This window comes from Impatiens glandulifera, chromosome 8, assembly GCF_907164915.1.
Source record: "Impatiens glandulifera chromosome 8, dImpGla2.1, whole genome shotgun sequence".
NCBI classification, from domain to species: Eukaryota; Viridiplantae; Streptophyta; class Magnoliopsida; order Ericales; family Balsaminaceae; genus Impatiens; species Impatiens glandulifera.
Window position 1 is genome coordinate 17231372 of NC_061869.1, and position 72089 is coordinate 17303460.

Here is a 72089-nt window from a genome sequence, read left to right on the forward strand (position 1 = left end):
CGAATTCTATCTTCACTCTATATTCGCTGCGTTTAAGTATTGAATTCCATCCTTGGTCCCAACAATCAAGAACTCATTTCTTGAATCAAAGAACTCGAAAGGCTCGGTTATAGTTTAAAACGTAACACAATGATTAACTTTTGACACAAGATAAAGGTAAATGAGTGGTTTATCTTATAACCTAACAAATGTTATCTCTTCACGTGATCCCAAGTTATAGACGTCCTCCCATTGAGCTGACTTGAGTTAGCTCGTCACATAAGCTGAATTCTTTATTTTTATTAGATTAGTTTTTTTCCCAGGGTTAACTTTTAACTCAAGATAAAGGTTATTTAGATCAAAATTTAGTTTTAGTCTCAACTAGGACTAGCTTTCAACACAAACTAAAAATATGTAACTTAGAATTTAGGTTTTGTCCCGACTAAGGTTAGCCTTTGACACAAGCTACAAGTACATAACAAAATCCAGCTTTTGTTGTGGCTAGGGTGAGCTTATAACACAAGATAAAAGTAATGAAATTGAATCCATCTTTTGTCCCAGCTAGGGTTAACTCTTAACACAAGTGAAAGGTGCACAATAAAATTTAGCTTTTGTCCCAACTAGGGTTAGCTTTTAACACAAGCGAAATGTAACATGACAGAATTCAACTTTTTTCCTGACTAGTTTAACTTTTAACACAAGTTAAATGTATGTGATCAGAATCCAACTTTTCTTCTAACGAGTTTAGATTTTAATACAAGCTAAAGGTAACATGGAATAGTTAAAAAAAAATTGTCCCTGCTAAGATTAGCTTTTAATATAATTTAAAGGTATGTGACTAGAGTCTAGGTTTTATCCCAACTAGAATTAACTTTTGACATAAGCTAATGGTATATCGACTTTTGAGAAGTACTCCATTCATGTAGTATAATCAAGAGAAGATTGTATTAAGTCTCTCACAAAACATTTTGTTATATTTTTTTTATAAATACAAATCTAGTATTGATTTAGGGTTTTATTTGCAGGTTTGTTTTCAATTTTCATGTTAATGAAAATGCCCTTAGTATTAACTTAGGGTTTTATTCATTTGTTCATTTTTTCATCTGTTTTAATTTTTATGTGAATGAAAATGCCTCTAGCATTGCCTTAGGGTTTTACTCGCATGTGTCTTTTAGATATTTTTTTTAGAAAAACGACTTAGCGTTATTTCATTAAAAATTTCCAAAAACGAGAAAAAAAAACCACGAGTTTAAGAGATCATTCTAGACAGGCTTAAAATGATTTTAAAGTCGTAACATTCCAAATAAAAGCTAAAAAAAACTAAAAACGTAAATGAATTATTTGATTATAATAATTTCAATTCTAGTGAGTTCAAAAAACGGTAAATTTCAGTTCCTACAGATATTTTAATTATGCTCCGTGCTTGAAAAATTTTCCACGTTCCCGCGAGAGCGCTGCAATCCAATACAATATCTTTCCATAACTCTTCAACGCTCATGCGAGTTCCACTAGTAAAAAATGTGTTATTAGTGGCGAAATTTAATGGCGGTATATAAAACCGTAGTTAATACCTTACATGTAACTACGCTATATAAAACCGCAATTAATATTTTACTTTTAACTGCGGTATATAAAACTGCAGTTAATAGTCTTAACTTTAATTACGGTATATAAAAACCGTAATTAAAAGTCTTAACTTTAACTGTGGTATATAAAATCTTACATTTAACTACGGTATATAAAATCGCAGTTAAAATACTTACATTTAACTACGGTATATAAAATCGCATTTAAAAGTCTTACATTTAACTACGGTATATAAAATCGCAGTTAAAAGTCTTACATTTAACTGTGTTATTATATACCGCAATTAAAAGTTTTGCATGGTATATAAAATCACAATTAAACGTCTTAATAAGATTATCAAACATAAAAAAATCTTATTAATAAATCTTAATTTGTATTATTTTAGAAATTAATTTGGATATAAGATAAAATTCTTTATTTCTTTTATTTTAAAAATTAATTATGGTATAAGTAGGTAAAGATTTGTGTAGATAAAATTATAAAAGTTAAATAATAAAGTATTTATCATCCATCAAAGTATAATAAATATTATTATTAATATTATATATATATATATAAATATTTGTATTAAGTTATTAGAAATATATTACTAATATTATTTATAAATATGTTATATTATTAAAAATGCATATAAATTATTTATTAATGTGATTAAATTATTTTAATGATTATATAAATATAAAACTAATATAATTGAGTTAAATTTTTAATAAAGAATTTGTTACAAAGTTGTTAAATTTTTTTTTTTTTATAATTGTAATGATAAATTTTAATTTTTTAGAATATGTATTATATATGAATTAAGTAAATATACTAAAATCTTAAAATTTGGAGATACTTTATGTATGAATAATCTTATGTGTATATATAATTTATTTTCTAATAATTATTTTAAAATCATGCTATAAAATAACCTTCCAAATAAAATATATTTATAATATATATATAAACATATTATTTGTGCTTAATAATATATATAAATAATTTATTGTTCAATATATATATAAAACACACATTATTTTAACTATTATATAAAATGACAATTAAAAGTATAATGTGATAGGTGATAGGTGATACAAATTATATAGAGTATAATGTGTATATAAGTATAGATTATAATTAAGTATAAATAATATAGGGTAGTATAAGTTATATAGATTAGTGATGTTGGTAGGATCAGACAATTAACCCCACACTCTTGGGGGCCTCAAATTTTTAATTTTTAGTATATATAATATTATTAATTATATATTATATATTATTATTATCTATTTTATCAAATAATATAATATTCCTTTATGTTAATTTTCTTATAATAAGTTAACTTTTTCAATCTGTATTATAGATAATAATGTATATTTTTACCCTCTATATAATAATATTTAATTTCTTTTTCTCTTTATATTATATATAATATAATATTATATTAATTAGTTTGTAAATGATATTATTATTTTTTTATATAATTTTTTTATCCTTAATATTAGTAGGCCCATTTTCTATTTATCGATATCTTTAATGTATTTATTGTATCTCTTTTATATTACTAACCCTAACTATATTATTTATATTGTAGTCGTTTTTCCATCTCTAATATTTTAATTTTTTTTATCATAAATCCAACCATAACCTAAAATTTTGTGGTTACATTTTAATACTCTTAAATTTTTTTATTTTTTTATTCTTAGTTTTATATTTATCTTTATAATCTCTACTCATTTTAAAATATTTATCAAAACTTTTCATTATAGAAACATCATACATAATATATCTTCAAAATCACCAAAAGCACATCAAAATTTAATAATTAATTTAATTTTAATTAAAATCTAAAAATTTAATTATAATATAAATTGTAAATTATATTTATTTAATTAAAATATTATTAATAAATGTAATAAAATAAATTTAAAATAAAATTTTTATATAAAATAAAAAAATATATATTCTTTATAATATAAGTAAATATAAAAAATAATAATTAATAAAATTATCGTTATAAAATAAATAAACATTTTTTAATTAAAATATTAAATATATTTAAAATATATATATTAAAATTGATTATATATAATAATAATAGTAAAACTAAATAAAATATATTTTATATATTATATAATAATAAGTTAGATATAAAAGTAATTTGATAATAAATTTTAACTTAAAATATATATGATTTTAGAATGTTAAGAGGTTTTAAATTATTAATTTTAACTATTTTATAATTTAATTGGAATATAAGTTGAAAATGTAAGAGTGTATACAAAATTATGTATTAGAAATGTTTACATAAAAATGATAAAAGAGTTTATTTTCAATCAAAATAAATGAATATTATTATTAATATTATATATATATATATATATATATATTAAGTGAATAAATTATTAACTATTATAATAATGTAATTTTTAATAATAAAAAATAAAATATGTGTATAGTGTTATTAATGTAACAAATCACCTCTAGTTTTGAGGATATTTGTTATATATAAATATTAACTTATAAATAAGACTTTTATTATTAACTAAATTTTTATTTTATAAATTAATTAGTGATGAATTAGTCTTTTAATTATTATGAGTTAAAAAACTATTTTTGTATTTAATTATGAGAGAAAATTATGATAAAAAATAATTATTGATAATTATATTCTAATAAATGAATATAAAATAGTAATATAATAAAACTTATATATTAAGGTGGTAATTTACTTTTTTATTCTTTTTAAAAATAAATTCACTTTTGAAATATAAAATATAAATAATTTTATAAAAGTAAGTTAAAAATAATTTTTATCCTCTATCAACAAACTAATTAAATATAGATTTTTGTATGAACTTATTTTCTAAATTAAGTAGCTATTTATTAAACTATTATTTTATTATTAACATATTTATTTCTTTTCATAAATCAAAATCTCGTGAATAAATTAGAATTTATAATTAAATTTCATAATTAATATTTTCGTCAAACTCCAGCCGAGATTGAGAAGAAAATGTAGATTTAAGTTAAGTCGTTTTTAGTTTTTTCGATTAAAATAATATTTTTGACTATAGAGTTACAATCTAATTTTTCTCACAAAACAAAAATTCTAGTGTTAGAATACTATTTAAATATTCATTATGTTCAGTGCTTATTTACGTGTGAAAAAGAGCATCGACGTTATGTTTCGTACGCCCGTCTAAATAGACGTACTAATTAATCTTGGTCATTTTTAGAAACGATTTCACATTTTATATTTTAGACATTTTTCAAAATTTTATTCTACATGCCAAAACATTGACGTTTAATTGGATTTTTATGTCAATGATCACTAATTTATCAAAAATATTGCCTGATAATGTAATTACGTGATAAAAAGATTCTATTGAAAACATGACACTCGTTTGCGAGCATCTTTTGAATCTTTAAATAAAAATAAAAAATATGAAAAACATAGTTAGCAGATGTACCTGTGTTCTATAAGACCCGAGACAAAAAAAAAATAGCCTTTTATTGTTATAAAATCCAGTATGCAAAAAAAAAAATAAAAAAAAAATATATATATATATATATATATATATATATATATATATATATATATATATATATATATATATATATATATATATATATATATATAAACCCAAAAACAACAAATTTGAATAAAATTCTTTCTATTAAACTTTAATATTAAAATAAGAGAATTGAAGATTCTTATTTTTAAAGATAATTTTAAGAAGTTTGGACAATTCAAGAGATTTTTGAATAATAAAAAAATATATTATTTTTTATTATTATTATTATTATTATTATTATTATTATTATTATTATTATTATTATTATTATTATTATTATCACTCTAGTTGTGTGGTAGTGCGTGAATCTAGTAAGTTATATATTTAGTCTAACATGGTTATGTAATTTTTAAATAAATTTTTATTTATTTAAAATGTAATAATTACATTTGATTTTAATTTTAATAGTTGATTTTCTTTGAATAAAAAAGCTTAAAAAATTAATATATAATGAAAAAATATTTTTTTATTAAAAAGAAATAAAAAAAATTATTTTGATTTATAAATTGATTGATATAAGTATGAAATAATATTTGATTATGTTTTACTCTCTTTTATTTATTTATTATTTTTAATCTAGTAGAACAAATAGTACTTTAGAATGAAAAAAAAAGTGGTAAGTAAAAAAAGAGAGTAAAATAATAAATAAATAAATAAAAAATAAACACATGTTTTAGCTGGATGGATTACTTATGCACCTATTTTAATCCCAAAGTGATAACTTCTTAAATTACTAATTAATAAATATTTCTTTTTAATTTTCTATTTGTGCTCATTCACGATTATCTCTTAATAGTTACTCAATTTGTATAAAATGGACCTCGAATTAATTATTTGATATACTCTAACAATTAAATAAAATCTTTGTATTGTGTTTTAAATATTATTTTATAATTAATAATAAAATATTTTATGTTAAATATACATATTTTATAAATGATTCAGCAAATGGAACCTACATATACATAATTCTTCAATAAGGAGTGAAATGGAGAGGGAATGATGTGTCACTGCAGTGAATCACTGGTTGAAAAAAGGATAAAAGGTGATGAGAGAAAGAAGAGAGATAAATTTTATTATTTTTGTGACTAATCAAATTGTGCTACATCATTCCCTTTTCATTCCTCCCTAAAATCTCTCTCCCAATCATTTCTTTTGTCCAATTGTAGGGATATTTTAGGATTTGATTTGAAACTAATATCTGATCCATTCAAATTCACCTCATTTAAATAAACTGAATTTAAATTTTATTTTTAGTTTTTAAATCAATTTAAAACTAATTTGTATTTGACTATGGTTTTTTATTTATCTTTAAGTTGAGATTTCATTCGAAAACTAAAATGAAAATCAATTTTTTCATTATTATATATTTTAATTATTTATTTTATTAGATATTAAATTAGTTCTAACGCAATCTCTCAACAGTCAAGCTCACTCTTTACTCCAAATCTTTATCCCCTCTCCTTTCAGCCGCCACCCTCCCTCTTTACTAAAAACTTTTTTCTAACATTCTATAATATTTGTCAATATTCCTCCAGACGTTGTTTGCTCTTAATTTATCTCTACTTCAAATTTCTAATCTACATCCCTCCATCTTCTTTTCCTAAAATTACTCGCCATCATCACCAACACCTTTTTGTCACCATCTCTTATCACTACCAGCACCACGAATGTTTGAATCTTGTAGGTTAGTCTAAGTATAGTTTTGGGTAATTTCTACTCTTTTTTTTTTTTTTTTTTAATTTTAATAAATAAAATCTCTAACATCTTGTTCATTATTTTAACTTTACTAAAAAAAAATTTCCATCACATGAGTGTTTATGATTTAATTATGTTATTAAACTATATCCTACCTTTGTTCTAAATAACAAATTGTTCCATATGGAAGAATAATTAGAAATAATTTTAAAACAAAATCGAATTAACAAGATGTTATAGATGATATTCTAATTTATTTTAATTTGAACCAAATTCAAATTCAAATTCGGATTGTTTTTGAATTTATTCTGATAAGATCGACTTTATCGAGAGAGACGGGGGGTCTGGCTAAGGATGAAGGCTTATGAAAAACAGTTTGAAAGAAATCCTGTTAGGGATTTAATTCGCTTTCTATTCTACGCAAACTTGTGTAAACACTTGAAACGGATTCAAGGCGGAATTGTTTACTTGGGTTTGAAGCACAAGGCGAAATATGAAAAGATGACAGAAAAAAAGAACACAGCAGTTTGTTTATGGATGTTCGGAGAAACTCTCCTACATCATCCCTTCTTCCAACCACCGGAAGGATTAACTATAAGATGATTAGAATCAAATACAGTTTACACACATACTTAGCTCACTATTAAACAGAACACTTTCTGTTCAATTACAAGATGAAGAATATCACTCAGCTAAATATGCTTTGATTTTAGCTCTCTGTCTCGATTCACACACAGTACAATAAAAAATAAGCTTCACAGTTTGAATTCAGTAAGCAAGATGATTGAGTAGTCTCTCTCTGCAAAATCAGATTGCTTGTTCGTTGTGTAAGGCTAGGTGCTTCGTCCGTTGTCCTTAAGATTGGTTAAATACTGAGCAGGAGCTAACGGTCGAAACTTCAAGAATGATACGTGGCACTCTTCCATTCGAAAGTTTCCATTGTACACAGCAGGTTCTGAGCACAAGGATCGTGGCCGTACAGAACTGGTAGTGCGCCGAATATTCCATCAGAGATGCACCTGCAAAACAAGTAATTTGAGGAAAATTCTCATACGTGGCATTCCTTGATTGGATGCGTATAACTGCTGTACTAATCTTCACTAGAAAGTGGATCAGAAGTAGGGTACAGCTATAGCACGTGGGTAGGAGATATGCTAGATTCAAGCGTACTGCTTGATCTGAACATTAAACGTATTTCAGTTAGATGGATTGTGAAAATCAGTCTAATGAAATAGATCATTTCCTTCTAATAGAAAAACGTCTATTAGACTGCCTAATATAAAAGAATTAGACTCGCGTCTAATTACAATAACCATTAGACGGTACGTCTAACTACACTGAGTTAGACTACACATCTAATTCCGGTTCTACCTCAGACTTGTCTGAAGGAGTTAGACGCACGTCTAACTTTCATTAATTAGACAACACGTCTAATTATTCAATAACCATTGGACTGGCACGTCTAACTCCACTGAGTTAGACTGCACGTCTAATTCTAGTTCTACCTCAGACTTGTCTGAAGGAGTTAGACGCACATCTAACTTTCATTAATTAGACCACACGTCTAATTATTCAATAACCATTAGACTGGCACATCTAACTCCACTGAGTTAGACTGCACGTCTAATTCCGGTTCTACCTCAGACTTGTCTGAAGGAGTTAGACGCACGTCTAACTTTCATTAATTAGACCACACGTCTAATTATTCAATAACCATTAGACTGGTACGTCTAACTCCATTGAGTTAGACTGCACGTCTAATTCCGGTTCTACCTCAGACTTATCTGAAGTAGTTAGATGCACGTCTAACTTTCATTAATTAGACCACACGTCTAATTCTTTACACGTCTATTAGACTACACATCTAACTCCGATGAGTTAGACTGTACGTATAATTCTATTAGACTTACGTCTAATTCCGTGTATTCATTAGACTTGCGTCTAATTCTTTACATCTATTAGACTACACGTCTAACTCCGATGAGTTAGACTGTACGTCTAATTCTATTAGACTTACGTCTAATTCCGTGTATTCATTAGACCATCCGTCTAATTCTTTACACGTCTATTAGACTACACGTCTAACTCCGAAGAGTTAGACTGTACGTCTAATTTTATTAGACTTACGTATAATTCTGTGTATTCATTAGACCATCCGTCTAATTCTTTACACGTCTATTAGACTACACGTCTAACTCCGATGAGTTAGACTGTACGTCTAATTCTATGCAATGAAAGTCAAAATCGGTCTAATGACCCTCATTAGATCTAAGTCTCATAACATATTGTCTCAATACACCTGTATCAAAACTCATAAGTTATTTCATCATCAAAATATTAGTGGTTAAATTATTTCAACACTTAGTCAAAATAATTTAACCCAAAAATTTCCCCCTTTTTGATGAAGAAATTTCAAACCTGCATATATAAATCAGAGCATGCATTCACCATATAAATAAACAACAGGCATACAAGTAAATCATTCAAAAACATCGAAGTTAATCACATATAAGTGTTTTCAGAAGAAACACTCAAAACATTGTTCAACGTAACCAAAATAAGTTTACCAAAAACATCATGAAAACATTCAAAAAAACTTCAAGAAGACATTTAATCACTAGTCTTCTTCTTCTTCTTCTTCCTGGTCATGACTTCTGGAAAGGATAAACTTCAACCTAAGAGATTTCTAAGACTGCAGTTAGAGGGGAGTTGGAGTCTTCTCTTTTCCTTTTCTTAGACTTGAGCGTTTCCACCCTTTGAATGTAGTCTACCACTTTCTGGTAGTTCAAGATCTTAGAAGGAAGGGGAAAACTCTTACCGGTTTCGTTCAGGAGAAAACAAAGAAGAGAGCTGAGAGGACCATCAAATCCAAAAATATTCTTCCGAGCAACAACCATTCTGACAAGATTCCCAAAGAGAAAGCTTGTCCAGTTCACAGGAACACCCCTGGTGATAGCCACCATTATCTGAAAGACTTTCGTACAATACTTGTAAGAAGTTTCTTTAGACATAAGGGATTTAGATATGATATCGCTTAAGAGAGCATATTCAACCTTCAGGAGGTTCTTCTTTCCATGAATATCTACTTTAGGGGAATTGGAAAAGAGTTTCATCATCGAAATCATTAGGTTAGGAGGAATGGACGAGAAATTATCAATACCTTCTTTTGGGAGATGGAAAAACGCACCAAAAGATTCTTCTGAAATACAGACCATTTTCCCCATTACTACTCCGGCAATTACACTGTCTTGATAAAAGCTAGCGGTTTCGAAGAATTCGTTAACTAGCTGTTCGTGATAGGTTTCATGAGGGATGAGGAATCTTCTCAGCCCAGAAGCTTTTAGCGATTTGAACATCCTATGCATACTCGGAGATTGTAGAGTGGATACGGATTGAAAATCCACTTGAATCGATTTTGGTCGAAAAGGCAGCATTATGATTTGATGAACAAGGGTTTGAACGGTTCGACTTCTAAAGAGAGGGAGAGAGAGATTCATTTCAAGGATTTTCTATCTTTTAAAGTGAATGATCCTATCAATATCAGGGTTTTAATCATGTAGAGGAAAACTAATGATTGTTCCTACCGTCAAGAACTTCAAAAGACAGTTCCCAATAAACCCAGCATTTAATGTTAGCATGAAACACAACGTTTAATACTAAGTGTACAAGAAAAAGTTTTCAGAAATATTAGTCATTCCTTGCATATTGAGAGACATGTGTCTTCAATTCTTTTGAGGAATGTCTGATTTATTTTTCGGCGGGAAAGAAGGCTTAAACAGAAATCATTAAAAGATAGATGTCTGAACAGATAGAAGATGAAAAGTCTAATTACACCAGTAGTTAGACGTTTTATTTTCCTATTCATATTTTCAACTTCTTTTTGAAAATCAGTCTATTAGACGTGTACGTCTAATTATGCTATAACATCACGTGAGACACGCGTGTCTTATTAGACGTGACCATCCTCTTGCTCAAGACGTAAGAACGTCTAACGTCTATTAGATGTGTCCGTCTAATAGAAGCATCCGTCTAACCAAGCAGGTTAAAATAACCAAGACAATGATTTCATATAAAGGTGAAACTGCTAAGGTAAATGAGAGTCTAAGTAGCTGTGTTTCTTAAAACTCTGAATCCTTAGGACAAATTCAGACCTCCGTCTTTTATATCTGTTCAGTTACGTTTTGAACAATAAGTTCCCCCTAAATTTATGCACGTAATTACGTCAATCAAGATCAACAAGACCTAGCATGTTTCTAAAATGATAAAACTTAGCTTCCGGTAGAGGTTTCGTGAAAATGTTCGCAGTTTGTTGATCTGTAGGAACATGTTCAAGACGAATTTGCTTCTGATTGACGTGTTCTCGGATGAAGTTATGCGCGATTTCAATGTGCTTTGTCCGAGAATGCAGAACTGGGTTGTAGGAGATTGCAATAGCACTTGTGTTGTCGCAGAAAATTGGAGATTCATCAGCCTCAATTCCATAGTCTCTGAGTTGTTGTTGAATCCACAAAACTTGAGTGCAACAACTACCAGCTGCAAGATACTCTGCTTCTGCTGTAGACGTGGCGACCGAAGTCTGCTTCTTGCTGAACCATGTGATTAGACGATCTCCAAGGAACTGGCAAGTTCCACTTGTCCTTTTTCTATCAATTTTACATCCTGCATAATCTGCATCTGAGAAACTAATTAAATTGAAACTGGAATCCTTCGGATACCATAGTCCCACATTTTGAGTTCTCTTTAAGTATTTAAGAATACGTTTAGCAGTAGTAAAATGAGAGAGTTTATGATCAGCCTGAAATCTGCCACAAACACCAACAGAAAATTGAATGTCTGGCCTGCTAGCAGTTACATATAGCAAAGAACCGATGAGTCCTATATATGTTGTTACATCGATACTTTGGCCACCTTCATCTTTATCCAATTTAACTAAAGAACTCATTGGAGTAGCTGCTGCAGAATAGTTCTCCAAACAAAAATTCTTTAACAATTCTTTTGTGTATTTGACCTGGTTGATGAGAGTTCCGTTTTCCAGCTGACGGATCTGAAGCCCAAGGAAGAATGTAAGTTCTCCCATCATGCTCATTTCAAACATATCCTACATCATCTTGGCAAATTTCTCACACAGTTTGGGGTTAGTTGACCCAAAAATAATGTCATTAACATATATCTAAACAAGTAATATGTGAGAATCTTTAGAAAATCTAAACAAGGTTTTATCCACTATTCCAACAACAAAATCATGATCAAACAAGAAATTGGTTAAGGTGTCATACCAAGCTCTATGAGCTTGTTTTAGACCATACAAAGCTTTGTTAAGCCTATAAACATGATTTGGCAAAACATGATCTACGAAACTAGGGGGTTGTTCAACATATACTTCTTCACTTAATTTTCCATTTAGGAATGCGCTTTTTACATCCATTTGAAAGACTTCAAAATTCATAAATGATGCATATGCTAGGAAGATTCTGATTGCCTCTAGTCTTGCAACCGGTGCAAAAGACTCATCAAAATCAATACCTTCCTCTTGTCTGTATCCTTGAGCAACTAAACGAGCTTTGTTTCTAATGACTAAGCCATCTTCACTAAGCTTGTTTCTAAATACCCATCTTGTTCCTATGACTGACTTGTCAGTTGTTCTAGGAGTAAGATAGCACACTTTATTTTTATCAAATTGGTTTAACTCCTCTTGCATAGCATTGATCCAATCTGGATCAACTATAGTTTCACCAACTTTCTTTGGTTTAATTTGAGAAATAAATGCAGAATTGGCCATTTCATCCATCAGTTGATGTCTTGTCCTTCGAGAAGAAAAAGGATTTCCGATTATCAGTTCTGGTGGATGATTTATGTTCCATCTGAAGTTGGAACCAAGGGGATTGGTCATCTGAACCGGTGACACCACGACATCCAAACTCTCAACTTCTTGTTGAACAGGAGTTTGCACATCTAGTTGAGCTTCAACCGGATCAGCCACATGATCAGATAGAGCCATCCGCTTGTCCAAGGTTTCTTCATCTTCACTTACAGACTCAAGACTAGCCGCTTGTAGTCTGTCAGCAAGATAAATGGGTTCATTAGATTTGCTCTCAACAGGCTCATCAAACACTACATGAAGGGATTCTTCAATAGTCTGTGTTCTTTTGTTGTATACTCCGTAAGCCTTTCTAACTGATGAGTATCCCAACATGAATCCCTCATCTGCTTTAGCATCAAAAGCAGTCAAATAAACCTTTCCATTGTTATGGATAAAACATTTGCACCCAAATATCTTAAAGTAAGAAACTGTGGGAATTCTACCATAATACAGTTCATAGGGAGTTTTATCAAAACGTTTGTTAATTATTGACCGATTTTGTGTATAGCAAGCAGTACTAATGGCTTCCGCCCAGAACTTCTGAGGAACATCTAATTCAGCAAGCATAGACCTCGCTGCTTCCTTTAGAGTTCTCACTCTTCTCTCAGCAATGCCGTTTTGCTGTGGAGTTTTGGCACTAGACAATTCGTGCCTAATTCCCGTCTCCTCAAGATAAGATGATAGGTATCTGTTAGTAAATTCAGTTCCCTGATCACTTCTGATGCAAGTGATATTTAAAAATTTCTAATTCTGAATCCTTTTAAATATCCTAATCAAGTTTTCAGCAGTTTTATCTTTTGATGGTAAAAATGCAACCCATGTAAAACGTGAAAAGTCATCGATAACAATTAAAGCAAATCTCATTCCTCCTATACTTTTTACAGAAATTGGACCAAAAAGATCCATATGTAAAAGTTCTAGGATATGGCTGGATTGTGATTTCCCTTTGCTTTTGAACGGTGATCTGCCCTGTTTGCCTAACTGGAAAGTAGTACATATCTTGTCCTTTGAAAACTGAAGTTTGGGTAAACCATTAACTAAATTGTTTGAACAAATGTTGTTGATGGTTTTAAAATTAAAATGGGTCAAACGTTTATGCCATAACCAATTCTGGTCATTCTTGGCAATCATGCACATAGGGTCAGATGTCTCTTTTTGTCAATTCATTTTATATAAGTTTCCTACTCTACTTCCAGTTAATAAAATGTTTCCATCTTGGTCTTTAACTAAACATGCATGAGTTTGAAAGTCTACTGATAAACCGTTATCACACAATTGACTAATGCTGATTAACTTATAACACAGATTGTCAACAAGCAACACGTCATTAATAGTTAGGTTACCATGGATAATCTTACCCTTACCCATGGTCTAACCCTTCTTGTTGTAACCAAATGTGATCTTAGGTCCAGAGCAGTCTGATATATCAGTGAGAAACCGTCTGTTTACTGTCATATGCCTGGAACATCCGCTATCAAGATACCATACAGATTCCTCCAGTCCTTCGTTTATTTGTACCTACATAAATAGATATTTACAATCTTTTAGTACCCACCTTCAATTGGGTCCTCGGTCAATCAGTCCCTTAGAAATCCATATTTGAGAGTTTCTAATGGATTTCTCATTTTGTGTTGTGATTAATGCATAAGATTTTGACTTAGCAGATGACTTCCTGCTAGCCATTGATCCTTTAACTTTTGAAGAAGGTTTTCTTTTAAAACTTCTTGACTTAAAGTCAGATTTTGAATTACCAGACTTATTAACCTTTTCTAGCTTATTCTTAAGCCAGCTAATAGTCGGTGGAACATAAACTATTTCTTTTTTGAAAGCAATTTCTTCATGAAGATGATCAGATTCATTGTTAGTCATATCTCCTTTGACAAATTCTATAGGCTTCAACTTGTCAGTTGGAGGGTTTGACTTTTTGCAGGACAGATTAGGGTCATTGCTGTTATATCCCAAACTGGATCTAGATCTAGCAGGTTTCAACATGCTGATCTGATATTTGACAGCATCTCGTGATCTTGTCCATGCACTAACAATATAGTTTAGTCTCTTGTTTTCGGATGAAAGAGTTTGAATTTGTTCTTTGAGTATCTCATTCTTAGATGAGATCTCTGTTAAGTTTTCATCAAAAATGTTTGGTTCAGATTCTTGGTTTGGAGAAAGAACAGTTGATTCTTCCATCATACATGTTACAGCTTCATTCTCTTTTTTGGCAGGAGGCTCCTCCGAGTCACTGTCAGTCCATCTGGACTTGTTCAGACTACAAATGAATACTTTCTGGTTCTTCTTTGCTTGAGAATTCACACCGTGGATCTGGTTGAGCTTATCCCATATCTCTTTTGCAGTGGAACATGACATGATCTCACAGAACATATTCATGTTGAGTGACTAGAACAGAATGTTCTTAGCAACATTAACCAGGTTGTTGGTCATCTTATCTTCAGTGGTCCACTCACTTCTTGACTTTGAAATCTTTATGGGGCCATCGGTGATGACACTCCACATATCATAGTCAATAGCGGCCAAGTGAGCTTGCATTCTTATCATCCAACAATAATAGTTGTCCTTTGACAGAAGAGGGATTTCATTGATGCAAGACAGGCTTTGGGTTCTTGATGCTTGAGAATAGAAACAAGGCTCTGATACCAATTGATAGGATCGGCTTTATCGATAGAGACGGGGGTTTGGCTAAGGATGAAGGCTTATGAAAAACAGTTTGAAAGAAATCCTGTTAGGGATTTAATTCGCTTTCTATTCTACGCAAACTTGTGTAAACACTTGAAACAGATTCAAGGCGGAATTGTTTACTTGGGTTTGAAGCACAAGGTGAAATATGAAAAGATGACAGAAAAGAAGAACACAGCAGTTTGTTTATGGATGTTCGGAGAAACTCTCCTACGTCACCCCTTCTTCCAACCACCGGAAGGATTCACTATAAGATGATTAGAATCAAATACAATTTACACACACACTTAACTCACTATTGAACAGAACACTTTCTGTTCAATTACAAGATGAAGAATATTACTCAGCTAAAGGTGCTTTGATTCTAGCTCTCTCTCTCGATTCACACACAGTACAATCAGAAAGAAGCTTCACAGTTTAAATTCAGTAAGCAAGATGATTGAGTAGTCTCTCTCTACAAAATCAGATTGCTTGTTCGTTGTGTAAGGCTAGGTGCTTCGTTCGTTGTCCTTAGGATTGGTTAAATACTGAGCAGGAGCTAACGGTCGAAACTTCAAGAATGATACGTGGCAATCTTCCATTGGAAAGCCTCCATTGTACACAGCAGGTTCTGAGCACAAGGATCGTGGCCGTACAGAACTGGTAGTGCGCCGAATATTCCATCAGAGATGTACCTGCAAAACAAGTAATTTGAGGAAAATTCTCTTACGTGGCATTCCTTAATTGGATGCGTTTAGCTGCTGTACTAATCTTCACTAGAAAGTGGAGCAGAAGTAGGGTACAGCTATAACACGTGGGTAGGAGATATGCTAGATTCAAGCGTACTGCTTGATCTGAACATTAGACGTATTTTAGTTAGACGGATTGTGAAAATCAGTCTAATGAAATAGGTCATTTCCTTCTAATAGAAAATCATCTATTAGACCGCCTGGTCTTATAGAATTAGACTCGCGTCTAATTACAATAACTATTAGACGGTACGTCTAACTCCACTGAGTTAGACTACACGTCTAATTCCGGTTCTACCTCATACTTGTCTGAAGGAGTTACACGCACGTTTAACTTTCATTAATTAGACCACACATATAATTATTCAATAACCATTAGATTGGCACGTCTAACTCCACTGAGTTAGACTGCACGTCTAATTCCGGTTCTATCTCAGACTTGTCTGAAGGAGTTAGACGCACGTCTAACTTTCATTAATTAGACCACACGTCTAATTATTCAATAATCATTAGACTGGCACGTCTAACTCCATTGAGTTAGATTGCACGTCTAATTCTAGTTCTACCTCAGACTTGTCTGAAGGAGTTAGACGCACGTCTAACTTTCATTAATTAGATCACACGTCTAATTATTCAATAACCATTAGACTGGCACGTCTAACTCCACTAAGTTAGACTGCACGTCTAATTCCGGTTCTACCTCAGACTTGTCTGAAGGAGTTAGATGCACGTCTAACTTTCATTAGTTAGACCACACGTCTAATTCTTTACACGTCTATTAGACTACACGTCTAACTCCGATGAGTAAGATTGTACGTCTAATTCTGTGTATTCATTAGACTTGCGTCTAATTCTTTACATCTATTAGAATACACGTCTAACTCCAATGAGTTAGACTGTACGTCTAATTCTATTAGACTTACGTCTAATTTTGTGTATTCATTAGACCATCCGTCTAATTCTTTACACGTCTATTAGACTACACGTCTAACTCCGATGAGTTAGACTGTACGTCTAATTCTATTAGACTTACGTCTAATTCCGTGTATTCATTAGACTTGCGTCTAATTCTTTACATCTATTAGACTACACGTCTAACTCCGATGAGTTAGACTGTTCGTCTAATTCTATTAGACTTACGTCTAATTCCGTGTATTCATTAGACCATCCGTCTAATTCTTTATACGTCTATTAGATTACACGTCTAACTCTGATAAGTTAGACTGTACGTCTAATTCTATTAGACATACGTCTAATTCCGTGTATTCATTAGACCATCCGTCTAATTCTTTACACGTCTATTAGACTACACGTCTAACTCCGATGAGTTAGACTGTACGTCTAATTCTATGCAATGAAAGTCAAAATCGGTCTAATGACCCTCATTAGATCCAAGTCTCATAACATATTGTCTCAATACACCTGTATCAAAACTCATAAGTTATTTCATCATCAAAATATCAATGGTTAAATTATTTCAACACTTAGTCAAAGTAATTTGACCCAACATATTCGAATTCGGTTCAATTTTCGAATCGATTAAAAAAATAAAACGATAAACCCGAACTAAGGAACTAGAATAGCCCAAAAACACCCCATAAATAGCCCTATCAAATATGCCATCAACCGATTCCTACCATAATTCGCCGCAAACTAAGAAGATTATCATAAAAATCGACCAAATGCCTAGAAAGATAAAGACCAAAAGACCATAAGAAGATATAATTACAACAAATAAGCAAAGGTTACCAAAGACAAAGATGATCACAAAAAGTTCTTTCTCAATGAAAAAGAAAAAAAGTAGCTATCAACCCTCTAAACATTTCAAATAAAATTGTCATAAAAGATTTATCTCAATTAATGTTTCCTTCCATAGAAGATGAATAACCTCTTTTTTTTAAATGTTCCATGAAAAATAAAATAATGATAATAGAGGAAAACAAAAGAATTGTGAAACTTAACTAGAAAATAACCAAACAACAATGCAAAATCACCGAACATAAATATCTTCAAAGAGTAATGAAATTGCCCGCTAGAGTAAAGAGAAAACTTAAATTTTGAAAGGATAGATTGAATTCAAAATGTTAAAGATGGAATATTAGGTCTGAACTTGTTAATGGTTGTGTATCAATTATTTTCTTACCCATTCCTTAAAATAATTTTTCTCAACTAAGAAACTAACATATTTTTGTGTGGTGCCTTATTTTATTTCTCTTCTTTCTTTGCTTTTTACTAATTTTGGTAAATTGAAATAGAAAGGTGAGATCAATTACATTGAGATATCACTTCTGATCATTTGCTCCTCCGCATGTGTTTGTTGCTGGTCATTTTCATTTATGTTTCTCTAGAAGACAAATTATATAAAGTCTTTTAATTATTATAAAGTTTCTACAATGTCCCCTACCATGGTTCAAAATGTTGAACTTCACGATGGTGAATGGGGAAATGTGGGCTCTGTCATATTTGTTAACTACACTCATGGTACTAATTACAACATTATCTATTCTGTAACTTGTTTCTTCAATCCTAATTTCTTTCTTGTTAATTACTAATTTTGATTTACAGATGGAAAAGATAAAGTTGTAAAACATGAATTAATATCAATAGATGAGGAGAAGAGATCGGTGGCCTACAAGGCCATAGAAGGTGATCTGAGGGAGCTATACAAGACTTTCATCATTACTGTCCACGTGGACACTCATTGAGAGAACAACTTGGTGACATGGACATTTGAATATGAGAAGCTGAAAGAAGATGTGGAGGATCCAAACACACTCATGGATTTCTTCATTGCCATGTCCAAGGATATTGAGACCCACCATCTCAAAGTGGAATCTTAAATATTTAATTAAAATCATGATTGGATTGTCCCATCCTACACTACTCTATCTATGATGGTTTCCTTCCAGCAATAAAGAGTGTCTGTTAAGATCACCCGTTTCCTTTTCTTATTTGTAACTGTGGTTTGAATAATGTTTTGTTTTCTCAAAATTTCTATGAATAAATGATAATATTTTGTTTTCTAAAAAATCATGTTGTTGTTTTACATTTCAAACTGACTTTTGTTTCTTGTTGCTGATTTTGAACATTAATGGAGTGGAGTGTCCCTCCAATCTTGGTTCTATCCACAGAGTCCTGATCTTCACGAATGAAACTAAATACTAACTTATTTTATAATACTAACATATAAATGTTATTTATCTACACTAGTTTTAACCATTGTCTTAAACAATCAAATAATTTGATTTTCTTTTTATTGGAATTAAACTAATTAAGTAAAATAAGAACGTGGATAAATAAAATCAAATTAAATTCACACTCAATTTAAACGTTAATTATCGGTGAATTTATTATAAATTATAATTAAATATTAATTATTAAATGTTAATTAACATTTAATGCGTAAATAAAAAAATAAATAATATTATTCAATTAGGTAGTATTTAATGTCTAAACATTTCATTAATTTCAGCAAATCTAAGTATATACAAAGAAATTATTAATGTTAATTAGTTAGGATCTAATTAATAAATTATTGCTAATGTTGTATCACAAAAATTACTCTAAACCATTTTAGAATTGCGTCACAAAAGAATTTATTATTTCTTTTGATAAATTGATATCTCCTAAATAAATTAGACTTTACAATTAAATTTCATAATTAATATTTCTCTCAAACTCCAGCCGAGATTGAGAATAAAATGTAGATTTAATTTAAGTCGTTTTTAATTTTTTCGATTAAAATAATAATTTTGACTATAGTAATTTTTAGTTTTAGAACATTATTTAAATATTTATTATGTTCGGTGTTTAGTGTTTAGTTATGTGTGAAAATTTTCATCAAAAGTTATGTTATGCACGCCCGTCTAAGTAGACGGACTCTACTAGTTAATCTTGGTCATTTTTAGAAACGATTTCACACTTTATATTTTTATATATTAGACATTTTTTGAATTTTTATCCTACCATGTTAAAACTTTAACGCTAAGTTAGATTTTCATGTCAACTATCACCAGTTTATAAAAATATTTACTGTTTATGTAGTTTTGTAATAAAAATATTCCACTGAAAACGTGACACTCGTTGTGAGCATCTTGTGAATCTTTAAATAAAAACATAAACACTATGAAAAACATAGTTAGCGAAAGTCGTACATGTGTTCGATAAGGCTTATGACAAAAATAAAAAATGGACCACTTTTGTGCCGTAAAATTCAGTATATATATATATATAAATAAATTAAATGAAATTTTTTATATTGAACTTGTTGAAATAAGAACACGATTACAATTTATATATTGTTAAACAAAACTTAGACATTAAAATAAGATATTTGAAGAGTCTCATATATTAGAGATAATTCTAAAACTCTTGAATCATCCAAGAGACTCTTGAATAATAAAAAAATACATTTATTATTATTATCACTTTAGTTACGTGATAGTACGAGAATCTAGTAAGTTATATATATAGTCTAACCTTGTAATGTAGACAATTTTTAAATAAATTTTGGTTTATTTAAAATGTAATGATTAGTTTTGATTTTAATTTTAATAGTTGAATTTTATTTTATTTTTTTTATAAAAAGACTTAAAAAATATGAATATATAATGATAAAATATTTTTTATTAAAAGAAAATAAAAAATATTTTTATTTTGGTTAATAAATAGAGTGATATGATTATGAAATAATATTTGATTAAGTGTTACTCTCTTTTATTTATTTACTTATTTTTTGTTTTTTATTTTTTAATTTAGAAGAACAAATAGTACTTTAAAATGAAAAAAAGTAGTAAATAACCTCCAAAATATAATAAATAAATAAACACATGTTTCAGACATCGGTCCTAGGGATTCTGTTTTCTCAAGAATAGATCTTATTCAAAACGTCGGTCCTGGTCAGAGTATCGGTCCTGATAAAGCTGGACATAGCCACACCAGTCCTAGAGCTTCTCATAATGCTATCGTACCTAGTCATATTGACCATGTTAAGCCTGGTCCTGGACTTGTTGATCCAGATACTACTCAAGCTATCAGACTTGCTACTACCGATCCTGATGAAAACTGTTCTAGTTCTAAAGTTTATAGAATTCATAGATCTATGGGACGGGAAATACTTGGCCCATATAAAACAAGCAAAATTGGGTCTGATGGCACACACATAGGTCGTGAGTCCACTCTTTCACAATTCTAGGAATGCAAGTAGGAACCATAAAAGCAATGTCATCAGAATTCGAAATGACCCGATCCATGGGCTTAGAGTCACCTTTCGAGATAATGAACAAGAGAATCCTGGAGAAAAAAACATTGAAAAACTAACAGGCAATAAAGAAGCTCTTGAGAATGAACTGGAAAATCTTGGGTTTTGTGAAATTAAAAGATCAAGTGTAGAAGAATATAATTTGGTCTTGAATAAGGTAGTGAGCCTTGGTTCTAAAGTAGGGCGAATTAAAATCGATAACAGACATGAATTAAGTAGTGAAGAGGTTCAACGTCAGGAAACACCTACTAAAGAAGAACAAGCTGAAAAGCGAAGACAGAGTAGAAAGATCTTGGATCCAGAGGTCACCAAATCTATAACGGGAGAAGATGAGATCTATGTGAGGCACCCCCACTAATTGTGAATAGTATTCCATGTAATCAAGCTGTAGTCATTGAGGATAGCGAGACAAATGATGCTTACGATTTCTCTGATGAAGAGGTCTAGGATAGTCTAGAAAGTCAGGAACCCAACACTTATATCCATTTATGAATATAGTGACATAGAACATAATGGGACTCAATGACCCTCTGAAATGCAAAGAAATTAGGAGGATCACCAAGAACCAGAAGATCACTATTATGGGTATACTTGAGACAAAAGTCAAAACTAGGAACGTTGAGAAGGTTAGCAAGCTGTGTATTGATAGCAGCTGGGAAATCATTCACAACTCAAATGACAAAATGGATAGAATTTGGGTTATTTGGAATAACAAAGTTATTGTGGTCAAGGCTCTCTTTTTGAATGATCAAGCAATCCTGGTAGAGGTCAAAGACAGAATCACAGGAATCCTGTTTAATCTTGCTTTTGTCTATGTAAGCAACTCAAGCACTGACAGAAGACTCCTCTGGAATTGTCTTAAAAACTGGATCGGTAGTGATAAATCTTAGGCTGCCCTTGGTGATTATAACGTAACCAGAAACGAATCTGATTGTTGCCCAGAATCTGAAATAACTCGAGATATGATTGACTTTAATGACTGCATCAAAGATATGGGTTGTATCGAGCCTACCAATTCTGGGAATTTCTTCACTTGGTCTTCTACGAGAGGGAATAGTAAATTAGAAGAAGTAGAATTGACAGATGTCTGGTAAATGAGAACTGGATTAAACATTTTCCGAGAAGTCAAATTCACGTTCTAAATCCGGGTATATCTGATCACTTCCCGATTAAATTGTACTGGGAAAAGGAAGAAATGTTCAAAATTCCCTTTAAAATTTTCAATTTCTGGATGGAAAACGACAAATTCAAGGCTATTCTCGAAAGCCTATGGTCTACAGATGTCAGGGGATCCAACATGTACAGGGTTTCTGAGAATCTTAAGCTCCTGAAGAATCATCTCCAAATCTTTGACAAGAAGAAGTTCAACAATATCTCCAATAGAGTTCTGGCTGCTAGAGAAAAACTGGAAGAAGTACAAAAAAGGTTATTAAGGGATGATAATGATGAACATCTTAATGAAACAGAAAGGGATGTGCTTGAAAACTTCACGAAGCTAAGTCTGTTTGAAGAGAATTTTATTAGACAGAAATCAAGAAAAAGTTGACTCTCGTTGGGTGACAAAAACATAGCTTTCTTCTACAGAAAATGCAAGGCTATAAACATGAGAAACAATGTATACAATCTGAAGAATGATGATGGTGAATATGTTTAGGGTCAAAAGGGTGTACAAGATTTGGCTATTGATTTCTATAAGCAGCTTATGGGTACAAGAAGGCATCATCAAAGTCACCTGAATACCTTGTATCAGATTATTGATAGGAAAATTTCTGCAGAAGATAGTCGCGAGTTGATAAGGGTGGTCACGAGGGTTGAGGTTAAAAAAACTCTGTTTAGTATTGATGGGAATAAAAGCCCAGGTCCTGATGGGTTTAATGCATAGTTCTTCAAAGACAATTGGTCTGTTGTGGGTAAAGACGTTACTGATGGGGTTCTAGAGTTTTTCAAGAACAGGAAGATGTTAAAGCAATGGAATATAGCGGTCCTAACCTTGATCCCCAAAACTGCGGTACCTGAGAAAGTACAAGTTTCAGACCAATTTCCTACTAAAATGTGATTTATAAAATCATTTCAAAAATCATTTCTAAACGATTTTAAAAATGTGATAGGAAAAATTATAAATCTTAACCAATCTGCATTAATCCCGATATGACAATCTATCATAATATTATTCTCATACAGAGCCTCTTAAAAGACTACGGAAAAAGAAATTATTCCTGAGAGTGGCTTTCAAAATAGATATCAAGAAAGCTTTCGACTCTGTTAGATAGGAAGCCATTCAGGACTTTCTAGTTGTATCTGATTTTCCTATGATTTTTATTGAATGAATTATGCAGTGCGTTTCATCATCCTTCTTTATTATTAGTGTCAATTGAGTCCACGGAGGCTATTTCAAGGGTGAAAACGGGGTAAGGCAAGGGGACCCCCTCTCTTCTTATCTTTTCGTAGCTATCATGAGGATCTTTGAGAGCATCTTCGCGATGTTCCGAAAGAATCGTCCATACATCTTTCACCCATTCTTTGAGGTAAAGTAGGTAACCCATTTATGCTTTGTTGACGATATGTTCATTCTAGCGCACGCAGACATAATTCCATTAAAACTATTATGGCTGCACTAACGTTCTTTTCTGAGGTTACATGTTTAACTATTAATGAAAGCAAAAGTGTGGAATTTTATGGAGACGTGAAGGACGAAACAAATCAGGACATCTTCAACATCATGGGCACCAAGGAAGGCAGTTTTCCAATAAGGTACTTAAGAATTCCGTTAACCGCGAAGCGGATCGACATCTCACATTGCAAGTCGCTGATTGAAAAGGTAAAAAACACGATATCTGGCTGGGCAACGAAAAAACATTCTTATGCAGGGAGGATTAAACTTATCAAAATTGTGGTCACGGGAGTAGTTGGCTATTGGGCGCATCAAATGGTCATTCCGAAGAAGGTGATGAAGGAGCTCGACACGCTGATGAGGAACTTTATCTGGGGTAGTAGTTGAAGAGGAGGAAAAAAAGTCAAATAGACCGCTCTCTGCAAACTGAAGGACGAGGGAGGCATCATCTTGAAGAACTGTATCGAGTGAACGAGGCTCTCACATTCAAGCATCTGTGGGATTTGGAGCGCAATCAGGAGTCACTATGGATCAAATGGGTGCATACGAGGTTTATGAAATACGAAACCAGCATCTGGACCTGCAAAATTCATTAAGGTATGAGCTCGTCTTTGAAAAAGATTCTTAAACTAAGAAGCGATATTGTAGATCTTTATGACATCCGTCTAGGGGACGGGAAAAGCACTCTATTCTGGCACGACCCTTGGTTCGAAAACTAGCCTATCATCCACAAGGAGGAGTTTCAAAATACCCGCATCAGAAGGGACTGCACAGAATCGAAAATCAGAGACATTAAAGATGGGAATTGAGACTCACTCCTAAGAAGAAATCCAGAAGAATAGAGGATACTTGATCATATAAGTAACATACAACTACACGACAGATCGAATATTTATGAATGGAAAGTTGAGGACAATGGGAAGCTGGTATTGAAGAAAATATGGGAGGTAACCCAGGAAAAAGCGCAGAAAGTAGAATGGGCTCCTTTTGTATGTTCAATGAAGATTATCCATAGACACCAATTCATCATATGACTCACCTTCTGGGAAAGACTCGGCACTCGTGATCGTATCAACAAGTATATGAGCATCCCGGACGCGAGTTGTCTTCTATGTAAAGGAAATGATAAAACCATAGATCAATTATTTGGGTGATGCTGTATTGCTTTGGAGCTTTGGGACAGATTCTATAAAAGCCTAGAACTGATCAGTTTCCCGAGCGAATGAAATGAAATCAAAGATGCAGCACTACTCAAAGCCAATGGAAATAGATTTGCAACAAGCATGTTACAGTGCGGCTTTGGAGCTGTGGTGTATAACATTTGGCAAGAACGGAATGCAAGGGTATATGGCAGAACCCGCAGGAGCGTTGAAAAGTTATGGAAAGATATTATATCGGATTGCAGCGACCTCGTGGGAACGTGGAGAAGAATTCCAAGCATGGAGCAGAACTTGAATATTTGTAGGAACTGGAATTTACCGTTTTTAAACTCACAAGAATTGAAAGCATTGTAATCAGATAATTCATTTACATTTTTAGTTTTTTAGATTTTATTCAGAATGTTACGACTTCGAAATTATTCAAGGCCTGTCTAGATTGATCTCTTAAACTCGTGATTTTTTTCCTATTTTTAGGAATTTCTAATGAAATGACGCTAAGTCGTTTTTCGCAAAATAAACACATGTTTTAACTGGATGGATTATGTAACATTTATTTTAATCCCAAAGTGATAACTTTTTAAATTACAAATTAACAAATATTTCTTTTTTTAATTTTCTATTGTGTTCATTAATGATTATCTCTTAATATTTATTCACTTTGTATAAAATGGACCTCGAACTAATTATTTGATATACTCGAAAATTAAATAAATGTTTGTAATGTGTTTTAAATATTTATTTTATAATTAGTTAATAAAATATTTTGTGTCAAATATACATATTTTATAAATTATTCAGCGAATGGAACCTGCATATACATAATTCTCCAATAATTATTAGTATTTGATTTGAACCAAATATTTGATTTCATTCAAATTCACCTAATTTAAATAAAATGAATTCAAATTTTATTTTTAGTTTTTGGATTAATTTTAAACCAATTCGTATTTGACTACGGTTTTCGATTTGATTTTTGAGTTGAGATTTCAATTCGAAAACTAAACCGAAAACCGATTTTTTTTATTATTTATTTTAATTATATATTTTATTAAATATTAAATTAGGTCTAACGCATCTCTCAACCGTCACACAAATTATCTTTACTCCAAGATTATATCCCCTCTCCCTTCAGCCGCCACCCACCCTCTATGCTCGTGGAAGTTAAGTTGATGTGAAACTAAGAACTTTTTTCTTACGTTTTATAATATTTGTCCATTTTCCTCCATACATCACCTGCTTTTAACTTATCTTTACTCCAAATCTCCAATCTAAATCCCTCTATCTTCTTTGCCTAAAACTACTTACCACCGTCACCAACACATATCCGTTGCCATCTTTGTTCGAATCTACATCATCATCCAATAAAATCAATTTAGCAATTAACAAGGTTCGCTCCAAAATTCAAAATAAGCATTCTTTACTTCAAATTAATGTCTTCTTTATGTTTCTGAAACTTTAATTTGTTTTTATTTTTTTCTTAATGTTTGTTTGTTTTCCTTTCATTTTTTTTCCCGAGATTCTGACCTTCTTTTTTATTATGCAATATTTTCTCTTATTTTACACATGTAAAATGTTCAATTGGAATATTATATCACTTTACCCAAGGCTTTTGTAGTTAGTTCACTAACAGAGAAACTTCCAGATTATTGAAAGTACTATAAGAATTCTATGAAGCACAAAAGGAAAGAAATGACACTACTAGAAGTCGTTGTTCATGTTCGCATTGAGGTGAAAAATAAACATCAAGATAAAGCAGAAAAAGAAAAGGAACTAATAACAAAAGTCAACCTAGTGCAAGATCAATGTGGTGACATCAACTCTCGTTCATTCTATCGTAACCATCCCCATTGTTGGTAAGATAGAAAGCAACAAACTAGATCAAACAAAAAATATTATGAAAGATGGAAAATTTGGTCACCATGTAGTTAGTTACAGACACAAGAAGAGAGACAACAGACTTGTTCCTAGGGCAAAACTAATTGAGACGGATGATGTGATAGTTGTGGTTGTCTCTGAATAAATCTTGTGGCAAAAGAAAAGTCATGGGTGGTAGACTCTAGGGCTACCAGGCATATTTGTGCTAATAGAAATGCATTTTCCTCCTACACTGGGGTAGGGGAAGGAGATGAAAAAACACATCTTTTTCCTCGTTCATTTAAAAATTAAAAAAAAAATCTATAGCATATTTTTTAATGCCTGCATCTTCATTGATATATTTATTTATCAAGGTTTCAACAAACTCATTTGATAAGGCATTTAGAATTATTGTTGTGCATATTTTGTGTTAGGATTTGTATCTCCTAAATCCGACCTGTTTGAAAATAATCTGTAAAAACACAAGAAAGAAGAACACAAGAACACACAGATTGATAGTGGTTCAATCAAATTGAGCTACATCCACTTCAGCCACCACCAGATTTACTATGAAGAAGAAGGAATACAAAGTTTTTTTTGCTTCACACTTTATCTCTCTAGAATTCTGTCCCACAATGTAAACCCTTAATAATCACATATTTATAGGGTAAACATTTAGGTAATAAACCTAAATAACTTTGGTCAGGCCCAAGCCCAAAACCAAAAAAAGAAAACCCAATATACTCTAATTGACAATGTAGAATTTATTATAAGTGTAGGCTCCATAACTCAACAATCTCCCACTTAGAGACTAACTTCATCATCTCTCGATCGGTAGTGGTTTTCCATTCGGTGTCTTAACGAAGAAGACCAACTGAAGTTGCACACAACTTCAGTTTCTTATTTGTCACAGCTTTCGTCAACATATCAGCTGGATTATCACTCCCGGGAATCTTCTTAAGAGCTAATACTCCATCTTCTAAAGCTGACCAGATGAAATGATAACGAACCTGTACATGCTTCGTCCTGCCATGATAAACAGGATTCATTGCCAAATGAATGGCACTCTGACTGTCGCATCGCAACACACTTCCCTCGTAGTCTTGACCCAATTCTCGCAAAAAGGGTTGTAACCACATCATCTCCTTAGCAGCTTCTGTCACAGCAACATACTCTGCCTCATAACTAGAAAGAGCAACAATCTTCTGCAATTTTGATACCCAACTGATTGCAGTACCTCCCAGAGTATAAATGTACCCTGTTGTGCTCTTTCTACTATCAACATCACCACCATTGTCAGCATCAACATATCCTTCTAAACCCATATTAGACTTTCGAAAACACAAAGCGAGACCCGTACTTCCTCTTAAGTATCGTAGTATCCACTTTACTGCTTCTCAATGTTGTCTACCCGGGTTGCTCATGAATCTGCTAACAACTCCCACTACATATACTATGTCTGGTCTTGTGCAAACCATCGCATACATAATACAACCAATGGCAGAGGCATACGGAACAATGGTCATGTAATTTTTCTCCTCCTCTGTTGAAGGCGACTGATCTTTAGATAGTTTGAAGTGACTAGCTAAGGGGGTAGTAACTGGTTTGCATCATACAAGTTGAACCTGCTAAAAATTTTCTTTACATATTCTTCTTGTGAAAGCTTGAGAACTTCTTCATCCCTGAAAATTCTCATCCCAAGGATTTGTTTAGCAGCACCCAAATCCTTCATTGCAAACTTTCCAGACAACTCTTTCTTGAGCTTGTTAATCTCATACAAGCTTGCTCCACAAATCAACATGTCATCAACGTAGAGAAGAAGAATAATGTACGATTTATCAAACCTCTTGATATAGCAGCAATGATCAGCTTCACACCTCAAAAAATTGTTACTTTTCATGAAGCTATCGAACTTCTTGTACCATTGCCTTGGAGCCTGTTTCAAACCATACAGACTCTTCTGAAGCTTACACACAAGCTCATCTTTTCCTTTGATTTCAAATCCTTCTGGTTGTCGCATATAAATATCTTCATCTAAATCACCATGAAGAAAAGCAGTTTTGACATCCATTTGTTGAAGATGAAGGTCTTCTTTCACAACCAAACTCAAAATAGTTCTGATTGTCATCAATTTAACTACTGGAGAGAAGATCTCATTGTAGTCAATACCTTCTTTCTGTTGAAATCCTTTCACAACCAACCTTGCCTTGTACCTCATGGTTTTATCATGTTCTTCTTTAATCCTGAAGATCCATTTGTTGTGAAGTGCTTTCTTTCCCTTTGGTAGCTCAATGAGCTCCCAAGTCTGATTCAACATCAAAGAGTCCATCTCATCTTTCATAGCAGACTCCCACTTAATCGATTCATCAGATTGTATTGCTTCCTCATAACATTTAGGTTCACCTCTATCTGTCAACAAGATATAGTTCAGAGATAGAGACCACCTCTCAACTGGTTTTCAATTCCTTGATGATCTTCTCAACTATATAACCGGTGTTTGCTGATTTACCTCTAGGGCCACATTCTCAACGATTTCATCTTCAACAACACATTGTTCTTCTTCGACAACCGATATATATTCAGCTGAAAATTGTCTCAAATCGACTGTACCAGTCTCTTCCAACTTGGAATCACCATCTGATGTCTTCCCAACACAATCTTTGTAGAGAACCTGTTCATTGAAGATAACATTTCTGCTACGAATGATCTTCCGATTTTGATTATCCTAGAAACGATAACCAAACTCGATATCACCATAACCAATGAAAAAACATTTATTAGACTTTGGATCAAGCTTGTTTCTATCACATTCATTAATATGAACATATGATAAACAACCAAACACTTTCAAATAAGAATGATTTACCTTTTTATTGCTCCAAGCTTCTTCAGGAATTCTGAATTCAAGAGGAACAGAGGGTCCCCTGTTTATCAAATAGGCAGCAGTATTAATAGCTTCTGCCCAGAAGGTTTTAGGCAGCCCTGCATGCAATCTCATGCTTCTAGAACGCTCGTTCAATGTTCGATTCATTCTTTCAGCTACTCCATTCTCTTGAGGCGTTCGGGGAATAGTCTTCACCATACTGATCCCATTCACAGCACAATACTCTTTGAAATCTAGATTGATGCACTTAACTTTCTGATTTGTTTCATTTTCAACCAAAGTCTTCCACTTCTAGAAAATAGCAAATACTTCAGACTTGTGCTTCATAAAGTAAACCCATACTTTTCTTGTTGAATCATCTATAAAAGTCACATAGTAGTATGATCCGCCAATAGAAGAAACAGGTGCAGGTCCCCACACATTAGTGTGTACCAACTCTAGCCTTTCTTTCTTGAGCTCCTTCCCAATTTTTAAGAAACTCACCCGTTTTTGTTTTCCAAGAATGCAGGTTTCACATAACTGATGTTCAACAGACTTCAGTTCTGGAATCTGCCCATTCTTCAAAAGAATTTTCATCCCTTTTTCGCTCATATGGCTCAACCTGCAATGCCACAGCTCATTGTTCTTCGACTCATCAACTACAGCAGCAACTGATTCTCTGCAAGTTGAATTCGTGTATAACGTTCCAGTTTTGTGACCTCGAGCAACAACTATTTCTCCTTTAGTCATCTTCCACGCACTATTTCCAGAACTGAAATTGTGACCTTCTTCATCAATTTGTGTAACAGAGATCAAATTACGCATTAAACCTGGAATGTGTCTCACCTTATTAATGTTCTAAACAGAACCATTTGCCATCTTCAATTTGATGTCTCCCATACCAACAATATCTAGTGGCTCACCATCTGCGAGATAAACTTTCCCACAGTTTCTAGCCACATAATTCTCCATTAATTTTTTGTGGGCAGTGGTGTGGAAAGACGCTCCTGAGTCCAAAACCCATGAATCTATCGGGCTATCAACAAACAGAAGTAACGCATCAGTGATAGATTCTGTAACAACGTTGGCTGCATCATTTTTATCATCACCATTTTTCTTCGGTGCTTTGCAGTTCCTCTTTAAATGACCCTGTTTACCACAATTCCAGCACTCAAATGTCCGCCCAGACTTGGACTGACTCCTCCTACTCTTTGACATAGATCTGCTCTTACCTCGGTTAAAATTTCTATCATTACCTCTGCCCCTATTTTCCACATTCAGAGCAGAACCTTTGAACGTTTCACCAGAATCAATTTTACGAACCTCTTCAGCAAGAATACGATCTCTAACTTCAACAAATTTCAGTTTAGCATTTTCAACTGAATTATTAATTGCTGCCATCATAGGTTCCCAACTATTTGGTAGAGATGCTAACAAAATCAGGGCACTAACTTCATCCCCAAAATCAATCTCAACAGATAGCAATTGATTCACAATTGTATTGAATTCATTCAAATGAGTAGTGACAGAAGTTCCATCAACCATTCTTAAGTAAAAGAATATTTTCATTAAGTGTACCTTGTTGTTAGCAGATGGTTTCTCATACATATCAGAAAGAGCTTTCATCAGACCCATGGTGGTCTTCTCCTTTGCTACATTGTGAGCAACTGTCTTGGCTAGCGTCAATCAGACAACTCCCAAAACCTGTCTATCAAGGAGTTTCCATTCAGCTTCATCCATCTTCTCTAGTTTCTCACTCAAAGGAACATGAAGCTTCTTTCCATAGAGATAATCTTCAATCTGCATTCTCTAGAAGGCATAATTTGTCCCATCAAATCTTCCAATCCCATGTCCTATATTGTTCTCACTTGCCATTGTTTCCAATGCTTAGATCTAGCCTAGCTGCTCTGATACCAGTTGTTAGAATTTGTATCTCCCAAATCCGACCTGTTTGAAAATAATCTGTAAAAACACAAGAAAGAAGAACACAAGAACACACAGATTTATAGTGGTTCACTCAAATTGAGCTACATCCACTTCAGCCACCACAAGATTTACTATGAAGAAGAAAAAGGAATAAAGAGTTTTTTGCCTCACACTTTATCTCTCTAGAATTCTGTCCCACAATGTAAACCCTTAATAATCACATATTTATAGGGTAAACATTCAGGTAATAAACCTAAATAACTTTGGTCAGGCCCAAGCCCAAAACCAAAAAAAGAAAACCCAATAAACTCTAATTAACAATGTAGAATTTATTATAAGTGTAGGCTCCATAACTCAACATTTTGTCTATTGTAATCCATTTTTCCATATTTTCCAATGATTCAGTACTTATATTATCCAAAGGTTTGAGAGTAGTTAAAAAAAATTCAACTTTGACAATATCAAGAACAAGCAATATTTTATTTTGTCACTTTTCAATATTTTGACTATTAAAAGGTTCATTACGAGTGATGTTAGGAAAAGATTTAATAGTAGAAAGAAAATTGTATCCATTTAAACTTTGTTAAAATTAAAGGAATCTCTTTAAGATTGTTAGAAATAAGATATGTATAAATACGGCAAAAAAGTGAAGTTCCACAAATAATTGTAACAAAATAAACTTATATGAAACAATTTATCGAGATTTGTAGTTGATGCATGTTGGGCACTGTCCTTATAGAGATTTCGCCTCCTCGAGTAGGTTACTCGTTGTGGTAGAATATTAATGATGCTCCCTCTCATGATTCAACAACTCCTTCTCGTTAATGTCGCAATCCGTTTAACGAGACTCAAGGATAACAATTTTGGATGCTCTCGAGAATATGGATTATTGTTTTTTTTTAAAGTGTATCCCTATAATTTCTCTACCTCTAATAAATATATATAGAAAAATATATAATAAAATGTTTGATCACACTCAATGTAAATAAATCCCACAAATTAAGAGATTAATAACGGTAATTAAAGATTTGACTTAGACTGTTAATATAAATTAATAACGCAATTTAAGGGATAATTAATTATATATAAATCTTTAATTTGAATGATGTAAATTAATTTCAAAATTTAAGGAATAATTAAATTAAAATAATAATTTAGAAATAACTAATATTAATATTTATCTAACCATATATAATTTATATATATATATATATATGAAGGAATAGAAAGAATCTTTAGAGATTCTCAATATTGAGAAGCTTGGGTAAAAGGTATAAGGAAGATCTCGCTTCTATTCCTCACTATTTATTTTATGTTTTGTGTTTTATTTTCGACAAACCACTCATATATGTTACATTGGGTTGGCTCAAATCAATAACTATTGAAAATTCTCATGATAAACTTTATTTGAGTCCCTCAAAAGCTTATCATTTGATTCATTGGAATTCAGCTGAGGACAATATTATTTAATGGAAACAAAATAGGTTATAATCATATAACCCAAAATTCAAATATTGACTTGTTAATTATTTTATGTTAACTAATTTGGGAAACAAATGTTATATATATATCATATAAGTACATCTTCGATTAAAAAAAATTTGCATCTATGTTAGATCTAAACATAAAATTTACATGTTACAAAAAAATTAATAAAATGAAATACAACCGTGCACTTAATAAATCGAAATAGACTCAAAACCCATAAAGTCGGGCGCTGCAGGACAAGAACCCTAAAAAACTTAAAAGTATTATTCATTTTCATCCAATAAAATCAATTAGCAAAGTTCACTAGAAAATTGAAATAAGCATTTTTATTTCAGGTTAATATTTCGTTAAGTTTCTGAAACATGGTTTTCCTTTCAGTTTTTTTTTTCGAGATTTTAACATTCTTTTTCATTATATAAAAGGCTCAACTATTCTATGTTTGGTTTATGTTTTAAGATTATTATGTAGATTGTTTAAATATTTTATAAATGAAACTACAAACTGGTTATTCAATGGTGAAGGTAAGTGTGGTCGTCATAGAGCATTCTATGGCGACAGTAAGAGTGGTCGTCATATAGTTCTTTATGGCGACGGTAAGAGTGGTTGTCATAGAGTCCTCTATGGCGACCGTAAAAGTGGTCGTTATAGAGTATTCTAAGGCAACGGTGAAAGGCATCAGCATAGAGGGTTTTATCGTAACGATACTAAAATAGTCGGTATATATGTTTTTGGGCAAAGTCGTTGACTCACCATTTCCTTTTCATCGTTCCAAATTATTTATAGCGACGATTTATATGTCAATATCAACGACCCATACCGTTGTTATTGAGCTTTTTTTACTAATGGATAGTTTGATACATGTGATTGAGACTTAAGAGAAGAGAGTCAAAACAGTATCGAAAATTAATTGAAGCGGCAAGATTAGTCGACGACTTAAAGGATGAAAGGAAGTGGTGATGGGGCTAGAAGACTCATCGATTGAAAACATTAGGGGCGTGTTTGATGAGGAGGAATTGTAATTGGGATTGGCATTTGAATTCTAATTCCAATTCCATGAGAATTGACATTGAATTACAATTCAATTCCTATGTTTGGAAAAATTATAGAATTGTAATTCAATTCCTCTTCCAATTCCTATATTTGGGAAAATGATAAAATTGTAATTCAATTCTAATTCCTATGTTTGTAAAATAAAATATCGGTTCAAAATATTAACTTTTTAAATATTTTTTCACGTTTTTGGCACATTTAATACGTTTTTGACATGTTTAACACGTTTTTGACATGTTTAACACATTTTTACACGTTTTTGGCACGTTCAACACGTTTTTGGCACGTTCAACACATTTTTGGCATGTCTAACACGTTTTACACATTTTGACATGTTTTGGCACATTTAACACGTTTTTCACACATCTTCACATGTTTTTCACACTATTCTCACACGTTTTCACACATTTTTCACACGTTTTCACATGTTTTGCACATGTTTTAACACGTTTTCACACATTTTCACGTTTTTCACACGTTTTAACAAATTTAACACGTTTTTCACGTTTTTCACACATTTATCACACGTTTTAACAATTTAATACGTTTTCACATGTTTTTCACGTTTTCACACTTTAACAAGTTTAACACGTTTTCACGTTTTTTGCACGTTTTTAACTTGTTTAATACGTTTTTCACATGTTTAACATGTTTTTCACGTTTTTCACACGTTTAACACGTTTTTGACATGTCTAACAAGTTTTAAACATTTTGGACACGTTTAACATGTGTTTTCAAGTTTTGGCACATTTAACACGTTTTTCACACGTTTTTCACATTTAACACGTTTTTCACATGTTTAACATGTTTTTTATGTTTTTGCCACGTTAAACATATTTTTGGCATATCTAACACGTTTTTTACACGTTTTGCACATTTTTGACATGTTTAACATGTTTTTCACGTTTTGGCAAGCTTAACACGTTTATCACACGTTTTAACACGTTTTTCATGCATTCTCACGTTTTTCACATGTTTTAACATGTTTTCACACATTTTTCACAATATTAACACGTTTTTCACGTTTTTGGCACATTTAACACGGTTTTGACATTTTTAATATGTTTAACATGTTTTCACACGTTTTGATAGGTTTAAAACGTGTTAAACATGTCTAAAACTTAAAAACGTGTTGAAAGTATCAGAAATGTGTTAAACGTGCCAAATAAGTGAAAAACTTGTTCAACGTGCCAAAACGTGAAAAACGTGTTAAATGTGATAAAAATGTGTCAAACGTTTCAAAAACGTAAAAAACATGTGAAACGTGTCAATAACGTGTTAAACATGTTTAATGTGTTAAAAATGTTTTAAACGTGTTAAAAACATGAAAACGTGTTAAACGTTCCAAACATGTGAAAAACTTGTTAAACGTGCCAAAACGTGTTAAACATGTTAAAAACATGTTTAATGGTCAAAAACATTAAAACGTGTTAAACGTGTCAAAATGAGGTAAATGTGTCAAAATCGTAAAAGAATGTGTTAAATGTGTCAAAAACGTAAACAAATGTGTTAAATGTGTCAAAAACGTAAAAAAATGTGTTAAACGTGTTAAATGTGTCAAAAACGTGAAAACGTGATAAACATGTCAAAAACGTGTAGTAATGTGAAAACATTGTTAAACGTGCCAAAATGGGCCGAGATGTAAAAAACATGAAAACATGTCAAAAATGTGTTAAACGTTCCAAACATGTGCAAAACTTATTAAACGTGCCAAAACATAAAAACATGTTAAATGTGTTAAACATGTTAAACGGGTCAAAATGTGGTAAACATGTCAAAAACATAAACAAATTTGTTAAATATGTCAAAAACGTGAAAACGTATTAAACGTGTCAAAAACGTAAAAAAACGTGTTAAACGTGTTAAAAACATGAAAACGTGTTAAACGTGTTAAATATTTGAAAAACTTGTTAAACGTACCAAAATGTGCAAAATGTGCCAAAAAGTATAAAACGTGTTAAACGTGTTAAAAACGTGTTAAACGTGTCAAAAACGTGTTAAACGTGTCAAGGACATGTTAAACATGTCAAGGACGTGAAAAACTTGTTAAATGTGTCAAAAACGTGTTAAACATGTCAAGGACGTGAAAAACGTGTTAAATGTGTCAAAACGTGTTAAACGTGTCAAAAACATCTTAAACGTGCCAAAAACGTGTTAAACGTGTCCAAAACGTGCTTAACGTGTTAAACGTGTTAAACGTGTTAAACGTGTTAAAAACGTGAAAATCATGTTAAAGTGTCAAAAACGTGTTAAACGTGTCAAGGACGTGTTAAACGTGTCAAAGACGTAAAAAACGTGTTAAATGTGTCAAAAACGTGTTAGACATGTCAAGGTCGTGAAAAACGTGTTAAATGTGTCAAAACGTGTTAAACGTGCCAAAAATGTGTTAAACGTGTCAAAACGTGTTTAAAATGTGAAAATCATGTTAAACGTGTCAAGGACGTGAAAAACGTGTTAAATGTGTCAAAAACATGTTAAACGTGTCAAGAACGTGAAAAACGTGTTAAATGTCTCAAAACGTGTTAAACGTGTCAAAAATGTATTAAACGTGTTAAACGTGTTCAAAATGTGAAAATCATGTTAAACGTGTCAAGGACGTGTAAACGTGTCAAGGATGTGAAAAACGTGTTAAATGTGTCAAAAACGTGGTAAACGTGTCAAAAACGTGTTAAACGTGTCAAGAACGTGAAAAACGTGTTAAATGTGTCAAAACGTGTTAAATGTGTCAAAAACGTGTTAAACGTGCCAAAAACGTGTTAAACGTGCCAAAAACTGGTTAAATGTGTCAAAACGTGTTAAACGTGCAAAAAAAACGTGTTAAACGTGCCAAAAACGTGTTAAACGTGTTAAACGTGTTAAAAACGTGAAAATCATGTTAAACATATTAAACGTGTCGAGGACATGTTAAACGTGTCAAGGACGTGAAAAACGTGTTAAACGTGTCAAGGACGTGAAAAACGTGTTAAATGTGTCAAAACGTGTTAAATGTGTCAAAACGTGTTAAACGTGTCAAAAACGTGTTAAACGTGCCAAAAACTTGTTAAACGTACCAAAAACATGTTAAACGCGTCAAAAACGTGTTAAAAACGTGAAAATCATGTTAAACGTGTCAAAAATGTGTTAAATGTGTCAATGACGTGTTAAACGTGTCAAGGACGTGTTAAACATGTCAAGGACGTGAAAAACGTGTTAAATGTGTCAAAACGTGTTAAACGTGTCATGGACGTGAAAAAAGTGTTATATGTGTCAAAAACATGTTAAACGCGTCAAACGTGTCAAAAACGTGTTAAACGTGCCAAAAACGTGTTAAACATGTCAAAAACGTGTTAAATGTGTTAAAAACGTGACAATCATGTTAAACGTGTCAAAGACGTGAAAAACGTGTTAAATGTGTCAAAAACGTGTTAAACGTGTCAAGGACGTGAAAAACGTGTTAAACGTGTCAAAAACGTGTTAAACGTGCTAAAAACGTGTTAAACGTGCCAAAAACGTGTTAAACGTGTCAAATACGTGTTAATTTGGAATTACAATTCTGATTTAAAAAGATTGGAATTGAAAGATATCAAATTACACTATATTGAATTCCATTGTAATTCTAATTCAAATTCCAAAATTAACATTAAAATATCTAACAAACATAATAATTGGAATTGGACCCTCCAATTCCAATTCCAATTCTAATTCCAATTCCAATTCCAGGGTTAACAAACACACCCTAGAAGAACTAGGGAAATTATTATGTTCTAGAGATAAATTATTCTTTCAATATTTCTATTTATTTAAGGTGGAATTTTCTGTGACATATCGCTATAGAATATATCATTTAGAAGTTTTAGAAGTGATTGACTAAATTGTTTTCCATTTTTATTTCTATTTTTATTTTCATTTTTATTTCTATTTCTATTTCTATTTCTATTTTTATTTCTATTTCCATTTTCATGAATCTCAAATCATTAATCTAAATATTAAACGATTTTCATTTTGAATTAAAAAATTTAAACGATTTCTAAGTAATCTATATATATATAATGATGCTTAATTTTTAATGTGTCCGGATTGTCGGGTCGAGAGCTGTGGTTAATTTGGATACTTGGGTCGGATTGCGGGTTTACCCGTTTTAAAATTTAAAACGGTTAAAAATAAAATTAAAAATGCTAGAGGTATGTTTTGAACTTGAAACCTAACAAAAATAAGTACAACTCTTTAACCAACTAGGCTACAAAGACTTTATATTTTAAATTCTAACACCAAATTTAATAAACGCGAGACGTTTTAATATTAATATAAATTTAACTTTTTAACTAACTATTATATAATAATGTTGAGTAAATGGATAGTTGGGTCGGATTGTGAGTTGACCCACCCATAAATTTAAAACGATTAAAAATAAAATTAAAAATGTTATCCATAATTTTTTTCACGGTTTTATATTATTACTCATGCAAATGCACAGGCTAAATACTAGTGTTTTATAAAGCTTAAGTCAAATTCATACATTTTACATTTGTCCCCTTCTATTAATCATATTAATTTGTATTTTTTTGTTTTAAAACATAATACTGAAAAATAAACTAAACAAATAGTTGTCAATCTCAAATATTATAACTTATTTTATATAAAATCCAATCACATTGTCGACTTACCTTATCATATTAAAAAATACAACTTTACTCTCACTAAAAAAAGCTTTCAATTAAAATGATGGGATTGAATATAGTTGTCATTATAACTTTTTATATTAAAGGAAAAAGAAACTCTTATTTAATATACTTATTAAATTATTTATATAGGTTTTTTTAATTATACATCAACCATCTTTATATCTTTATGACTTTATTGTACTCTATAATAGGAACAATAAATAAATAAAAAGAAATAAAATTGATCTTATGAGATCATGTTCAAGTCCTTTGAACTCTATGCTGTTATCATATACCTTGAGCAATTAGTTGATTTGAAAGAGACCTTCTTACTCGGAATATCATATCCCACCAAGAAGTTCATTTGTGATCGGTTTCCAAATATGGATATACTATCGTCTTGTTTCATATTCAGACACAACGCATATCCATCATATACTGTAAAAGTGTTCATCTTTGACAAAGTTATATTAGCGTTACTAGCAAAATGGAAGGTGATATTAGGAATATCGGTGTTAGTTTCATAGCAAAGTTCATCAGTTGTAGTAATTGGTGTTTTACCAATTACACGTATTAGTGCAGTTTTCAAATTTCGTAACACGTCCGAGGGAAAATAGTTTATAGAAGTGCCCGAGTCTATTACGATGTTACCAGGTCGTCTTATGAATGGGATTATACTCTTTCGGAATGGAATGATAATATTTCCGACGCTGATTGATTCCAATGTGAGAAAATAGAATGGGCTGCCTTTCTTCTTTGTCAACGGGGTGGATATCACTCCAGGCCCAGATACAACCGCATTTTTGCCGAAGCTAATCCTGCTCCTTGCATTTTGGTTCGAACCGAACTGAGATAATAGAGTAACTAGACAGTATGAAAACTTCCCACCAGTCAAATTTTGAGTCTGACCAAAGAATGAGATTGGCCCATCTCCCAGCCCGATCACACCCGTGCTTTGCTCTCTAAAATTCCCTCTATTTTTATGCCCGCACCCGTGAGCCATGTTCGGGATGGAAGTGTCTCCTACTGTATAAGTTTCCTTGGCTAGTTCCCCAGAGCTGCCTGATTTGTCATTGTAGGATAAACGATATTTACATTTTTCATTGGATCGAGTACAATCCCGTTTGTGTCCTAATTTCAGACACTCACTAGAATCACATCTCAATACTTGATATGAAGATGACCGGTTGGAATTAAATATGAGTTGATTTTGTTTGAAACAATGCTCACATGGGAGGCACTGAATCCATGACATGCTGGAGCCAGTGTCTAAGAACATCATCTGCTTGGTAGGAGGTGTACCAACGTAAATCTCCATGAGGTACGCTGAATAACTCAGCATAGTTGTCGATTCTATGTCAGCAGTTTCCTTCGCGTGGTTGTTGTGGAGTTTTAGGATGGATTTCAAATAAGACAAGCGAGACCTAGAGTGACCGATGGTTTTTGACAAAAGATCAATTCCGTTGACATATCGGTTATACGATGATAATTTTAACGAATCACAGTGGATGAGGTCGGTAGAAAAACCTATCAGTTTTGAAGTAGTTATATCAGAAGAAATTGAAATTTGGAACAAGAAATAAAAGACGAGCATTGTTGCATTGTGTAAAAAAATAGTTGTCATTTTTAAATGAATATAGAGATGAGATATTGAATTAGAAGTATAAGGTGAGATTTATAGATCATGGAAATAAAGATAAAGAGTAAAATATCATTATAAATATTATTGTAATATTTATGTTAAACTTTACTTAGAAATTTAACATTTTTTTTTGGAAAAAACCACTTAGCGTCATTTCATTAAAAATTTCCAAAAATGGGAAAAAAAACCACGGGGTTAAAAGATTATTCTAGACAAACCTAAAATGATTTTGAAGTCGTAACATTCTAAATAAAAGCTTAAAAGCTAAAAACGTAAATGAATTATCTGATTACAATGATTTCAATTCTAGTGAATTTAAAAAACGGTAAATTCCAGTTCCTACAAATATTCTAGTTTTGCTCCGTGCTTGAAATTCTTGTCCACGTTTCCGCGAGGGCGCTACAATCCGATACAATATCTTTCCATAACACTTCAATGCTCCTGCGGGTTCTGCCATATACCCTTGCATTCCGTTCATGCCAAATGTTATACACCACTGCTCCAAACCCACACTTGAACACGCTTGTTGCGAATCTATTTCCCTTGGCTTTGAGTAGTTCTGCATCTTTGATTTTATTCCATTCGCTCGGGAAACTGATCAGCTCCAGGCTTTTATAGAATTTGTCCCAAAGCTCTGAAGCAATACAATAGCTCCTGAATAGGTGATATATGGTTTCTTCATTTCCTCTACATAGAAGACAGTTCGTGTCCGGGATGCTCATATACTTGCTGATACGATCACGAGTGCTGAGTCTTTCCCAGAAGACGAGTCGTAGGATGAACTGGTGTCTAGGGATAATCTTCGTTGACCATACAAGAGGAGCTCATTCAACTTTCTATGCTTTTTTCCATGTTACCTTCCATATTTTCTTCAATACCAGCTTCCTATTTTCCTCAGCTTTCCATTCATGAATATTCGGAGTGTCGTGTAGTTGTATGTTACTTATATGATCAAGTATCCTCTGTCCTTCTGGATTTCTTCTCAAAAATGAGTCTCAATTCCCGTCTTTAATGTCTCTGATTTTCGCTTATGTGTAGTCCCTTCTGATGCGGGTATTTTGAAACTCCTCCTTGTGGATGATAGGCTGGTTTTCGAACTAGGGGTCGTGCCAGAATAGAGTGCATTTCCCGTTCCCTAACGGATGTCATAAAGATCTGCAATATCGCTTCTTAGTTTAAAAATATTTTTCAAAGACCAGCTCATACCTTCATGAATTTTAAAAATCCATATGTTGGTTTCGTATTTCATAAACCTCGTATGCACCCATTTGATCTATAGTGACTCCTGATTGCGCTCTAAAGCCCACAAATGCTTGAAGATGAGAGCCTTGTTCCACTCGATATAGTTCTTCAAACCGATGCCTCCCTCGTCCTTCGGCTTGCAGAGAGCGGTCCATTTGACTTTTTTCCCTCCTGTTTTGCTATTGCCCTAGATAAAATTCCTCATCAGTGTATCGAGCTCATTCATTACCTTTTTTCGGAATGACCATTTGTTGCGTTCAGTAGCTAACTATGTCCATGACCACGGTTTTGATAAGTTCGATCCTCCCTACATAAGAAATTTTTTTCGCTGTCCAACCAAATATTGTATTTTTTACCTTTTCAATCAGCGGCTTGAAGTGTGAGATCTCGATCTGCTTCACGGTTAACGGAATTCCTAAGTACCTTACGGGAAAACTGCCTTCCTTGATGCCCACGATGTTGAAGATGTCCTACTTTGTTTCGTCATTCACGCCTCCATAAAATTCCACACTTTTTGCTTTCATTAATAGTTAAACCTGTAACCTCAGAAAAGAACGTTAGTGCAGCCCTAATAGTTTTAATGGAATCAATGTGTGTGCGCTAGAATGAACAAATCGTCAGCAAAGCATAAATGGGTTACCTCCTCTATCTCACAGAATGGGTGAAAGATGTATGGACGATTCTTTCGGAACATCGCGAAGATGCTCTCAAAGATCGCCATGATAACTAAAAAAATTAAACATTTCGAAGCATTGATTAATTTGTACTAACTTTATAATTTTATATTTTAAAATTATTAATCTTAAATAAAATTTGAAGCGTTAGTAATTTAAATTTATTTATTTTTTTGTTTGTATATTATTTAAAATAGTTTTTTTAATAATAAATAGAAGGATGCTTTAAAATATAATGGTTGCGCTCTAATTTGAAATATTCTAAAGTTTGATTGTCATATTTAAAGTCCAAACTTTAATAATTTTAGTTATTTAATTTCTTTTCTTTACAATAAACATTTTCTTTTGACAAATTTTATGAGATATAATTTTGTTAAATAATTATTAAATGTCATATATTTCATTTCATTTTTAGAGTGATGATAGGTAGCGAAAGATTTATAGGGAATGTGTAGGGAAGTGATGTGAAAGTGAAACTAAGCTTGATGACTCAACATAATTTTAAATATTTATTTAACTCTCTTCTATTCATTAATAATTTCTCACTTCTCTTTATTAATAATTTATTTTTTATTTCTTCAGTGTTTATTAATAATTTATTTATATTATTAATTTGTAAATATATGTTTATATATTTTATTATTTAACTTATTTATTTAAAAAATTAGAATAATAATAGGGAAATAATAAATCAAATAAATAAATAATAAAATATATATTATATTTGATAAATATATATGGAAAAGAATAATAAAATAAATATAAAAATTCTTAATTTTTTAAATTAATTATTTCTCTCCTCTATTAATATATATTAATAATTTATTTATTTATTTATTTTTAAAATGGGTTATAATATGGAAAATAAGAATTGGTATATAACTCAAATCTTACATACTAATATTCAAAATAAATATAACACAATCTATCAATTATTAATATTCAACGTAAATAAAAAAAACACATTTTGAAAATATATAACATTTTGAGTTAATTGATTGATTTTATAATACATTATATTAGAAAAAAAATATGAAAAAAAATTAAAGAGAGAAGGGAGAAATAATTAATTAAAAAAAATTATATTTTATTTTTTATTCTATTAAATATATATTTATCAAATATAATATATAATTGAAAATATATATTTTTTATTTTTTTATTTTATTTATTATTTTCTCTATTAATATTTAAAATAAGAGATAAAAAATAAATTATTAAGAGGAGTGATAGAAAGAGGGAATTTGGTAAGGGAATTTGGTGAGGGAATGACTTGGCATCACCTTCATTGGTTGAAAAATGTAAAAGTGAGAGGAAAGAGAGGAAAGAGAGAAAAGATAGAAATTATTTGATTTTTTCAGAATAAGATTATGACAAGTCATTCCCTCACCTAATCATTTCTCAATTATTAATGAATATGAGAGAGATAAATAAACATTTGAAATTATACTTAGTTTAGTCGTAGTCACCATTCCACATCACTTCTCTATACATTCACTATAAAACTTTAACTCTCATATCAATACTCTAAATTTTATTGTGTTATTCTTCCTTTGCCAACAAGCCATCTACAGAAATATTTCATATGATTAAACATTATTAAAATTTGAGTTATAAAGTGTGCATTTCAAAGTTCAAGTCTCGTATAACAAATGAAAAAAAAAACTTGTTTGGTCATATAATTTGTACAATTAACTTATTTTGACGTATGTAAAGGAATACAATAGGTTGTCCTTCTCATTTCAATGATGTAAAATAAATATTACAAGATTATCATATTAAGATTCACTCATTTTAGGATCTCAATATATTAAATTTATTATATTGCGATCCACTAATTTAGGGATCTCCAATATATTAAATTAATTATATTTATTACACCTCCGCAATCGAAACAGGTGGGCGATGTATTTGTCGACCAAGAGATTAGATTATCTCCTAAAAATACACATTAGCCTGATGTTGAATGACGTGTGTCCAGGTACCCACCCTAGTCAGCATCAGTGTAAGCCAAGAGGGATGTAACAGAGGATGTAGACAAATGAAGGAAAAATTAAGAGTTCCCTGAATATACCAAATAGTTCTCTTTAGAGATGCTATGTGTACCTCCCAGGGATCATGCATGAAGGGACAAACATGTTGCACTACATACGTAATATTATGACGAGAAAATGTCAAATATTGTAGAGCACCAACTATGTTGTGGTACAAAGAAGAATCTGACACAAGAGAAGAGAAATAAGCCCCAAGTTTCGGTGTGGTATCAGCCGGCGTAATTGACGGCTTATAAGATGACATACACGCACGGTTTATAATCTCATACGCATACTTTCGTTGAGAGAGGAACATACCATTCGCATGAGACCTTACCGAAATGTCCAAAAAATAATGCAAGGGACCCAAATCTTTCATAGAAAATTATGTACTCAAGCTAGAGATAAAGAACCGAAAGAAAGAGTCAGAGGATGCCGTCAATATTATATCATCAACACACAATAACAAGTATGACATGCATGTGCTCACCCTGGCGAAACACAAACAATGAGTGATCTGAAACTGTCTGGGAAAAACCAAGTATGGACACAAAATCCATAAAGCGTTTGTTCCAAACTCGAGGAGCCTGTTTCAATCCATACAATGATTTCTTCAAACGGCAAACATGATGAGGAAATGGAGAATCTCTAAACCCAAGAGGTTGATGCATTTATACAACATCATTAATATTGTCATAGAGAAAAACATTCTTTAGATCAAGTTGGTGAATTAACCATTTCTTAGATAGAGAAAGACCGAGGACCAACCGAATAGTGGTCGGTTTGACAACATGACTTAAACTCTCCCCACAATTAACGACAATCTATTGAGTTTTTCCATCACCCACAAGATGGGTTTTATGTCTCTCAAAAGAACCATCAGCACGGTCTTTGTGAGTAAAGACTCACAAAGAACGAATAATATTTTTTGGGAAAAACGACTTAGCGTCAATTCATTTAAAATTCTCACAAACGGGAAAAAAACTACGAGTTTAAGAGATCATTCTAGACAGGCCTAAAATAATTTTGAAGTCGTAACATTCTGAATAAAAACTAAAAAGCTAAAAATGTAAATGAATTATCTGATTACAATGCTTTTAATTCTAGTGAGTTCAAAAAATGGTAAAATTCATTTCTTACAGATATTCCAGTTCTGCTCTGTGCTTGGAATTCTTTACACGTTCCCGCGAGGGCGCTGCAATCTGATACAATATATTTCCATAACTCTTCAACGCTCCTACGGGTTCCTCCATATACTCTTGCATTCCGTTCTTGCGAAATGCTATACACAACTACTCCAAAGTCGCACTTGAAAACGCTTGTTGCAAATCTATTTCCCTTGGCTTTGAGTAGTGTCGCTTCTTTGATTTCATTCCATTTGCTCGAGAAACTGATCAGCTCCAGGATTTTATAGAATCTATTCCAAAGCTCCGAAACAATACAACAACTCCCAAATAGGTGATTTATGGTTTCTTCATTTCCTCTGTATAGAAGACAACTCGTGTCTGGGATGCTCATATACTTGATGATACGATCACGAGTGCTGATTCCTTCCTAGAAGGCGAGCCATAAGATGAACTGGTGTCTAGGGATAATCTTCGTTGACCATACAAGAGAAGCTCATTCTACTTTCTACGCTTTTTCTCGGGTTACCTAGCATATTTTCTTCGATACCAACTTTACATTGTCATCATCTTTCCATTCATGAATATCCGGTCTGTCGTGTAGTTATATGTTACTTAAATGATCAAGTATCCTCTATCCTTTTGGATTTCTTCTCAAGAGTGAGTCACAATTCTCATCGTTAATGTATCTGATTTTCACTTCTACGTAGTCCCTTCTAATATGGGTATTTTGAAACTTCTCCTTGTGGATGATAGGTTGGATTTCGAACTAGGGGTCATGCAAGAATAGAGTGTCTTTCACATCCCCTAGTCGGATGTCATAAAGATCTGCAATATCGCTTCTTAGTTTAAGAATATTTTTCAGAGACCAGCTCATACCTTCATGAATTTTGCAGATCCATATGTTGGTTTCGTATTTCATAAACCTCTTATGCACCCATTTGATCCATAGTGACTCCTGATTGCGCTCCAAAGCCCACATATGCTTGAAGGTGAGAGCTTTGTTCCACTCGATACAGTTCTTCAAGCCGATGCTTCCCTCGTCCTTCGGTTTGCAGAGAGCGGTCCATTTGACTTGCTTTCCTCATTTTCCGCTACTGCTCCAGATAAAGTTCTTTATCAGCGTGTCGAGCTCCTTCATTACCTTTTTCGGAATGACCATTTACTACGCCGTGTAGCCAACTATGACCATGACCACGGTTTTGATAAGTTCGATCCTCCCTGTATTTGAAAGTTTTTTTGCTGCCCAGTCAGATATCTTGTTTTTTACCTTTTCAATTAGTGGCTTGTAGTGTGAGATATTTATCTGCTTCGCGGTTAATGGAATTCCTAAGTACCTTACGAGAGAGTTGACTTCTTGATGCCCATGGTGTTGAAGATGTCCTGCTTTGTTTCATCCTCCACGCCTCCATAAAATACCACACTTTTGTTTTCATTAATAGTTAAACTTGTAACCTCAGAAAAGAACGTTAGTACAACCCTAATAATTTTAATGGAATCAATGTCTGTTTGCGCTAGAATGAACAAATCGTCAGGAAAGCATAAATGGATTACCTCCTCTACTTCAAAGAATGGGTGAAAGATGTATGGACGATTTTTTCGGAACATCGCGAAGATGTTCTCAAAGATCGCCATGATAACTACGAAAATGTAAGAAGAGAGGGGTCCTCTTGCCTTACCCCGTTTCCCCCTTGAAATAGCTTTCGTGAACTCAATTAGAATATTAACATCACTTGGACGGAGAAGGGGGAGGAGGTGGAATTGGATGTGAAAATGAAAATATAGACTAACTATGAATTATATTAAGATTCACTAATTTAAGGATCTCAATATATTAAATTAAATATATTTATTATAATAAATGTAATCAATTTAATTCATTAGTATGAATTATTTAAAAATAAATATAATATTAAAAAATGACTCATTTAATCTCAAAACTCAATTTAATTAGAAAAGAGGTAATATTTAATTTTACATATTTATTTTTTTTATTCAAAATAACCTAAATATATTTTCCTAAATTCTGATATTTCTTAATTTCCTCTTTTCAATTTTTGTTTTTTTTTTTAGCTATTTTCATTAATTCTTTTACTTTATATTTTATCTTTTAAATATATATTATATATAATATAATATACTAACCAAAGTGGTCAAAATTGCGAGTCAACTCGTTCGAGTTTCCGAGTCCACGCAAAAACGAGTCAAGAATCAAGAAAACTCGTTTAGAAACAAAATCGAAGTAAAATCGATTTAACTCGTTCAAATCGTTAAACGCGGTAAAATCAGTCTTATTGGACGATTTTACCTTAGATTCTTCCTGCATCTTTTGCCTGTAGATCTATGAACAGGATAGATAGATCTATAGATCTGTGAAAGAAAAGTAAAAATAGGCAGATAGATCTATAAAAGAAAACTAAGAATCGAAATCAGCTGTTAAAGAAAAGGAATCGGTGGTCTACGAAGGAGGATTGAGGGCAAGGATTGTCATTGTTAATGTTGTAAGAACAGAGTATGTGAGCAGCCGTCGTAACTATGGAAATGGAAGAAAATAAAGAGAGAGAATGTAAAGTAGAAAGTGAAAAATTAAGGTTTTGTAATTAATAATATAACTCTTCAAATAATATATATATTATTTTAACTTTATTTAGTTAATTATTATTAATATGTATATTTATAAATATGAATAATTTTAAATAAAATTTTAGGTGTAATTTTTGAATAAATAATATATTTATATTATAAAATTTATTTATTTTTATATATTTTAGAACATATAAATTTTTGTATTGAATAATTATGTTACTTTTTATATATATAAATTGATTATATATTATTTTAAAAATTATATTTTTTATTATTAATGTAAACAAATATTAATTTATGTAGACTCTTACTATGGTTGAGTAAAATCTAAATTTTACGAGTTTACATATGTAAAATAATTTTACGTAAATTCTCGATTTTAATAGTCTTAATACTAACCCGTTTACATAGTATAATAGCTCAACCTATAAGAGTCAACTGCTTAAAAAAACCAGCGCCAAGTTAATTATTTTTAAATTGCTTAAAATGATTAATTATATATATATATATATATATATATATATATATATATATATATATATATATATATATATATATAATACCATTAGAATGGTATAATATATGAGAAGTTACAAAAAAAAAATTGTGCTAAGAAATAATAGGGTAAAGGACGTTTCTCTCCACTACCGTCTAAAAATTTGAATTTCTTTTTATTTTTATTTTTTGTATTTATTTATTTATATTTAACTATTTTATAATAAATAACCTAGATTCCAATTTATTTAAATTTATGATTTACTTATTTAATAACCCTTAATTAGTTTTCTCAAGAATAGATCCTATTCAAAACGTCGGTCCTGGTCAGGGTATCGGTCCTGATAGAGCTGGACATAGCCACACCAGTCCTAGAGCTTCTCATAATGCTATCGTACCTAGCCATATTGACCATGTTAAGCCTGGTCCTGGACTTGCTGATCCAGATACTACTCAAGCTATTAGACTTGCTACTACCGGTCCTGATGAAAAATGTTCTGGTTCTAAAGTTTCTAGAATTCAAAGATCTATGGGACGGGGAATACTTAGCCCATATCAAACAAGCAAAATTGGGTCTGATGGCACTCACATAGGTCGTGAGTCCACTCTTTCACAATTCTAGGAATGCAAGTATGAACCAAAAAAGCAATGTCATCAGAATTCGAAATGACCCAATCCATGGGCTTAGAGCCACCTTTCGAGATAATGAACAAGAGAATCCTGGAGAAAAAAACATTGAAAAACTAACAAGCAATAAAGAAGCTCTTGAGAATGAACTGGAAAATCTTGGGTTTTGTGAAATTAAAAGATCAAGTGTAGAAGAAGACAATTTGGTCTTGAATAAGGCAGTGAGCCTTGGTTCTGAAGTAGGACAAATTAAAATCGATAACAGACATGAATCCAGTAGTGAAGAGGTTCAATGTCAGAAAAGACCTACTAAAGAAGAACAAGCTGAAAAGCGAAGACAGAGCAGAAAGATCTTGGATCCAGAAGTCACCAAATCTATAACGGGAGAAGATGAGATCTATGTGAGGCATCCCCACTAATTGTGAATAGTATTCCATGTAATCAAGCTGTAGCCATTGAGGATAGAGAGACAAGTGATGTTTACGATTTCTCTGATGAAGAGGTCCAGGATAGTCTAGAAAGTCAGGAACCCAACACTTATATCCATTCATAAATATAGTGACATAGAACATAATGAGACTCAATGACCCTCTGAAATGTAAAGAAATCAGGAGGATCATTGAGAACCAGAAGATCACTATTATGGGTATTCTTGAGACGAAAGTCAAAAGCCGGAAAGTTGAGAAGGTTAGCAAGTTGTGTATTGATAGCAGCTGGGAAATCATTCACAACTCAAATGACAAAACAGACAGAATTTGGGTTATTTGTTATAACATAGTTGTTGAGGTCAAAGCTCTCTTTTTTAATGATCAAGTAAGTCCTGGTGGAGGTCAAAAAGACAGAATCACAGGAATCCTGTTTAATCTTGCTTTTGTCTATGTAAGCAACTCAAGCACTGATAGAAGACTCCTCTAGAATTGTCTTAGAAACTGGATCGGTAGTGATAAATCTTGGGTTGCCCTTGGTGATTACAACGTAACCAGAAATGAATCTGATTGTATCCCAGAATCTGAAATAACTCGAGATATGATTAGCTTTAATGACTGCATCAAAGATATGGGTTGTATCGAGCCTACCAATTCTGGGAATTTCTTCACTTGGTCTTCTACGAGAGGGAAGAGCAAATTAGAAGAAGTAGAATTGATAAATGTCTGGTAAATGAGAACTAGATTAACCATTTTATGAGAAGTCAACTTCACGTTCTAAATCCGGGTATATCTGATCACTGCCCAATTAAATTGTATTGGGAAAAGGAAGAAAGGTTCAAAAGTCCCTTTAAAATTTTCAATTTATGGATGGAAAACGACAAATTCAAGGGTATTCTCGAAAGCGTATGGTCTACAGATGTCAGGGGATCCAACATGTACAGGGTTTCTGAGAAGCTTAAGCTCTTGAAGAATCATCTCCAAAGCTTTGACAAGAAGAAGTTCAACAATATCTCTAATAGAGTTCTGACTGCTAGAGAAAAACTGGAAGAAGTACAAAAAAGGTTATTAAGGGATGATAATGATGAACATCTTAATGAAACAGAAAGGGGTGTGCTTGAAAAATTCAGGAAGCTAAGTCTGCTTGAAGAGAAGATTATTAGACAGAAATCAAGACAAAGCTGACTCTCGTTGGGTGACAAAAACATAGCTTTCTTCTACAGAAAATTCAAGGCTAGAAACATGAGAAACAATGTATACAACCTGAAGAATGATGATGGTGAATATGTTCAGGGTCAAAAGGGTGTACAAGATTTGGCTATTGATTTCTATAAGCAGCTTATGGGTATAAGAAAGAAGCATCAAAGTCACGTGAATACCTTGTATCAGATTATTGATAGGAAAATTTCTGCAGAAGATAGTCGCGAGTTAATAAGGGTGGTCACGAGGGTTGAGGTTAAAAAAGCTTTATTTAGTATTGATGGGAATAAAAGCCTAGGTCCTGATGGGTTTAATGCACAGTTTTTCAAAGACAATTGGTTTATTGTGGGTAAATACGTTACTGATGGGGTTCTAGAGTTTTTCAAGAATAGGAATATGTTAAAGCAATGGAATACAACGGTCCTAACCTTGATCCCCAAAACTGTGGTACCCAAGAAAGTACAAGTTTCAGACCAATTTCCTGCTGCAATGTGATTTATAAAATAATTTCAAATATCATTTCTAAACGATCTAAAAATGTGATAGGAAAAATTATAAATCTTAACCAATCTGCATTAATCTCCGGTATGACAATCTCTCATAATATTCTTCTCATATAGAGCCTCTTAAAAGGCTACGGGAAAAAGAAAATATTCCCGAGAGTGGCTTTCAAAATAGATATCGAGAAAGCTTTCGACTCTGTTAGATAGGAAGCCATTCAGGACATTCTAGTTGTATCTGATTTTCCTATGATTTTTATTGAACGGATTATTAAGTGCATTTCATCATCCTTCTTTATTGTTAGTGTCAATGGAGTCCACAGAGGCTATTTCAAGGGTGAAAACGGGGTAAAGCAAGGGGACCCCCTTCTCTTCTTACCTTTTTGTAGCTATCATGGGGATCTTTGAGATCTTCTTCGCGATGTTCCGAAAGAATCGTCCATACATCTTTCACCCATTCTTTGAGGTAAAGGAGGTAACCCATTTATGCTTTGTTGATGATTTGTTCATTCTAGCGCACGCAGACATTGATTCCATTAAAACTATTAGGGCTACACTAACGTTCTCTTCTGAGGTTACAGGTTTAACTATTAATGAAACCAAAAGTGTGGAATTTTATGGAGGCGTGAAGGACGAAACAAAGCAAGACATCTTCAACATCATGGGCATCAAGGAAGGCAGTTTTCCCGTAAGGTACTTAGAAATTCTGTTAACCGCGAAGCAGATCGAGATCTCACATTGCAAGTCGCTGATTGAAAATGTAAAAAACACGATATCTGGCTGGGTAAAAAACACGATGTAAAAAACTTTCTTATAGAGGGAGGATTAAACTTATCAAAACCGTGGTCATGGGCGTAGTTGGCTATTGGGCGCAGCAAATGGTCATTCCAAAGAAGGTGATGAAGGAGCTCGACACGCTGATGAGGAACTTTATCTGGGGTAGTAGCGGTAGAGGAAAAAAAAAAGTCAAATGGACTGCTCTCTACAAACCGAAGGACGAGGGAGGCATCGACTTGAAGAACTGTATCGAGTGAACAAGACTCTCACCTTCAAGCATCTGTGGGCTTTGGAGCGCAATCAGGAGTCACTATGGATCAAATGGGTGCATACGAAGTTTATGAAATACGAAACCAGCATCTGGACCTGCAAAATTCATTAAGGTATGAGCTGGTCTTTGAAAAAGATTCTTAAACTAAGAAACAATATTGCAGATCTTTATGACATCCGGCTAGGGGACGAGAAAAGCACTCTATTCTAGCACGACCCCTGGATCGAAAACTATCCTATCATCCAAAATGAGGAGTTTCAAAATACCCGTATCAGAAGGGACTACATAGAAGCGAAAATCAGAGACATTAAAGACAGGAATTGGGACTCACTCCTAAGAAGAAATCTAGAAGAATAGAGGATACTTGATCATATAAGTAACATACAACTACACGACAGACCGAATATTTATGAATGAAAAGCTGAGGACAACGGGAAGCTGATATCGAAGAAATTATGGGAGGTAACCCGGGAAAAAGCGTAGAAAGTAGAATGGGCTCCTCTTGTATAGTCAACTAAGATTATCCCTAAACACCAGTTCATCCTATGGCTCGCCTTTTGGGAAAGACTCAGCACTCGTGATCGTATCAACAAGTATATGAGCATCCCGGACGCGAGTTGTCTTCTATGTAGAGGAAATGATGAAACCATAGATCAATTATTCGGGTGATGCTGTATTGCTTCGGAACTTTGTTACAGATTCTATAAAAGCTAGAGCTGATCAGTTTCCCGAGCGAATGGAATGAAATCAAAGATGTAGCACTACTCAAAGCCAAGGGAAATAGATTTGCAACAAGCATGTTCATGTGCGGCTTTGGAGCAGTGGTGTATAACATTTGGCAAGAACGGAATGCAATGGTATATGGAAGAATCTGCAAGAGCGTTGAAGAGTTATGGAAAGATATTGTATCGGATTGCAGCGCCTTCGTGAGAACGTGGAGAAGAATTCCAAGCACAGAGCAGAACTGGAATATCTATAGAAACTGGAATTTACCGTTTTTTAAACTCACTAGAATTTAAATCATTGTAATTAGATAATTCATTTACATTTTTAGTTTTTTAGATTTTATTTAGAATGTTACGACTTCGAAATCATTCTAGGCGTATCTAGAATGATCTCTTAAACACTCATGATTTTTTTTCCTATTTTTGGGAATTTTTAATGAAATGACGCTAAGTCGTTTTTCGCAAAATAAACACATGTTTTAGCTGGATGGATTATGTATACACTTATTTTAATCCCAAAGTGATAACTTCTTAAATTACAAATTAACAAATATTTTTTTTTAATTTTCTATTGTGTTCATTCATGATTATCTCTTAATATTTATTCACTTTGTATAAAATGGACCTCGAATTAATTATTTGATATACTCGAAAATTAAATAAATGTTTGTACTGTGTTTTAAATATTTATTTTATAATTAGTTAATAATTAGTTAATAAAATATTTTGTGTTAAATATACATATTTTATAAATTATTCAGCGAATGGAAACTGCATATACATAATTCTCCAATAATTATTAATATTTGATTTGAACCGAATATTTGATTCCATTCAAATTCACCTAATTTAAATAAACTGAATTCAAATTTTATTTTTAGTTTTTGGATTAATTTTAAACCAATTCGTATTTGACTACCGATTTCAATTTGATTTTTGAGTTGAGATTTCAATTCGAAAACTAAACCGAAAACCGAATTTATTTTATTATTATTTATTTTAATTATATATTTTATTAAATATTAAATTAGGTCTAACGCATCTCTCAATCGTCATGCAAATTATCTTCACTCCAAGATTATATCCCCTCTCCCTTCAGCCGCCACCCACCCTCTATGCTCGTGGAAGTTAAGTTAATGAGAAACTAAGAACTTTTTTCTTACGTTCTATAATATTTGTCCATTTTCCTCCATACATCACCTGCTTTTAACTTATCTTTACTCCAAATCTCCAATCTATATCCCTCTATCTTCTTTGCCTAAAAGTACTTACCACCGTCACCAACACCTCTCCGTTGCCATCTTTTGTCGCCACCAGCACCGTGGATGTTCGAATCTTGGAGGTCAGTCACTAAGTATAGTTTTGGGTAATATCTACTCTTTTTTTATAATTTTAATAAATAAAATCTCTAACATCTTGTTCATTATTCTAACTTTACTAAGAAAATGTTTCCATCACATGAGTCTTTATGATTTAATTATGTTATCAAACTATATCCTACCTTTGTTTGCTAAATAACAAATTATTCCATATGGAAGAATAATTAGAAATAATTTTAAAACAAAATCGAATTAACAAGATGTTATAAATAATATTCTAATTTATTCGAATTTGAACCAAAATAAAATTCAAATTCGGTTTGTTTTTGAATTTATTCGAATTCGGTTCAGTTTTCGAATCAATTAAAAAAATAAAATGAGAAACCAGAACTATGGAACTAGAATAGCCCGAAAACACCCGCTAAATAGCCCTATCCAAATATGCCATCAACTACCATAATTCACCGCAAACCAAGAAAATTATCATAAAAATCCACCAAATGACCAAAAGACCATAAGAAGATATAATTACAACAAATAAGCAATGGTTACCAAAGACAAAGATGATCACAAAAAGTTGTTTCTCATTGAAAAAGAAAAAAAAAGTAGCTATCAACCTTCTAAACATTTCAAATAAAATTGTCATAAAAGAATTATCTCAATTAATTTTTCCTTCCATAGAAGATGAATAACCTCTTTTTTTAAATGTTCCATGAAAAATAAAATTTTCATTAAGTATTGTGTCAAAAACATTAAATAAAAAATGCAGAAAATAATGATAATAGAGGAAAACAAAGGAATTGTTAAACTTAACTAGAAAATAACCAAACAACAATGCAAAATCACCTAACATGAATATCTTTAAAGAGAGCAATGAGATTGTCCGCTCGAGTAAAAAAAACTTAAATTTTGAAAAGATAGTTTGAATTCAAAATATTAAAGATGGAATATTAGGTCTGAACTTGTCAATGGTTGTGTATCAATTATTTTCTTACCCATTCCTTAAAATAATTATTCTCAACTAAGAAACTAACATATTGTTTTCTGGTGCCTTATTTTATTTCTCTCCTTTCTTTGCTTTTTACTAATTTTGGTAAATTAAAATAGAAGGGTGAGATTGATTACATTGATATATCACATCTGATCATTTGCTCCTCCACATGTGTTTGTTGCTGGTTATTTTCATTTATGTTTCTCTAGAAGACAAATTACATAAAGTCTTTTAATTATTAAGTTGAACTTCAAACTCTACAACCATCAGTCTATCTTGGTGAACGACCAAATAATTTTGTATTTGTATCTAATCATATCATCAGCATATAAAATGTATATGGTTATTAAACTATGAAAGGGAATTTGTTGCACCATTTTGACAAGAAAATTTTGTTAAATGACTCCAAATCGTTTGATTCTCATGTCTTCTAGATACTTGAATCTCTCTCCTTTAGCCCAATTATCACCAAATGACCAAATGAGGACAATAGGATCTCAAAAGAAATTTCTACATAATTTTTTCCATCTTCACTACCACAATCTTGGAAATAATAAATAAATACATTATAAAATTGGACATAGAAGCCAATGCAGTCGTGATGATGAACAAATGATCCATTTCGAAATCATATTGTTCTTGATAGCCCATTTTAGAGATAATCGGGTCCCAAGAGACTTTGAAGTGGGATTTAGCATCAAGAGGCATACCAATATAAGTAGACGGAAATGTTTCAATGTCGAAGCATAAAGTACTTTCAAAATATGTTTTCCTCCTTATGGAAAGAGAGTCCAAGTTAAAAATATTAGACTTACCGATATTGACCTGAAGTCCATATCATTCTTGAACAACCAGAAAATATCATAGGTCTTCTTTCCGCTCTTCGAGGCTCTTCTTGTAAATAGATGTTTGATATTTATGCTTGTGACTTGTATCAATCATAATGTATTGTCAAAAACAAAGTACATATGAGAAATGACAAAAGAAGACATCATTGTCTTTTCCCCGCAATCCACCCCTTTGATTAGACTACTTCAGCAAACTTCAACATTGTAAAATGTGCTCCAATGACAACGACGAACATAAATGGAGACACCTTGTCTAATAACCTTGAACTTAAAAAAACATTTTTAATACTTTCATTCACAATTTCATGACAAGAATTCTCATTTCCTTTTATTTTTCTATTCAATTTAAGACAAACAAAAATGTCAATTCCTTAGTTTTCCTTTAACACCAAACTCTTTCTCTTCATTTTTAGTGGAATACTATATATATTTTTGTCCTCAAGAGCATGGTATTTAAAAAAAATACAATAATAATCTATAAATGTTTTTGAATAAATTGGAAGAACATTTAGAGCTTCTTTGAGGACCTTGTGTAAGGCATAAGGAACATCTTGCATGATGTTTTCACACTAATCATTTTCTGTTTTATTTTTGACAAAACAAACCAATAGTTTGACCCTCATATCTATTATATTTTATCATATCTATTTTAACCAATAGCTATTGAAAATTCTCATGATAAACTTTATTTGATTAGTTAAAACTTAGTTAAGAAAATATTGTTACATTTAATAAACTGTTGATTTATTTTTCAACTTAATGTTATTGAATAGAAACAAAATAGGTTAAAATCATGTAACCCAAATCGAAAATATTGACTTAGTAAATAGTTTATTTTAACTAATTTTTGAAAACAAATTATATATATATATATATATATATATATATATATTTGAATAGAAAATACTAGCATTATTCTTACATCTTTGATATTCACTTCAACTTAAGAAGTTTTAAGTGGGGATCAAACCCGTGGAAACAAATTATATATATAAGTAATTTTCGATGAAAAAAGTTGCATTTATAAAAGTTTCAAACATAAAATTTATATGTTACTAGAAAAATATTGGTAAATTGAAATAACCCATATAGCCGGGCGCTGCATGATGACAAGAACACTCAAAAACTCAAAAGTCTTCATCATCATCCAATAAAATCAATTTAGCAATTAGCAAGGTTCGCTCCAAAATTCAAAATAAGCATTGTTTACTTCAGATTAATGTCTTCTTTATGTTTCTGAAACTTTAATTTGTTTTTATTTTTTATCTTAATGTTTGTTTATTTTCCTTTCGTTTTTTTTTTCGAGATTCTGACCTTCTTTTTTATTATGCAATATTCTCTTATTTTACATATGTAAAATGCTCAATTGGAATATATCACTGTACCCAAGGCTTTTGTAGTTAGTGTACTAATAGAGAAACTTCCAGATTATTGAAAGTACTACAAGAATTCTATGAAGCACAAAAGGAAAGAAATGACACTACTAGAAGTCGTTGTTCATGTTCGCATTAAGGTAAAAAATAAACATCAAGATAAAGCAGAAAAAGAAAAGGAACTAATAACAAAAGTCAACCTAGTGCAAGATCAATGTGGTGACATCAACTCTTGTTCATTCTATCGTAACCATCCCCATTGTTGGTAAGATAGAAAGCAACAAACTAGATAAAACAAAAAACATTATGAAAGATGGAAAATTTGGTCACCATGTAGTTAGTTACAGACACAAGAAGAGAGACAACAGACTTGCTCCTAGGGCAAACCTAGTTGAGACAGATGATGTGATAGTTGTGGTTGTCTCTGAATAAATCTTGTGGCAGAAGAAAAGTCATGGTTGGTAGACTCTAGTGCTACCAGGCATATTTGTGCTAATAGAAATGCATTTTCCTCCTACACTGAGGTAGGGGAAGGAGATGAAAAAACACATCTTTTTCCTCGTTGATTTACAAATTTTAAAAAAATTCTATAGCATATTTTTTAATGCCTGAATCTTCAATGATATATTTATTTATCAAGGTTTCAAAAAACTCATTTGATAAGGAATTTAGAATTATTGTTGTGCATATTTTGTCTATTGTAATCCATTTTTCCATATTTTCCAATGATTCAGTACTTATATTATCCAAAGGTTTGAGAGTAGTTAAAACAAATTCAACTTTGACAATATCAAGAACAATCAATATTTTCTTTTGCCACTTTTTAATATTTTGACTATTAAAAGGTTCATTACGAGTGATGTTAGGAAAAGATTTAATAGTAGAAAGAAAACTGTATCCATTTAAACTTTGTTAAAATTAAAGGAATCTCTTTAAGATGGTTAGAAATTAGATATTTATGAATACGACAAAAAAGTGAAGTTCCACAAATAATTGTAACTAAATAAACTTATATGAAACAATTTATCGAGATTGATAGTTGATGCATGTTGGGCACTATCCTTATAGAAATTTCGCCTCCTCGAGTAGGTTACTTGTTGTGGTAGAATGTTAATGATGCTCCCTCTCATGATTCAACAACTCCTTCTCGTTAATGTCGCAATCCGTTTAACGAGACTCAATGATAACAATTTTGGATGCTCTCGAGAATATGGATTATTGTTTTTTTTAAGTGTATCCCTATAATTTCTCTACCTCTAATAAATATATATAGAAAAATATATAATAAAATGTTTGATCACACTAAATATAAATAAATCCCACAAATGAAGAGATTAATAACGGTAATTAAAGATTTGACTTAGACTATTAATATAAATTAATAACGCAATTTAAGGGATAATTAATTATATATAAATCTTTAATTTGAATGATGTAAATTAATTTCAAAATTTAAGGAATAATTAAATTAAAATAATAATTTAGAAATAACTAATATTAATATTTATCTAACCATATATAATATAATATATATATATATATATATATATATATATATATATATATATATATATATATATATATATATATATATATATATATATATATATATATATATATATATATATATATATATATATATATATATATATATATATATGAAGGAATAGAAAAGAACCTTTAGAGATTTTCAATATTGAGAACCTTGGGTAAAAGGTATAGGGAAGATCTCGCTTCTATTTCTCACTATTTATTTTATGTTTTGTGTTTTATTTTCGACAAACCACTAATATATGTTACATTGGGTTGGCTCAAATTAATAACTATTGAAAATTCTCATGATAAACTTTATTTGAGTCCCTCAAAAGCTTATCATTTTATTCATTGGAATTCAGCTGAGGATAATATTATTTAATGGAAACAAAATAGGTTATAATCATATAACCCAAAATTCAAATATTGACTTGTTAATTATTTTATATTAACTAATTTGGGAAACAAGTGTTATATATATATCATATAAGTACATCTTCGATTAAAAAAAAAGTTGCATCTATGGTAAATCTAAACATAAAATTTACATGTTACAAAAAAATTAATAAAATGAAATACAACTGTGCACTTAATACATCGAAATAGACTCAAAACCCATAAAGTCGGGCGCTGCAGGACAAGAACCCTAAAAAACTTAAAAGTATTATTCATCATCATCCGATAAAATCAATTAGAAGAGTTCACTAGAAAATTGAAATAAGCATTTTTATTCCAGGTTAATATTTCGTAAAACATTGTTTTCCTTTCGGGTTTTTTTTCGAGATTTTAACATTTTTTTAATATTTTATAAATGACACTAAAAAATGGTTATTCAATGGTGAAAGTAAGTGTGGTCTTCATAGAGCATTCTATGGTGACAGTAAGAGTGGTCGTCATATAGTTCTTTATGGAGACGGTAAGAGTGGTTGTCATAGAGTCCTCTATGGCGACGGTAAGAGTGGTCGTCTATGGCGACCGTAAAAGTGGTCGTTATAGAGTATTCTATGGCGACGGTGAAAGGCATCAGCATAGAGGGTTTTATCGTGACGATACTAAAATAGTCGGTATATATGTTTTTGGGCAAAGCCGCTGACTGACCATTGCCTTTTCACCGTTCCAAATTATTTATAGCGACGATTTATATGCCAATATCAGCGACCCATACCGTTGTTATTGAGCTTTTTTTACTAATGGATAGTTTGATACATGTGATTAAGACTTAAGAGAAGAGAGTCAAAAACAGTATCTAAAAATAATTGAAGCTGCAAGATTAGTCGACGACTTACAGGATGAGAGGAAGTGGTGATGGGGCTAGAAGACGCATCGATTGAAAACATTAGGGGTGTGTTTGATGAGGAGGAATTGGAATTGGAATTGACATTAGAATTCTAATTCTAATTCCATATCCATGAGAATTTGCATTGAATTACAATTCAATTCCTATGTTTGGAAAATTTATAGAACTGTAATTCAATTCCAATTCCAATTCCTATGTTTGGGAAAATGATAGAATTGTAATTCAATTCTAATTCTTATGTTTGTAAAATAAAATATCGGTTCAAAATATTAACTTTTTAAATATGTTTTCACGTTTTGGCACGTTTAATACGTTTTTGACATGTTTAACACGTTTTTGACATGTTTAACACATTTTTGGCACGTTCAAACACGTTTTTAACATGTTTAACACATTTTCACACTTAAAACACATTTTCACACGTTTAACATGTTTTTCACATTTTTGGTATGCTTAACACGTTTTTGACATTTTTAATACGTTTAACATTTTTCACACATTTTAACAAGTTTAACACGTTTTTTACGTTTTTGGCATGTTTTTAAAATTTTTAATACGTTTTTCACACGTTTAACATGTTTTTCATGTTTTCACACGTTTAACACGTTTTGGCATGTTTAACACGTTTCACACATTTTGACACGTTTTTTTCACGTTTTGGCACATTTAACACGTTTTTCACACATCTTCACATGTTTTTCACACTTTTTTGACACGTTTTAACACGTTTTAACACATTTTCACACGTTTTTCACACGTTTTCACACGTTTTACGCACGTTTTAACACGTTTTTCACGTTTTTCACACATTTTTTACATTTTAACAAGTTTAACACGTTTTTCACACGTTTTAACAAGTTTAACACGTTTTTCACATTTACACATGTTTTTCATGTTTACACACATTTTAACAAGTTTAACACATTTTTCACGTTTTTGGCACGTTTTGAACATGTTTAATACGTTTTTCACATGTTTAACATGTTTTTCACGTTTTTCACACGTTTAACACGTTTTTGACATGTCTAACACGTTTTACACAGTTTTGACACGTTAAACACGTTTTTTCACGTTTTGGCACACATTAAACACGTTTTTCACATGTTTAACACGTTAAACACGTTTTCACACATTTTTCATATTTGACACATTTTTCACACGTTTAACATGTTTTTCACGTTTTGGCACGTTAAACATATTTTTGGCATGTCTAACACGTTTTTCACACGTTTTACACATTTTTGACACGATTAACATGTTTTTCACGTTTTGGCAAAATTAAAACGTTTTTCACGTTTATCACACGTTTTCACATATTTTAACACGTTTTAACACGTTTTCACATATTTTTCACATTATTAACACGTTTTTCATGTTTTTGGCACATTTAACACGTTTTGACATTTTTAATATGTTTAACATGTTTTTCACATGTTTTGATAGGTTTAAAACGTGTTAAACATATCTCAAACTTGAAAACTTGTTAAACGCATCAAAAATGTGTTGAACGTGCCAAATAAGACCCAAACTTGTTAAACGTGTCAAAACGTGAAAACGGTGTTAAATGTGTTAAAAATGTGTTAAAAATGTGTCAAACGTTTCAAAAACGTAAAAAACATGTGAATCGTGTCAATAACGTGTTAAACATGTTTAATGTGTGAAAAATGTTTTAAACATGTTAAAAACATGAAAACGTGTCAAAAAAGTGTTAAACGTGTCAAAATGAGGTAAAAGTGTCAAAATCGTAAAAATAATGTGTTAAATGTGTCAAAAACGTAAACAAATGTGTTAAATGTGTCAAAAACGTAAAAAAAAATGTGTTGAATGTGTCAAAAACGTGTAAAAAATAGGAACAAATTGTTAAACGTGCCAAAATGTGCCAAAATGTAAAAACATGAAAACGTGTCAAAAATGTGTTAAACGTTCCAAACATGTGAAAAACTTATTAAACGTGCCAAAACATGAAAAACATGTTAAACGTGTTAAACATGTTAAACGGGTCAAAATGTGGTAAACGTGTCAAAAACATAAACAAATGTGTTAAATGTGTCAAAAACGTGAAAATGTGTTAAACGGTCAAAACGTAAAAAAAACGTGTTATATGTGTCAAAAACGTGAAAACATGTTAAACATGTTAAATATGTGAAAAACTTATTAAACGTACCAAAACGTGCCAAATGTAACAAAAAGTAAAAAAATGTGTTAAATGTGTCAAAAACGTGTTAAACGTGTTAAAAGTGTGAAAATCATGTTAAACAAGTCAAAAACGTGTTAAACGTGTCAAAGACGTGTTAAACGTGTCAAGGACATGTTAAACGTATCAAGGACGTGAAAAACTTGTTCAATGTGTCAAAAACGTGTTAAACATGTCAAGGACGTGAAAAACATGTTAAATGTGTCAAAATGTGTTAAACGTGTCAAAAACTTGTTAAACGTGCCAAAAACGTGTTAAACGTGTCAAAAACGTGTTAAAAACGTGAAAATCATGTTAAACGTGTCAAAAAACGTGTTAAACGTGTCAAAGACGTGAAAAACGTGTTAAATGTGTCAATAACATGTTAAACATGTCAAGGTCGTGAAAAACGTGTTATATGTGTTAAAACGTGTTAAACGTGTTAAACATGCCAAAAACGTGTTAAACGTGTTAAAAACGTGAAAATCATGTTAAACGTGTCAAAAACGTGTTGAACGTGTCAAGAACGTGAAAAACGTGTTAAACATGTCAAGGACGTGAAAAACGTGTTATATGTGTGAAAACATGTTAAACGTGTCAAAAACATATTAAACGTGTTAAACGTGTCAAAAATGTGTTAAACGTGTTAAAAACGTGAAAATCATGTAAACGTGTCAAGGACGTGTTAAATGTGTCAAAAACGTGTTAAACGTGTCAAAAACGTGTTAAACGTGTCAAAAACGTGTCAAGGACGTGAAAACGTGTTATATGTGTCAAAACGTGTTAAATGTGTCAAAAACGTGTTAAACGTGTCAAAAACGTGTCAAAAACGTGTAAAATGTGTCAACGTGTTAAAGTGTCAAAATGTGTTAAACGTGCAAAAAAACGTGTTAAACATGTCAAAAATATGTTAAACGTGTTAAAAACGTGAAAATCATGTGAAACATTTTAAACGTGTTGAGGACGTGTTAAACGTGTCAAGAACGTGAAAAACGTGTTAAACGTGTTAAAAACGTGTTAAACGTGTCAAGGACTTGAAAACGTGTTTAATGTGTCAAAACGTGTTAAACGTGTCAAAAATATGTTAAACGTGCCAAAAACGTATTAAACGTGTTAAAAACATGAAAATCATGTTAAACGTGTCAAAAATGTGTCAAGGACGTGTTAAACGTGTCAAGGACGTGATAAACGTGTTAAATGTGTCAAAACGTTATAAACGTGTCATGGACGTGAAAAACGTGTTAAATGTGTCAAAACGTGTTAAACGTGTTAAACGTACCAAAAACGTGTTAAACATGTCAAAAATGTGTTAAACGTGTTAAAAACGTGAAAATCATGTTAAACGTGTCAAAGACGTGAAAAACGTGTTAAATGTGTCAAAAACGTGTTAAACGTGTCAAAGACGTGAAAAATGTATTAAATGTGTCAAAACGTGTTAAACGTGTCAAAAACGTGCCTAAAACGTGTTAAACATGCCAAAAATGTGTCAAGGACGTGAAAAACGTGTTATATGTGTGAAAACGTGAAAATCATGTTAAACATGTCAAAAACGTGTTAAACGTGTCAATGACGTAAAAAAACATGTTAAATATGTCAAAATATGAAAATATATTAAACGTGTGAAAAACGTGTTAAACGTGTTTAATGTGTAAAAAACGTGTTAAACATGTCAAAAAACATGAAAAACGTGTTAATTTAGAATTACAATTCCAACTTAAAAAGATTGGAATTGAGAACTATCAAATTACACTATATTGAATTCTATTGAAATTCTAATTCTAATTCCAAAATTAATATTAAAATGTCTATCAAACATAAAAATTGGAATTTGACCCACCAATTCCAATTCCAATTCGAATGTCAATTCCAAGGTTATCAAACACACCCTAGAAGGACTAGGGAAATTATTAGGTTCTAGAGATAAATTATTCTTTCAATATTTCTATTTATTTAAGGTGGAATTTTCTATGACATATTGCTATAGAATATATCATTTAAAAGTGATTGACTAAATTGTTTTCCATTTTTATTTCTATTTCTATTTTTATTTTCATTTCTATTTCTATTACTATTTTCATTTCTATTTCCATTTCCATGAATCTCAAATCATTAATCTAAATATTAAACGATTTCATTTTGAATTAAAAAATTTAAACGATTTCTAAGTAATGTTTTATAAAGCTTATGTCAAATTCATACATTTTACATTTGTCCCCTTCTATTAATCATATTAATTTGTATTTTTTGTTTTAAAACATAATACTGAAAAATAAACTAAACAAATAGTTGTCAATCTCAAATATTATAACTTATTTTATATAAAATCTAATCACATTGTCGACTTACCTTATCATATTAAAAAATACAACTTTACTCTCACTAAAAAAAGCTTTCAATTAAAATGATGTGATTGAATATAGTTGTCATTATAACTTTTTATATTAACTCTTATTTAATATACTTATTAAATTATTTATATAGGTTTCTTGTAATTGTACATCAACCATCTTTATGACTTTATTGTACTCTATAATAGGAACAATAAATAAATAAAAAGAAATAAAATTGATCTTATGAGATCATGTTCAAGTCCTTTGAACTTTATGTTGTTATCATATACCTTGAGCAATTAGTTGATTTGAAAGAGACCTTCTTACTCGGAATATCATATCCCACCAAGAAACTCATTTGTGATCGGTTTCCAAATATGGATATACTATCGTCTTGTTTCATATTCAGACACAACGCATATCCATCATATACTTTAAAAGTGTTCATCTTTGACAAAGTTATATTAGCGTTACTAGCAAAATGGAAGGTGATATTAGGAATATCGGTGTTAGTTTCATAGCAAAGTTCATCAATTTTAGTAATTGGTGTTTTACATATTACACGTATTAGTGCAGTTTTCAAATTTCGTAACATGTCCGAGGGAAAATAGTTTATAGTAGTGCCTGAGTCTATTACGATGTTACCAGGTCGTCTTATGAATGGGATTATACTCTTTCGGAATGGAATGATAATATTTCACGCTGATTGATTCCAATGTGAGAAAATAGAATGGACTGCCTTTCTTCTTTGACAACGGGGTGGATATCACTCCAGGCCCAGACACAACCGCATTTTTGCCGAAGCTAATCCTGCTCCATGCATTTTGGTTCCAACCGAACTGAGATACTAGACAGTATGAAAACTTCCCACCAGTCAAATTTCGAGTCTGAGCAAAGAATGAGATTGGCCCATCTGCAAGCCCGATCATACCGGTACTTTGCTCACTAAATTTCCCTCTATTTTTATGCCCGCACCCGTGAGTCATGTTCGGGATGGAAGTGTCTCCTACTGTATAAGTTTCCTTGGCTAGTTCCCCAGAGCTGCCTGATTTGTCATCGTAGGATAGACGATATTTACATTTTTCATTGGATCGAGTACAATCCCGTTTGTGTCCTAATTTCAGACACTCACTAGAATCACATCTCAATACTTGATATGAAGATGACCGGTTGGAATTAAATATGAGTTGATTTTGTTTGAAACAATGCTCACATGGGAGGCACTGAATCCATGACATGCTGGAGCCGGTGTCTAAGAACATTATCGGCTTGGTAGGAGGTGTACCAACGTAAATCTCCATGAGGTACGCTGAATAACTCAGCATAGTTGTCGATTCTATGTCAGCAGTTTCCTTCGCGTGGTTGTTGTGGAGTTTTAGGATGGATTTCAAATAAGACAAGCGAGACCTAGAGTGACCGATGGTTCTTGACAAAAGATCAATTCTGTTGACATATCGGTTATACGATGATAATTTTAACGAATCTTAGTGGATGGGATTGGTAGAAAAACCTATCAGTTTTGAAGTTGTTATATTAGAAGAAATTGAAATTTGGAACAAGAAATAAAAGACGAGCATTGTTGCATTGTGTAAAGAAATAGTTTTCATTTTTAAATGAATATAGAGATGAGATTCTGAATTAGAAGTATAAGGTGAGATTTATAGATTATGGAAATAAAGATAAAGAGTGAAATCTCATTATAAATATTATCGTAATATTTATGTTAAACTTTACTTAGAAATTAAACATTTTTTTTTTGAAAAACCACTTAGTGTCATTTTATTAAAAATTTCCAAGGATAGGAAAAAAAACCACAAGTTTTAAAGAGTATTCTAGACAGACCTAGAATGATTTTGAAGTCGTAACATTCTAAATAAAAACTAAAAAACTAAAAACGTAAATGAATTATCTGATTACAATATTTTCAATTCTAGTGAGTTTAAAAAACGGTAAATTCTAGTTCCTACAAATATTCCAGTTCCTACAAATATACCAGTTTTGCTCCGTGCTTGGAATTCTTGTCCACGTTCCCGCGAGGGCTCTGCAATCCGATACAATATCTTTCCATAACTCTTCAATGCTCTTGCGGGTTCTGCCATATACCCTTGCATTTCGTTCTTGCCAAATGTTATAAACCACTGCTCCAAAGCTGCACTTGAACACGCTTGTTGCAAACCTATTTCTCTTGGCTTTGAGTAGTGCTGTATCTTTGATTTGATTCCATTCGCTCGGGAAACTGATCAGCTCCAGGCTTTTATAGAATCTGTCCCAAAGCTCTGAAGTAATACAATAGCTCCCGAATAGGTGATATATGGTTTCTTCATTTCCTCAACATAGAAGACAATTTGTATTCGGAATGCTCATATACTTGCTGATACAATCACGAGTGCTGAGTCTTTCCTAGAAGGCGAGCCGTAGGATGAACTAGTGTCTAGGGATAATCTTCTTTGACCATACAAGAGGAGCTCATTCAACTTTCTGTGCTTTTTTCCATGTTACCTCCCATATTTTCTTCAATACCAGCTTCCCATTTTCCTCATATTTCCATTCATGAATATTCGGTCTGTCGTGTAGTTGTATGTTACTTATATGATCAAGTATCCTCTGTCCTTCTGGATTTCTTCTCAAAAATGAGTCTCAATTCCTATATTTAATGTCTCTGATTTTCGCTTATGTGTAGTCCCTTCTAATGCGGGTATTTTGAAACTCTTCCTTGTGGATGATAGACTGGTTTTCGAACTAGGGGTTGTTCCAGAATAGAGTGCATTTCCCGTCCCCTAACCGGATGTCATAAAGATCTGCAATATCGCTTCTTAGTTTAAGAATCTTTTTTAGTGACCAGCTCATACCTTCATTAATTTTGCAGGTCCAGATGTTGGTTTCGTATTTCATAAACCTCGTATGCACCCATTTGATTCATAGTGACTCCTGATTGCGCTCTAAAGCCCACATATGCTTGAAGATGAGAGCCTTGTTCCACTCGATACAGTTCTTCAAACCGATGCTTCCCTCGTCCTTCGGTTTGCAAAGAGCAGTCCATTTGACTTTTTTTCCTCCTCTTTCTTTACTGCCCCAGATAAAATTCCTCATCAGTGTATCGAGCTCATTCATTACCTTTTTCGGAATGATCATTTATTGCGCCCAGTAGCTAACTATTCCCATGACCACGGTTTTGATAAGTTCAATCCTCCCTGCATAAGAAATTTTTTTCACTGTCTAGCCAAATATTGTATTTTTTACCTTTTCAATCAGCGGTTTGAAGTGTGAGATCTCGATCTGCTTCGCGGTTAATGGAATTCCTAAGTACAGGGGCAGAGCCAATATGAAAAATTACTTGGGGCTGACTCCAAGTTTCATCTCAGATGTAACTTTTTATGCTCCACTTTTTTTTCAATAAAATTTCCACGATTATTAGAAGATGGAGACTCGTCATGCCCTCTCAATGCACACGCTTGCAAAGTGAGCCACCGAGTGCTTTTAATAGTTGTTGTAAGCCGTAATCTGTTATTTTGTTTTTCATCTAAAGATTATGCATTCAGTACTTTGTGAATATGACAAGGATATTCATTAGATTATCAAGATATTCAACTGCCCTATTATGTGGTGAAATATTACATCCTATATGCATAACAAAAGATCATTTATCCTCATCATTAACTCGCTTTCAATATTTGAATCCATCTATTGTAAATGTAGGTTTTTGGGGTTGCTTATGTTCAAACAAGAGACATGGGAAACAAAAAGCAGCATATTTCAATGGAGAGTATTCTTACTAAGTAAATTTCTTAAACTAATGATTTTGGAATCTTCGATTTTGATTTCCAAATTTGGTTGGCGGGCACTCATCCTTAATAGGTTGATATGACTCCATCTTGATATAAGCTCGTCTAATTTCATCCCTTTGATTAAAAGGATATTTCCATATCGGAATACGTAATGATGGATCAAGTTTAAGACAACTTACATCAACATCAATTCTAAGAGATTTGTTAAGTTCTTGAGCAGGGATATCAAATTCTTTATTTAAATACCGAATCAAACCAATGTAACTATTTTAACTTGTTTATTAATATTAATTCATATTTTCTTATAAAATTTTGAAATAGTTTAAAATTAAGAAATATAAAACACTATTATTATTTTAATTTTTATATTTTATCCTTATAAATAATTTGTATTATTAATTATATTAAAATAAATAAAAAATAATATATAATTATTATATAAATATAATTTTAAAATAAATAATATTATTATATGATTTACATTATTTTATAAATAATTTTTATACTTTATTTATATAAATAAATCTTATTTATATATTAAGTATAAAATAATATATTAATAATAATTATTTTAATAAAATTATATTTAAAATAATATAATTATGAATTAGTTTATAGATAAATTATATAATAAATTATAGGTGACGCAAGGGTTTGATGACCTCATCTTCACAGTTTATTTACATAGGTCATATGTCAAATAAAAATATAAAATGTTTTATTTTAAGATTTTAATTTAGGTGGGGCTGGAGCCCACCCTAGCCCATGGATCTGCCTCTGCCTAAGTACCTTACTTGAAAATTGTCTTCCTTGATGCTCATAATGTTAAAGATGCCCTACTTCGTTTTGTCATTCACGCCTCCATAAAATTCCACACTTTTTGTTTTCTTTAATAGTTAAACCTGTAACCTCAAAAAAGAACGATAGTGCAACCCTAATAGTTTTAATGGAATCAATGTCTGCGTGCGCTAGAATGAACAAATCGTCAGCAAAGCATAAATGGGTTACCTCCTCTACCTCATAGAATGGGTGAAAGATGTATGGACGATTCTTTCGGAAAATCGCGAAGATGCTCTCAAAGATTGCCATGATAGCTACAAAAATTAAACATTTTGAAGCATTGATTAATTTGTACTAACTTTATAATTTTATATTTTAAAATTATTAATCTTAAATAAAATTTGAAGCGTTAGTATTTTAAATTTATTTATATTTTTGTTTATATATTATTTAAAATAATTTTTTTAATAATAAATAGAAGGATGCTTTAAAATATAATGGTTTTGCTCTAATTTGAAATATTCTAAAGTTTGATTATCATATTTAAAGTCCAAACTTTAATAATTTTAGTTATTTAATTTATTTTCTTTCTAATAAACATTTTCTTTTGACAAACTTTATCGGATATAATTTTGTTAAATAATTATTAAATGTCATATATTTCAGAGCAATGATAATGATAGGTAGCGAAAGTTTTACAGCGAATGTGTAGGGAAGTGATGTGAAAGGGAAACTAGACTTGATGACTCAACATAATTTCAAATATTTATTTAACTCTCTCATATTCATTAATAATTTCTCTCTTCTCTTTATTAATAATTTATGTTTTATTTCTTCAATCTTTATTAATAATTTATTTATATTATTAATTTGTAAATATTTGTTTATATATTTTATTATTTAACTTATTTATTTTAAAAAATTAGAATAATAATAGGGAAATAATAAATCAAATAAATAAATAATAAAATATATATTATATTTGATAAATATATATGGAAAAGAATAATAAAATAAATATAAAAATTCTTAATTTTTTAAATTAATTATTTCTCTCCTCTATTAATATATATTAATAATTTATTTATTTGTTTATTTTTAAAATGGGTTATAATAGGGAAAATAAGAATTGGTATCTAACTCAAATCTTATATACTAATATTCAAAATAAATATAACACAATCTATCAATTATTAATATTCAACTAAAATAAAAAACACATTTTGAAAATATATAACATTTTGAGTTAATTGATTGGATTTATAATACATTATATTAGAAAAAAAATATGAAAAAAAAATTAAAGAGAGAAAGGAGAAATAATTAATTAAAAAAATTATATTTTAATTTTAATTTATTAAATATATATTTATAAAATATAATATATAATTGAAAATATATATTTTTTTATTTTATTTATTATTTTCCCTATTAATATTTAAAATAAAAGATAAAAAAAAAATGAATTATTAATAAATATAAGAGTGAAATTATTAATGAATAGGAGAGAGATAAATAAACATTTGAAATTATACTTAATTTGAAATTATACTTAGTCGTAGTCACTCTTTCACATCACTTCTCTATACATTCGCTATAAAACTTTCGCTCTCCTATCATTACTCTAAATTTTATTGTGTTATTCTTTTATTGTGTTATTCTTTCTTTGCCAACAAGCCATCTATAGAAATATTTCATATGATTAAACATTATTAAAATTTGAGTTTTAAAGTGTGCATTTCAAAGTTCAAGTCTCGTATAACAAATGAAAAAAACACTTGTTTGGTCATATAATTTGTACAATTAACTTATTTTTAAGTATGTAAAGGAATACAATAGGTTTGTCCTTATCATTTCAATGATGTAAAATAAATATTACAAGATCATCATATTAAGATTCACTCATTTTGGGATCTCAATATATTCAATTTATTATCCACTAATTTAGGGATCTCCAATATATTAAATTAATTATATTTATTATACCTCCGCAATCGAAACAGGTGGGCGATGTATTTGTCGACCAAGAGATTAGATTATCTCCTAAGAATACACATTAGCCAAATGTCGAATGACGTGTGTCCAAGTACCCACCCTAGTCAGCATCAGTGTAAGCCAGGAGGGATGTAACAGAGAATGGAGACAAATGAAGGAAAAATTAAGAGTTCCCTGAATATACCAAATAGTTCTCTTTAGAGCCGCTATGTGTACCTCCCAGGGATCATGCATGAAGGGACAAACATGTTGCACTGTATACGTGATATTATGACGAGAAAATGTCAAATATTGTAGAGCACCAACTAGGTTGTGGTACAAAGAAGAATCTGACACAAGAGAAGAGAAATAAGCCCCAAGTTTCGGTGTGGTATCAGCTGGCGTAATTG